At 38.9% G+C, this 72,089-nt stretch overlaps 2 protein-coding genes across 2 annotated transcripts in view; both read left to right on the top strand.

Moving 5' to 3' along the window:
• ccdc59 (coiled-coil domain containing 59) overlaps positions 1-13,819 on the top strand; it is a 27,520-nt gene extending 13,701 nt beyond the window's left edge. The window contains exons 3-4 of the mRNA XM_039761765.1: positions 5,490-5,589; positions 13,395-13,819. Coding sequence (XP_039617699.1) covers positions 5,490-5,589; positions 13,395-13,562 — 268 coding nt within the window. The 3' untranslated portion in view covers positions 13,563-13,819. The remainder of the gene's footprint in view (positions 1-5,489; positions 5,590-13,394) is intronic.
• Positions 13,820-29,551: 15,732 nt separating this feature from the next.
• Positions 29,552-65,507, top strand: LOC120534589. Its single transcript, XM_039762180.1, has 7 exons — positions 29,552-29,613; positions 41,327-41,493; positions 45,663-45,773; positions 46,630-46,783; positions 51,784-51,860; positions 63,377-63,504; positions 65,405-65,507. The coding sequence occupies exons 2-7, from the start codon at positions 41,362-41,364 to the stop codon at positions 65,505-65,507; spliced, it is 705 nt and encodes a 234-aa protein (XP_039618114.1). The 5' UTR covers positions 29,552-29,613; positions 41,327-41,361.
• Positions 65,508-72,089: the final 6,582 nt, after the last annotated feature.

The raw sequence follows: 72,089 nt of genomic DNA, 5'->3' as shown, positions 1-72,089 counted from the left end.
CAAATTGTTGGAGAAAGTAGTGTTGGAACACTAAGTGCATTGCAGCTTGCCACATATGAGGCAGCGTAGCCACAGTCTGGTCAAAGTGCCCATGCTGACTATCCACCTCTGAAGTCTCCTACAGTTGGCACATTAGTATCACAGTGGGAAAAAGGCAAATCAGTAGAGGCAGTATGATGCTCTGTCAAGTTATGTTGAGTCACTTTTATTTCTATAGCACATTTAAAAATGGTAAATTCTGAACAAAGTGCTTCACAATAAAATCAACTACTGTAAACAAATGCTAAATAACATAAAATAAGATGCAGAAAACAATTAAAACCATACTAATAACTACCAAACGGTAAAGAGAAAAGAATCAGTTTTCATCCGTCTCTTAAAACACTGTAAATTAATAGACCTAATGTACAGTGGTCACCCTTCATTTTACACTTCATCCTTGAAACAACTAAAAGCAATTTTTTTAAGGGATCTCAGTGACCTTGAGGGGACATAAACCATAAGGAGGTCTGCAATAATTAGTTCCTTAAAAGCATATAATAAAGTCTTAAAATCAATTCTTTATTTAACAGGTAGCAATGAAGAGCAGGTTATCCCATCGTAGTGTGCTTATACTTTTTGGTCAGTGTCATGTAGTGTTTAAGGCTTTAGACTTGAAACCCTGAGGTTGTGGGTTCAAGGCAATCATAGACTGGCTGAAGACTGTTATTGTTAACACATTTCAAAGGCTTATAAAACTGAATGTTATCTGCATAACAATGATATGAGAGACCATTCTTCTTTATTATGAAACTTAGAGGTAGCATATCAGGACAAAAAAGGAGAGAGCCTAAAATTGACCCCTGTGGATCTCCATAAGAGAGAGATGCAATTCTTTATGTAACTTCACTCACCAGCACATTAAAAGTACTATTTCACACATAAGAGTCAAACCACTGCACTTCTGTGTCCCTTATGCTGGCTCAATATTTTTACAGCGCGGGCTTACACAGCTAGTCATTTATAAAGTCTTATTTCATTAAAAACATCCTTCTCAAGTATTTTGGACAAAAATGAATTCTTTGAAGTAAGTCTAAAATTACAAGAAGATTCTAGGTCAAGGCTAGGCTTCTTTAGTAATGTACCATAAAACAGGATTGCACAGCACCAGATAGCAGAGACTAATTAACAGAATCTAATATACTGCCACCTATAACTGGAAAAACTTCATTAAGAAGTCCAAATGGAATATAATCCAGTGAACAAATAGTTGGTTTGAGGTGAGAGTCTTATTTGTGTAAGATCAGAAATGATACATCAGTAAAATGATCCAGTGTAGCATGTGCTGATAATGAAATTTGTAAAAGATCTGCCAGGGCTTAATATTGATGATCTAATTAAAGAAAATTTTCCAACCAAAAAAAAATTAAATGTAGTTACTGGACAGTGAAAAAGCTTTACAATTATTAATAGGATTCAAATAGTTGTTAATCATATTAAACAAAACTCTTGCTCTGCCCTTGCTTCTAGGAATAAATTATGCAAATTATTTATTTCTTGTGTCCTTCACAGCTGTCTGGCATTCCTCAAGAGATGTTCTTACGATTTCATAGGACACCAGAGCAATTTGTTCTATTTCCGTTTAATTTCTGCTTTCTTACAAAATCTTTCTCAGGACATGGGTATCATCTTTAAACCAAAGTGAGGAATATTGAAACTGAACTTATTACTTCTAAGGGAGCAAATGTGTTTAAACTGTGGTACATGGAGAGTTAAAATGTATAACAACATTATCAATGTATTGGTGATTATATAGTTTTACAATAGACGCGCAAACAGCACAGAAGTGAATGGAAGCGGCACTGTTTATGTTACGTCTTAGAACCGAAGCCACTTTAGGTACAGTTGTTTGACTTGGTATGACTGAGTTTAAACAATAGGCAAATGATCAGAAATTAACACATTAAGAATTTTAAATTCACTCAAAAAAACGTAAGATAAAACCAGATCAAGTGTATACTGACCATTATGGGTTTAACTTGTGACTGACTGACAGTTAACAGAATAGGTATGATTAAGAAATTCCCTTCATAAAGACTTATTGAGACAAGCATAAATTTTTAAATCTTTAAGAATTAAAATTTTGTCCCATGTTGTTAGAACAGTTCCTTAAAAATTAGAGAGCTCCTAAATAAAGATGTTTCCTCTTCATGGATGTCTATACACCAGGGCACAGAGAAGTGGTTTAGAATTTAAAAGTTCCATTGTCATTAACTGTTCGAAGGTACTACAGTATACTTGGTTGCATTTGCTCAAAGCCATCCTTACCCTGGAGTAGCCTTCTGAACAGCCTGCTCTGCCCTCCTCAGTGGCTGCAGATTAATGTGATATACATCTAAATGGTGAAAGTATATTACAGGCAACATGGATTGATATTTTTTTTTTTTCTTTGGAAACCAACAGCTTCACTATGGTGAAACATTGGTGGAACTGGCAAAGCAACAGATGGCAGGATAAATCTTTCCTTGCATTCAGTGTGAGAACTTAATATTTTAGATCTAATTTCCAGCAAAATTAATCCAGTAGTGTTTATTTTGCAAAATAAACACAGTACACGACGACAACCCAACAACAAAGACAGATGGCAAGCCACACACACCTGTGCCATCTGGGCAGTGTTCTGCTGGAAAACTTTGGACCCTGGTGTTTTTGTGGATGTTAACTTTGACATGTTCCATCTACCTAAAGATTGTTACAAATCATATACGTGCCTTCATGGTAATGTTACTGCCATCAAGGAATACCATGACTTCTTTCAGCAAGATAATACACCCTGCCATACTGTATTGGTTTGAGGTACATGACAAAGAGTTCAAGGTGTTGACTCAATCTGATCGATCATCCTTAAGGAGTGCTGGAAAAATAAGTCTGATTCATAGTGACCCTAACTCAAAAGTTACAGGATGTTAAGGATCTGCTGCTAAAGTCTGTCTGGGTGCCAGATACCACAGGACACCTTTAAGGGTCTTGTGGAATCCATACCTCAATGGGTCAGAGCTGTTTTGGTGGCAAGGGGACCTACATAATATGTAGATGGTTTTAATTTTGTGGCTGATTGGAATATATCTATCTACAGTATATATAAAGTGTGTGAACGAGTGAAAAACATAAAAGCTTTCACCAAGCTTACCCTTAATACAGTGTTCTTGGAATTTTTACCTCCTTGACTTTAGAAACCTATAGAAGACTATATACAACCTTTCATCATCAGAGTCTGAGTCAATTGCAAATTGATTATTTTGTGGTTTCTTGACATCTTTGTGAGTTCTTGATGGTGCCCATAGTTTTTAGTTTAAAATTAGAACATCTTGGTTGTTTTACATTTCATTATTTAAACTTTCAGAGGTATCAAGTATTTTTGCATGTATATTTTTAAGAATATAATAAGGTTTTAACTGTTTTCAATAAGCAAACATGCCTTATTTCATTCAACCTTAGTTTTTCACTTTTTTTGGAACAAGTTGGAAAATTAGTGGGAAGTAGTATGTTTTTAGTTTGAAAAGAATGTTAGGGACCTGGGTTTGATTTCTCCTTTTTTTTTTTATTTGTGTGGATGTTGCACGTTTTGAACTAACCTAGTGCCTGACCCAGGAATTCCCAAGAATTAGATGAATTGGAAGCTTTAGCTTAATAAATTGGGTAACATGCACAGGTGTGCTTCAACAATGAATTGCTCTTACAATGACTCGCTTCCTGTCTTCCTTACTCTGCTTCAGTGATACAGTAGGTCTCATTAAGCCAGAATTTTAGGTGAAATCGTAAAATGGGTAATTTGGTGCATGTTTTGTGGTTTAGTTTTTAAATAAATACAGATTACTTTTATTTTACATAGTTTTCTCTAAAAAGTGAGACTGTTTACTTATCTAATGCTGTAATTTTAATCAAACCAATTAAGTACTTTCAGTTTTCAACAAAAGCTCTTTACATACAAGTAATGCAATATTCTGTTATAAATACACAAAAAAATTAAGTACACCCCATGGAAAGGTTTGTCTTTATTTGATCTTGATTTCAACAATGCTGCTAGATGAAGGTGATCAAACTTGAAAAACGGCATTAAACTATCACATTTTGCACTCAATTGAACTATGTAAATCAAAAGAAGTACAATTTCTTTGTGTGTATATAAAAAAAATAAAATTCTGGTCTGGAGCTCTGCTGTTAAATTGTGTGAGAAATATTTTATTTATATAAAGATTTTAATTTTATTCTTAATATATACTGAAGTAAAAGTGGCTTTTCTGAGATGTAAACCATAAATCTAACTCTGTGTTTGTCATACACTACCACAAAGCAGCTAATTCAGAATGGCGCAATCTGTAGTTTTGCTCCACAGACTTTAGAAAATAAAAGGATATTGAGAACCTTAGTGTGCTACTTCTCTAATGAATATGGCTAAGTCATTGTAGATCAGCCTGCTTCCCTTAGCATCGAATTGCAGCAGAAGCAGCTTGTGAGCAAAACGCGGCTAGGATAGAGAAAACAAAATCTAGAAAAGCTCATAGTATTTTTTCAAAATGATAAAAATACTCTGTGTCCTTTTTTTTTTTTTTTTTGGAAAAGGAGCACAGTGAAGTTTTTTTGATAGTGTTGAAGGACAGCTTACAGAAAGTACAGCTAAAACGTCAATGAAAATAAGACTGTTAAATGAGAATTAAGCCAGTTGAAGCAAATCAAATTCTACAAGAATCTTAGAGCTTGGATGAGTACTAATTCAGTGTGTTAGTTAGGTAGATATTATGGAGTAGATTGTTTAGAAGCTCTTAAGATCTATTAAGGCTGCTTCTAGCCAGAATTAGGTGTAAACAACACTGTTGTAACATAGGTTTTTAGTTTTTTTCTCCATCTGAGAACTTTTATCACTAAGCGTACTTAGGGACATGTGAGGCCATCTGTCAAAAAGCTGTATTTGATCCATAAATTTACTGGAACTTGTAATAATACAATGAACCAAAATACTCAAGCAAATATACCACAGCATGTCTCAAAAGGAAGAAATGGAGAGTTATGGATCGGTCAAAGCTCAGATCTTAACAACATAGAAAATGCTGGGTGAAAGGGGGACTTGAAACAGGGACTACATGAAAGTAAAACCTCAAGCATAACACAATTAAGGAACACTAAAAAAATTACGAGAAGTTATTTCTGCCAAAGTGAATCTAGACCTAGAGTAGAAATAATTTTTATTGTGACCACTTAAGTAAGATCAACTTTATTATGTTGAGATTAAATTAAAATATCCATACACAAATGCATAATGAAAACCACACACCTTTTCACTGGGTGCACATTTCTTTCCTACTGTATGTAAAAAATATTTTTGTGCAGTAACTTAGCATGTACTATTGTGCTAGTACTGGCACTGTGTGGTGTAGATCAACTTTATCTATAAAGCAATTAAGTTACAAGCTGAACTTAATTACAAACATGTTTTCTCTTTTTTCTTTTAGCCCATACAAAAGACAAAAGAAATTTCAAAACCAGTCATCCTATCAAAAAACTCAAGAGGAGTATAAAAGGATTCAGGAAGAACGCAATAAAAAAAGACAGGTAAAGACACATGCTTAATCTACAACCTGTTAGTGAAAAAGTAAAACAATGATCAGATCTTTTTGTAGGATGTTGAATGCATTTACCAATTCACTGACAAATGGCTTATTATGTGAGTAGAGTCAGTAAAGTTTAAAACCTAAGTCATCTTTTCTTTATCTATTTTTTCTTTTGTCTCATCTCTTCAGCTAATGTGCCTAAGGATGAAAAAAAAAACTAATTTCTCAGATGCATCATGATTCTCTCAAATGGTTCTACATTAATTTGCAAAATATAATCATTCTTTTATATGTGCTTTTGGATGAATTGTAAAACATGCATACTACAAAACATTTCAGATAAACTTTACAATGTGAACATGGTAAATAGAACAAGTAATATAGTGCATCATCAGAGTAATGGACAAAAACTTTAAAAGGTCATATTTTTATAGTATTTTTGGAATAAAATTAAAAAGATTAGCTAAAAAAAGCACAAAGTATACAGTAAAACATTTAAAATCTATATATATAATTGACTAAGTCATCCGACCATGGGATACACGCGACAGAGCCACGCCCGCCAACTCACAGAGCCCCGGCCACCAACTCTAAGACCATGGGATACGCATGACAGAGCCCCACCTGCCAACTCTAACCCTCCTTCTGCGTCATGGGATCCGCACGACCGAGCCCCGCCCGCCAACTCTAACCCTCCTGCATCATGGGATATGCACGACCAACTGTAACCCTCCTCTCGTGTCCACCCTTGCTCTCGAGACATGCGCACTACCTGCTCATGTGCCCACACGCAACACCTCACCAAACACAGCCTCAGTCGCTTTCGTCTCTGCTACAGTCCACATGCACCTCTGAGCCACGTTGACTTTTCATTGTTCTTTTCGGTTCAGGCTACTTTTATATATATATATATATATATATATATATATATATATATAATCGACCAAGTTGCCCACCCACTCTAACCCTATTTCCGCTCATGGGAAATGCATAACAGAGCCCCGTCCACCAACTCTAACCCTCCTCCCACTTCCACCCTCGCTCTCGAGGCATCGACTTCTCAACTGTCACTCTGGAACAACTCAGTACGCGAGCTATGTTAAGCGTCACCAATGAAGACTCGCTACACCTTAATGAACAAGTACTGAAACTTATTCCTACCGACGAAGTAACTTTCACCAGCGTTGACTCCATCGTCACAAAAGATCCCGCAGATAAGCTTTCATTCCCCAAAGGATTTCTTAACAGTCTTACTCCCACTGGCATGCCTCTGCATAAACTCAAAATTAAAATTGGTTCAGTTGTCATGCTTCTCAGAAACCTCATGCCAGCAAGAGGTCTCTGTAGTGGCACTAGACTGACTGTTACCAGCATTCACCGCAATGTACTGGAGTATAAAACTATCGCAGCTGCTACCTCACAAACTGTCCTTATTCCCTGGATTTCCCTGACCCCATCAGATTCAAATTTGCCTTTTACTTTTACACGCAGGCAGTTTCCTGTTAGATTGGCCTTTGCAATGACAATTAATAAGGCACAGGGCCAAACTTTCAAAAAGATATGCCTGTGTCTGCCAAAACCAGTTTTCAGTCACGGACAATAATATGTTAATCTCTCCAGAGTTCCGTCTTTTCATTCACTCACAGTCGTATCCTCAAACCCACCCCGTTTGGACAATTGTGTCTTTCAGGAAGTGTTCACCCATCAATAAATAATTATGCAGCTTATACTATGCTGCGGGTTGGCTAGTGTATAAATAAATACGTAAGCAGTGCTGAGCAGAAAACTCTGTGTAGTTAAAAAAAAAAAAAAGATTTAGTAACAGAATATATAGTCCTTAATAGGGATGGGAATCGAAAACCGGTTCTTGTTCCCACTTTTTCAATTCGTTGGAATTGTTTGCCATTTTTGCAAATGATTCCCCTATTGATTCCAGTCTCCTCGAATGACATCACCACATTGCGTAGCGTCATTTACCCAGCAGGAAACATGGCGCCTAAGCGGCACAAACGCTCAAAAGTTTGGTTATACTTTACGAGAAAGGATGACAACAGGGCAACTTGCAATACTTGCAAAGTAGATATTTCATCAAAGGGAGGAAACACTACGAATATTTAAAAGCATTTCCTCACAAAACACACAATAACCTTAAATGAATGTCTTCTTTTTGATCCGCTCCGGACAAGTGAATCTCAACCCAGCAGCAGCGGTAACGTTTGCACGTTCTCTCCCGTTAATACGGCAGGTAACTAATCAACAAACATTGCATATTATGTTAGCGAGTGTAAATGTTTCTGGACATTCTTGTGTAATTGCCACAGAATAATTTATGTTGTACTTTGTTATTGCTACAGAAGAATATTTATTTTATTATTATTTTACATTTACAAATTTTTTTCTGGGGACCCCGTGGCACACCATCGAGGAGCCGTAGGTTGTGGATCTCTTAAGATCTCACTGTTGGGTTTATAAGGTCATGCTACTCCTAAATTTCTATCTTGTTCAAAGATGAGATATAAAACAAAGTTCTAAGCTAATCGACCTGTGTGTTCTCCTTTTTTAAAAATAAGAATTGATAGGAGAATCGATAAAGAATTGAATTGTTAAACAGAATCGAAAATAGAATCGGAATGATGAAAATCTTATCAATTCCCATCCCTAGTCCTTAATATTTTCAGATGTGTATTCTGATTGAATACTCAAAATGTAGACTGATATATAGCCTAGTTCATGACGTGTGTGTTTTCATGTATTTTAATTTAAATAAAATTTTGACCTGAAAATGCACTTCAGTCTCACGTAAAACAGAAGCTCTGTTTTAGTCTTCATCAACAAAAAGGGAAGCCAACTGTTTCAAGGAACTTTAATTAATAAAAGTTGAATATTTGGAAAAAATGCTGAGAGTTAGTTTTAAGACTTGTTTATACTTCACGCTCAGAACGCGTATGCACACGCATCATGGCTGCCACACGTCCCCAGCGTTCATTTGACACGTCCTCTAAGCAGGTCCTCAGAAATTAACACGACGCGTGTGCAAGTTGCAGTACCAGCAAAAAGTGGTTTATGGGGTGGTTGTATGGGGCAGTGTGATAATAGTCAGAACGTGACATCAGAGTCTCTGTTTACTATCTAAATGTGACAGAAAGCCTTTATGCAGATCCTACGGGATCGATGTGCGTGCTTCGATGTTTGATGAATGGTTCGATTTGGTGAAGCAAAATGGTAACATACAGGTGCATTTGTGGTGCTTTTATATTCAAGTATTGCATAGTCCTGATCGTAATGACACGATACATTTTCAAAGACTCACATACCATCTTCTGTGCCGTCTTTTTTTTGTTTCCTGGGGCTTCCTCCTGACAGGCAGTAGTGTCAAACAGCAATAGATCACCACACAGAACACATTGAATGTATGATATTCCAACTCTTTGCACATTAGAATCCTTAGATTTATACTTGATATCACTTTCATGATGAAATGCATTAAAGTATGTATATTACATTTTATAGATAAATCATTAATTTTTAAATAATGAATACTGTTAATAATTACACACATGGTGGTGACACGGTGGCGGAGCGGTATCACTGCTGTCTCGCAGGGAGTCACGTCGCTGTTGTTCCTTACTTAGGTGTACATGTTTTCCTTCCAAAGATATGCAGGTTTGGTGACACTTAAATGATGCTAGTGTACAGTGGGATGCAAAAGTTTGGGCAACCTTGTTAATAGTCATTCATTTCACTTCTCAAATATCACTGTGTGTGTCTCCTATATGATATATTTAACTGACATTTTTTATCGTAACAACCAACGATTTATACAGGAAAATAATGACTATTAACAAGGTTGCCCAAACTTTTGCATCCCACTGTATGTGGGTTCTTCACCTTGCATTGAACTGATGCCCCATCTAAGGATTGTTTCTGCCTTGGGCCCAATGCTTGCTGGAATGGACACATCCCTGGATTGATGGATTTAATCATTAAACATCCTTTTCAGGGATATTGCGGTAAGGTGTCATCGGAATTTAATGGGTGTTCCAGGCAATTCAGAACACAGCGAAACTGAACGTGTTCTCACCATGATAATATCTCGCACTGCCACCTGGTGGATTCCTACAGATTTATGTAATGTACACGCGCAAATATAAACAGTAAAACGCTTGTGTAGCAGGAGCGTCTGCAGGAGCATGCATCGCGTGAAGTATAAACCTGGCCTTAGCCATTTCACATTCTTGACTTATTCTTCTTTTAAGGAACAAACTTAATGAAAAAAATTATCATTAAAAAAGCAAAATCAGATTATTTATTTTTCATGTGGCATACTTCCACTAAGCTGCACCTGTCAAAATATTAGTAAAATAGTATTAGCATATCACTAATGCACATCTTCATGTATAGTTTAAATCAAATCAAAAAAACGAAGATTTTTATTTTCTCATTGAGAATAGCTTGTCCATCTGCGTCATTTATTACTCTTCAGGTAATGCTTGCCCAAGGAGCATTCTTCTACATTACAGTATGATCAGAATGGTCATAAATTCTTATTCAAGGTTTTTATAACGGTTGACAGACCTACATGAATGGTGCATTACAGCCACCTGATGAGCTGCAGTGCTGACAAGCAAAAAAAAACCCTCTCAAATAATGTTAAAGGTCTGTTTTATAAACATATGAATTTATATAACAGTGTCAGCCAGTGCACACATTTACTCTGGTTGGTTCATTCATTGGTTTACACCCTCGTGATCTACATGAAATAAAAGTCTATTTTGATACATTCTGGTTCTTCTTGGACTTGAGCCACCACCCTTTAAATTTTTGTGTATATAACAACTGTCCAGTCTTGTTGAATACAGGTCATCTGAACTCTTAGTCATCGTTCATTATATTTTTGTATTATATTTTTATCTATGTTCTTCACTTGACCTTTATCTAGTTTCCTGATATGACTGAACAGGTTTATGACATGTATTAACCCTTTATGCTATTTCTTTATGATGAATGCTATATTACCCTAAAATTATTCTTCCACAGTTAAAGGCAAGTACACATGCATGTAAAATCTACTTGATCTGCTCTGCATTGTGTAATTATGTTTACAGTGTTAAATTTCATAAAGTAACTGTATCTTGTATACATTTTTAGAAACATACCACTGGTTGAATCCTGAATACTTACTTTGTATTCTGAATATGTAGCACTGGAGATTGTATTCCAATACAGCCCAACCTTGTATACAAGTGCATACTAATTGACACAGGTTATCCTACATGTGACAGTAATGTCCCTGTAAACCCTTAACTAACAGTCGATCAGAACAAGCTTAGCACCCAACTCATATGAAAGACTCCTTTTAGCCATAGAATAGCAGCTGGCCACATTAAAATAAAAAAAAAGTTGTGATAATCAGACCATGTAAAGAGGTGGTGAAAATGAAGTGCCCTGTATGAAGCTGACACATGTAATTGAAAATCAGTGCCCCGATCTTACAGCGTAGTGGGTCTCCTTTCAATGTATTTTCTCTTTGGATGTTATGCAGACACTGGAGATACATCAGTATATATAATGCCTAAATTGTACAAGGATAGAATGCAGACAGAAAGTGTATGATAACCCTAGGTATAAAAATGTGACCAAAGTGTTTTTTTATTTGATTAACCAAAGTGTTCAAAATCGGTGAGAAACAGGTAGTAAAATCCAGGGGTTATTTTTGAGATATTTTAAGTGATTTAGGACATGCTAAAGTTTATTTTAAATTAAAAAAAAATGCTACTACACAGGCACACATTACTTTTTCTTGTTGAATCTGTATAATGCTAGAAATTTACTAAAAACATGATATATCCTGTCAGTCGGCAATACTGTTAGATATTAATGTAAAGTGCCCTATAAATAAAATGCATTATTATTATTATTATTATTATTATATTGTATTGTGTTATTAAAAAAAGTAATGGTAGGATTTATTATAACTGTGCATTATACAGACCAGTTTCATTTCTAAATAATGATGTTAAGATACTCTTCAAAGTTTTATCTAGAAGGATTGAGAAAGTGCACTACATTGCACAAATTGTGGTTTGGCCGAAAAATATGTGCATGGATCAAAATACTGTATTCTAGTCCAGAAGCTTCAGTTTGTATTAACAATATTGTTTCAGACTATATCAAAGTATAATGTGCTACTAGACAAGGATGCCCCCCGTTACCACTGCTATTTGGAATCGCCATTGGCGGTTCACTTTCTAAATGCTTCTGAGATAAAGGGTATTAGCAGAGAAGGACTTGGAACAGAAAATATCACTATATATAGATGATGTGTTACTGTATATATCAGATCCACAAAGTACTGCGCCTACAAGTCCTAACAGCACTAGCAGAATTTCAAAAGATATCTGGACTCAAAATTAATTTGAATATGCTGTTTCCAGCGAACTCTGTAGCACTTAATATTAGATTGGACATCTTCCCTTTTATCATCACAGACCAGTTTAAATACCCAGGGGTAAACATCACAAGTAATCATATATCACAAGTACACAAAGCGCTTTTTCAACAAAATTTTGCAGTATTGAATTTAGTTTTGTCAAGTTTGACCTTTTTGTGTGGAATGTTACTTGCTTTTAATAAATTCAATAAAATAAGTAAAGGTGAAAAATGAGTAATGTTAGTTTTGTTTTAAAAGTAACCACACAGTAAGGAAAAAAAGCATGTAATTAGGTGAAAACTTAAGATTAATCGAAAACCACTTTAATCGCATTGTAGCAGTCTGAATTGTAATTGCATCAAATTGAGAGGTGCCTAATGATTCCTACCCTGGTGCCATCACTGTATTGTACAGTATAGCATAAGCTTTGATAACCATTCAATTTTTTTTTTTTCTCAACAAAAATGTTGTCTATTACAATATTACTATGTGTCTATCCATTTTTGTTTTTGTTTTTTTTTTTTTTATTCTGTGTTAAATTTTAAGGGTTGAAATGACTAGGTTTCTTTATTTTATGTATTTTTAATTTAATTTGTGACTCAAATCTTCTAATTTTGTGACATGTAATTCACAGTTGTGAGGTCTAAAGCCCATCTTGGAAGTACAAGACTGGAACAGTTGTAGAAAGAGCACCAGTCCTTCACATAGCCTCTTGCACAAACAAACTCCTCCACATAAGGCTAATTTTGAATCTCCAGTCAAACTGTTTTTTGTGGTGTGAAAGGAAAAACGCGGTCCACACTGGGAAAGTATATAAAACTCCACATTTATAGCAACAGGTTGTAAGATGTGAACCCAGGACTATGGAAGACAGTCCTAACAGCTGCACTACCATGCTGGACTTTTCATTAGTGTGTTCCTAAATTTATAAGTACATATCCATCTATCCATCCATCCATTTTCCAACCCGCTGAATCTGAACACAAGGTCACGGGGGTGTGCTGGAGCCAATTCCAGCCAACACAGGGCACAAGGCAGGAACCAATCCTGGGTAGGGTGCCAACCCACCGCAGGACACACACAAACACACCCACACACCAAGCACACACTAGGGCCAATTTAGAATCGCCAATCCACCTAACCTGCATGTCTTTGGACTGTGGGAGGAAACCGGAGCACCCGGAGGAAACCCACGCAGACATGGGGAGAACATGCAAACTCCACTCAGGGAGGACCCAGGAAGTGAACCCAATCTTTAATTGACATTTAGGTTTAGATTCTGATAATGCTTTATTTTTTTTTAAGATAGGCTGGTAAGCAGCAGAAAAAAACACGTTATTTGAATTATCTGTGTCATTTTCCTCATTTACCTACAGGAGGCAGACATGAAAAGGCAACAAAAGGAGGAGGCTCAACAAAAGTATAAGCAGAAAAGATTGGAAGCATATCAAATTTTAAGCAAGAAAACTAAAAAAGGACAACCAAATTTAAATTTACGAATGGAGTATCTCCTTCAGAAGATTCAAGAAAGTCATTCTAAATAACCAAAACAGAACTGACAGCCAGCAGATGTAATACAGTCCAAATCTCATATGATGCAAGATTTTTTTTTTTTTGTAAGCAAATATTTTATTTCTTAACACTTACTCATCGTATCTGTCCAGGTATTCAGTGAACAATTGCAATGTAAATTTTGGAATTAACTACATGACATGTAAATAGCCCTGGGTCACACACTGTGATGTCAGGTTTTATTTAATGCAATGTGTTTGAAATAAATTACAGCAAATATTTACCCAGGCTTTGGTTTTATGTTTTCTTTGATTCCTATTCTCCTTGCTTCACTTACCTTTTGTCTAAATGTACTGTGTATTAAATGCAGTATGTTTCCTTGTTCACTCATATAGTACACCAACATTTTTTAAGACTGTCTTAAGTTGTATCCTTTTGTTTTCCAGTTCATTTCTCATTAGTGGAAAGTTGTGTAAATGGTTGGTGTTGTAATAATTAATCATTTTTACAAGGGACATTTACGTCTTTAAATGGACCTTTCTAAAAGAAGAGGCCTGATACAAGTTGAAGAGACTTGAATAGTCTTAACAGTGCCTATTACCTTTTGTTAGTAACTAATACAAAATATTCTTTCTATATTTTCATCATAAATCAAAAAATATATTATCATTTGAAAACAGATTGATATGTCAGTTATAAAGTTTAATGCCCAGGGTAAAGAAGAGAAAACAAATAGGCTATATATCTCCTCTTTCCATAAAACTCTGCCTTTATTATTAATATAGTCATTCCATGTTTAATAACAAAAACTTAAACATGTACTTAATCTAATTTTCCAACATTTGACCAACTAGTTTAGCCAGCAAGCATTAAGAAGCTGACAAAATGGTCTGTCGGCATGAAGGCACACTGGTCTTTAGCTGATTTAATTGCATATACTAAGTAAGTTTTGGGGTTTGACATTTCTAAAGTCAAGGTATTGGAAAATGAAGAAAGCAACAAGGAAAGAAGAGTTGGGACCCTGTAAGAATCTGCTTTTCATTTCGGTACCCAAAGAGATGAAAAGAATGCACAATCATGCTAAAAAAATAATCAGTTTAGCTTTGTTTTTGAAAATTACCTTAAGGCACAATACATCATGGTCCTCAAAGGCAGCTCTGCACCAAGTTTCTAGTGGGACTCTGGGTTATATACCAGTGGGACTAAAAGAGGTGTGGCTTCAGCTACAAAGGAAGTGACCTCAACGGCCCTCTGGGCTTTTCTACCCCTCCTCCATTCTAAGGAGACATTCGTAACAAACATTAGTGTCAGTGTTTAATTAACATACAGTGTATCTGGAAAGTATTCACAGTGCATCACTTTTTCCACATTTTGTTATGTTACAGCCTTATTCCAAAATGGATTAAATGTATTTTTTTCCTCAGAATTCTACACACAACACCCCATAATGACAACATGAAAAAAGTTTACTTGAGTTTTTTGCAAATTTATTAAAAATAAAAAAACTGAGAAATCACATGTACATAAGTATTCATAGCCTTTGCTCAATACTTTGTCGATGCACCTTTGGCAGCAATTACAGCCTGAAGTCTTTTTGAATATGACGCCACAAGCTTGGCACACCTATCCTTGGCCAGTTTCGCCCATTCCTCTTTGCAGCACCTCTCAAGCTCCATCAGGTTGGATGGGAAGCGTCGGTGCACAGCCATTTTAAGATCTCTCCAGAGATGTTCAATCGGATTCAAGTCTGGGCTCTGGCTGGGCCACTCAAGGACATTCACAGAGTTGTCCTGAAGCCACTCCTTTGATATCTTTGCTGTGTGCTTAGGGTTGTTGTCGTGCTAAAAGATGAACCGTCAACCCAGTCTGAGGTCAAGAGCACTCTGGAGCAGGTTTTCATCCAGGAAGTCTCTGTACATTGTTGCAGTCATCTTTCCCTTTATCTTGACTAGTCTCCCAGTTCCTGCCACTGAAAAACATCCCCACAGCATGATGCTGCCACCACCATGCTTCACTGTAGGGATGGTATTGGCCTGGTGATGAGCGGTGCCTGGTTTCCTCCAAACGTGACGCCTGGCATTCACACCAAAGAGTTCAATCTTTGTCTCATCAGGCCAGAGAATTTTGTTTCTCATGGTGTGAGAGTCCTTCAGGTGCCTTTTGGCAAACTCCAGGTGGGCTGCCATGTGCCTTTTACTAAGGAGTGGCTTTCATCTGGCCACTCTACCATATAGGCCTGATTGGTGGATTGCTGCAGAGATGGTTGTCCTTCTGGAAGGTTCTTCTCTCCCCACAGAGGACCTCTGGAGCTCTGACAGAGTGACCATCTGGCTCTTGGTCACCTCCCAGACTAAGGCCCTTCTCCCCGGATCACTCAGTTTAGATGGCCAGCCAGCTCTAGGAAGAGTCCTGGTGGTTTCGAACTTCTTCCACTTATGGATGATGGAGGCCACTGTGCTCATTGGGACCCTCAAAGCAGCAGAAAGTTTTCTGTAACCTTCCCCAGATTTGCGCCTCGAGACAATCCTGTCTCGGAGGTCTACAGACAATTCCTTTGACTTCATGCTTGGTTTGTGCTCTGACATGAACTGTCAACTGTGGGACCTTATATAGACAGGTGTGTGCCTTTCCAAATCATGTCCAATCAACTGAATTTACCACAGGTGGACTCCAATTAAGCTGCAGAAACATCTCAAGGATGATCAGGGGAAACAGGATGCACCTGAGCTCAATTTTTAGCTTCATGGCAAAGGCTGTGAGTACTTATGTACATGTGATTTCTCAGTTTTTTTATTTTTAATAAATTTGCAAAAATCTCAAGTAAACTTTTTTCACGTTGTCATTATGGTGTGTTGTGTGTAGAATTCTGAGGAAAAAAATGAATTTAATCCATATTGGAATAAGGCTGTAACATAACAAAATGTTCAACATAACAAAAAATTTACGGATGCATTGTAATTGGCAACATTAGTTGCACAGTATAATTTCTCAAATTGATTAATCATTTTTGCTCTGTTTGTGTAGAGATGTAACATACTGAACTTCCAATGATCTTTTGTAATCCAGTATTGTTCTGTGTGTAAAAGTACTGATTTGCTTTCTGAGAAAATTTCAGTACCTGAATATGAGGAAGTACATTATAAGCTTACTGTGGGGGAAAACACAATTCTGGTATACAGTACTTTTCCTCACTTAACCATATATGTTCTTATCTTTAAACTTAAGCATAACTGGTGGTAATGGCTCAAAAGTACAGTAGTCTTGCAATCTTTTGTGACCTCACCTGTCTTGCAACTGACGGGATAAGAAAGTCAGACAAATAGACGTAGTGATCACCATGGTGCTGTTTTGAGCACTTCAGGATGGGCAAATTGTCCCTGTGTTGACATTTGTTCTTTCCTGCTATGCTAGTGTGTTTTTTTCAATGAGAGTATTTGACATTATATGACTAAGTGGGGTGTGTACCATGTGGTGAGCTGGCATCCCATCAAGGCTAAGCTGTTGAGCTGTAAAATATATTTAGTCTACAGTAATGAACTAGGAAACATGTAATGAGTGGCTTTCAGCTGTCTAGTTGTTAGTTGCTGCTATCTCCCTTTGTTTTAAACAACAATAGTAAGCCGTCATTTATTCATTGTATTTCAAGTGTGCAACACTGGGACTATTATTTACAAAAAAGAATGAAATATTGTTATCTAATTGTGCAAACACATTCAAAAAGACTGATTACCAATGATGATGAGATTTCTTACAGAGAAAATATTTGTCTTTTGAAACAGCACTGTCAGGACTACAGCTTAAGCAAAACCAAGGAGCTTGTCTTCAACTTAGGAAGGGAGGCCATACTTGCTTCTACACTGGAGAGGATATTGATTGGGTCAGCAGCTTTATATTTCTTAGAGTCTCCACCACTGATGATCTGAAGTGAACACAAGAAGTCTCTATTGCTAGGATGGCTCACCAGTGCCTTTACTTTCTCAGATATCTGTTTGCACGATGGAGTCAGTTTTCCTTGGCTTCATTACATCTTGGTGTGATGTCACTTCAGCTCAAACTCATTAAGCAGAACAGAGAGTTGGCACAGAATACTACTGTACTAGTTCAACTCGGGACTTGTATATGTCATATGGTGCCTTAGAAAACCTAACTGTATGAATAAAGACCTTGGCCATCATGGACAATTGCTGCACTACCTCCAACAATCTGACAAATGGTTCAGGATGATTAGCATTTGCAGTACTAGTTTCAGAACAGTTTGTCTCCACAGGTCATTAAGCTATTTAATAGCCACTCATATGGACACCTGCATGAACATACAGTAACTGATATGCTTTCTTATATTTACAGGATCTTCTACAGCATCAGATTTTATGTATGATCTGTAGTGTTTTGTCTGTTTTTTTGGTATTGTACTGCACACTCTATCTGAGGGAGACCTGCAAGTATTTGCTTGTACTATGTACCATGCATGAGGTGAAAAATTGGAACATCAAGATGAAAGCCTCTTTAGATAGATAGATAGATAGATAGATGAAATCTGTTGCTTTGTGGTATGGATGATCTTTACACCTTTATAAGTGTAACCATATTTTCATTCAATTTACATATTTCCTTTGACTGCAAAGGCACATCTTCCGTTTGGTATTTTTTAAATGAAAGCTAACAGCTTGCCATTTTTTTCTCATGCTGAGGACTGCGATTCCTGCTCAAATGAACTCTCATATTTTTCTGTGCTCTCACAGACTTTATTGACCCCATGAACTCTTCCTTGTACCTTTCAAATGATACCTCTCTTTTACTAAAGCATAGCTCATTTCTAAGCTTCTCCCAAGTGTTTTTAGTACTGCATTCTTGTGTTTTCCCTGAGTGTGTGTTGGGGAAACTAACAGAACTTTATAAGAAAGAAAATGGCTTTTCTTGTAATGTTTAAAAAGTGGACCTTTACAAAGAAGGTTTATGTGTATATTAAAGCAGGCATGTTACTTGGCTACTGTCTTGTCCATTAATGCTTTGGTGTTCGCCTAAGAAGTACCTGAATGTTTTGGTAATTAATTTAAATAGAAAGTATTAATAAGCTATGCTACCGGTATATTTAAAAGGCTTTTAAAGGCGGTGATCAGCATGAGCTCAAGCGCATGCAGAATGAGCTCCGAGTTTAGCTCAGGGCGGCAAAGGAGCAGTACAGGAGAAAGCTGGAGCAGAAGTTGCAGAATAACAGCATGAAGGAAGTGTGGGATGGGATGAAGATCATCACTGGCTGCAGCTCAAAGCGAGGTGCCACCATTGAGAGAGACATGGAGAGAGCAAACCAGATGAACAACTTCTTCAACAGGTTTGACCACCCTAACCCACTCTCACCTCGGAGTACTGCACCCTCCACCCATCCTTCTGTTGATACCAGCATAGGAGAGAGTTTCCCCCAATCCACAATTACAACAGCCCAGGTAAGCAGGGAGCTGAGGCGACTTTGTGCCAGCAAAGCAGTGGGTCCAGATGGAGTATCACCACGACTGCTGAAGGCCTGTGCGTTGGAGCTGGGAAGTCCTCTACAGAGCATCTTCAACCTGAGCCTGGAATGGGGAGAGTCCCGAGGCTTTGGAAAACATCTCGCATCACCCCAGTCCCAAAGGTATCACGTCCTAGTGAGCTGAATGACTTCTGGCCTGTCGCTCTGATGTCACATGTGATGAAGACCATGGAGCGGCTGCTGTTTTATCACTTGAGGCCACAGGTCCGCCACACCCTTGACCCTCTGCAGTTCGCATACCAGGAGAAGGTGGGAGCGGAGGATGCCATCATCTTTATGCTACACCGATCCCTCTCCCACCTGGACAGAGGCAGTGGTGCTGTAAGAATTATGTTTCTGGACTTCTCTAGTGCCTTCAGCACCATCCAACCTCTGCTCCTTAGGGACAAGCTGACAGAGATGGGAGTAGATTCACACCTGGTGGACTGGATCGTGGACTATCTTACAGACAGACCTCAGTATGTGTGTCTCGGGAACTGCAGATCTGAGATTATGGTCAGCAACACAGGAGTGCCGCAGGGGACTGTACTTTCTCCAGTCCTGTTCAGCCTATATACATCAGACTTCCAATACGACTCGGAGTCCTGCCATGTGCAAAAGTTCGCTGATGACACTGCTATTGCAGGCTGCATCAGGAGTGGGCAGGAGGAGGAGTACAGGAAACTAATCAAAGACTTTGTTAAATGGTGTGACTCAAACCACCTACAACTGAACACCAGCAAAACCAAGTAGCTGGTGGTGGATTTTAGGAGGCCCAGGCCCCTCATGGATGCCGTGATCATCAGAGGTGACTGTGTGCAGAGGGTGCAGACCTATAAATATCTGGAAGTGCAGCTGAATGATAAATTGGACTGGACTGCCAATACTGATGCTCTGTGTAAGAAAGGACAGAGCCGACTATACTTCCTTAGAAGGCTGGCGTCCTTCAACATCTGCAAAAAGATGCTGCAGATGTTCTATCAGACAGCTGTGGCGAGTGCCCTGTTCTACGCGGTGGTGTGCTAGGGAGGCAGCATAAAGAAGAGGGACGCCTCATGTCTGGACAAACTGGTGAGGAAGGCAGGCTCTATTGTAGGCATGAAGCAGGACAGTCTGACATCCGTGGCAGAGCGACGGGCACTGAGCAGGCTCCTGTCAATACTGGAGAATCCACTGCATCCACTGAACAGTATCATCTCCAGACAAACGAACAGCTTCAGCGACAGACTGCTGTCAGTGTCCTGCTCCACTGACAGACTGAGGAGATCGTTTCTCCCACACACTATGTGACTCTTCAATTCCACCCGGGGGTGTAAACGTTAACATTATACAAAGTTATTGTCTGTCTGTTATACCTTCATTGTTATCACTCTTTAATTTAATATTGTTCTTTATCAGTATGCTGCTGCTAGAGTATGTGAATTTCCCCTTGGGATTAATAAAGTATCTATCTATCTATCTATCTATCTATCTATCTATCTATCTATCTATCTATCTATCTATCTATCTATCTATCGTCTAAAGTATTGCTTGGCTATGTATGTTCTTCTTAATAACTGCTACCACAATGTGTGTTTTTGGTTTCAAAAGCTGTTCCTGTTATACAAATTTGCTGTGCTGTTGGCTCCCTTTCATGACACCAGAAATGTGAAGTAAAGCAACTGATTTTGGAAACATGATTATTATTATTATTATTATTATTAATAATAATAATAATTTTGGATGATTGCACAAAGAGCATTTCTTACAACTGTTTCTAAGTTACATAAACATGCCTCAGTGGAAGCTTCTGAACATATTGGCAGATGCGTATGAGCTCTGAAAGCATTTCTCGTAGACAAGAAATTTAATTGTAAAATAGGCAAAGTTGTCTTGGAGACAGGATGACCACATTACATCTAGATTAGCTTTAAAAGAGAAAAAAATTATCAAGAGAGAAAAAGGAGGAAGGTAAAATCAGGACAGAAATCCACTGACTTACTATACAAAATGCAAGAAATGGGCTGCCAGGGAGAACTGAACATCCCACTTTGTTTTGCTTTTTTTGTGGTATTATCTATATGATCTATATTGCATGAATAAATAAGTAACTTTCTCTGTTTGTTCCTGTGCTCTGCCTGACTGCCTGAGGTTACAAATGTAAAAGGAGGGGAAAGTGCTGAACTGCAGTACCTGACAGTATGGTAAGAGTATGGGATTTGAGGCATTCTGTTAAGGTGTTTGTAATAAAGACTATAAAGAGGGAAAATAGAATCACCCTAGGAACTTCCTATGACAAAACAGTGTTACAAACCAATCTGAAGTGTGGTGCCTGGAGTTATAATGCAGACCTTAAACACCTCCAAGTTTAATCCCCACCACGCTGGATAGCTCCAAGTTGTTAATTTAAACTTACAATTTTCCCCTTGTTTCCGTACTGGTCTCTGCGACCCATCTGTGAATAAGCCTCCAGTTCCTTCCAGGGTACACTCCTGATGTGTCTTGCTCAGCCTGTTTGGAATTGTAAAGCTGGGGATTGACTCCAGCTTTACTTCTCTGCAAATTTGTTCAGGATAAGTCGGTTTGCAAGATGGATGGATGAATGAATAGTTTACAATTAAAAAAATAAGTTGCACACAAATGTTACTCATGCAAGTGCTATGTATCAACCTAGGCAGCAGTGGTAAGCATTTTTTCAATCCTGTACCCTCTTACTGTCAAAAACAAATATTAATGATTTAACGGTGGTGCAATAGCAGGTGTAATCACAATGCATTGTGAATTTTTTGGTGTGGGCGCCATGAGCCGCCCTGCACGACTGCCCGTGTCGCCCATATCTAAATCCGCCACTGCATCCTGGGTTTGAATCCCACGCCTGATCGCTAGCTAGGTCTAGTTCGTACATTCTCCTTGTGTCTGTCTATCAGAGCTTTTCTTCCGAGTGGCTGTATTTTACCCCCAACGATAGCGTAGCGATTCTAAACTTGGTGTGGGTGCAACTCCGATAGTTACTGGCCACTTTGATACCCGTTCCGTGCACTCAGCGTTGGTTGGTTGGTCTCCCAAAGGTGCGTCATACAGTGGTACATTGTGTCCAGACTTGGCGTATTTCTTCTCGTGACCACTTACCCGAGCTGCCGAGCCCAAAGCCCGGGGTATTCGTTAAATGACCAACTGTTAAACCGCCTTGGCGCGTGCATTCGTTGCCATGGAAACCTCCGTAGACATTTCGCAGCGCCACCAGCCGCAGACGCTTCAGACAGCGCTCGACAGCTCCATGTGTGTTGCAGTCTCTAAGGAGTTGCCGGCCACTTGTGTTGTCTTTAGGTCAGTTAGTGATAAACTTTCCGCTGTGCTCGCGGTCTCCTTGCCACACTACAAAGGGAACAGACGAGCGCGGGTGACATTCAGGCGGTCTGCAACTTCGGTCAAACAGACATCTCCATCCGGACAGGTACTCATTGTGTTTGCTATCTTCTCAGGTGATCCTAAGTTCATGAAGGAAACAAATCGTTAATTTTTCTCCCTTTCATACCTTAGATTTCTGGTACTGTTCTGTAACTAAGTGCGCCGCCCACGCGCTTTCCTTAATTTGGTGCTGCAGGTCTGTAGTGAGTGGGACCTGTAGTCTGATTCAGTTTATATATCTGTTTTTTCACCCAACAGAATGAACAATATTATACCCACACGTCCAGTTCTGCGTTAGAGTTAATAAGTAATTCCATCAATTTTCAATGCCAGCCGAAAGATGAAAGAAAACTTAGACTGGACACCTGTCCAGGTCAAAGCACAAGACGTTTTCAAAATTTTCAAGTGGCTTGGGAGATCATCACCGTCAATTGCACAGCAGAGAAGGGCAATTAAATAATAACTGAATCTTATGTTGCCACAAAATTTAAAAAGTGTTCTGTCTGTATTTAAAGAAATAGTCATCTGTTGCCAGAGTGGCATGCCGAATATGCATAAGATGGGATGGAACAGACAAAAAATGCTTGTCACTTGTAGTTTAAACAATGCACATCCACCTATATTTCTAGTAAAATATTCCTTAGTACATTATACAGTGGCTTGTCAACTGGTGTTGTCCTAATGTGTCTAAAACAATGAATGCCATATCAAAGTTTAAAAATGAAAGGTTTTAGTGTTTAGCACTCTAGTGTTTACAGATTGGCTCAACTCCTCTTGATCTTTTCAGTTCTCCTATCATCTCTATTAGTTTCTTTATCAGTGTATTTTCTTAAGAACACTGCAAAATGTGATGACAAAAACTGATAATGGAAACCAGTACTGCTCATTGAGGTGTCTAGAAAATTTAGGTTAAGATTTAATGATGTGTACGGTTGAGCTTTTAGTTCAGGATAATGTAACTTGTTTCACATGTCTACAGTTCTTTTTGCAAAGAACATATTGTATGCTAAAGTGTACAGGAAGCCATTATTTTCCATCAATCGATTTTTGAACTGCTTACTTAGTTTACATTTGCATACGTCTCACCTTAGAGCAGAAAATGAGACATCTCAGGATGGGGCACCATGTCCATCTCTGGACACTGTGAACGCTGGCCCGGACACAGACAGACGGACATCTTTGTTTTCACCCAACACACCGTTTATTTACACTAATATTTACAAAAGTCTACCGTGCAGTCACACCCCAGTGCCTCCAGCACCGATCCCCCCAAAGTCCAGGCCACACAGTCCTTTTCTGGCCGCCTCCTGTCCTCTCGCCAGCTTTGTCTTCCTTCCTCCCGACTCTCACCCCGACTGCTGGGAGGCGGCCCCTTTTATGGGAACCCGGATGGGCTCCAGCTGCTTCTCGGCACTCCTCCGCAGACACGCCTTTGTGTGGCGGAAGTGCTGGCTGCGCACCCGGAAGCTGTCCGGGTGTCCCCTGTCGTCTTCCCCCCAGCACTTCCTGGTGTGGCAGAAGTGCTAGGCTCCAGGGCTGTTCAGGCAGCGGGGCACCGCCTGGCGGTGGCCACGGGCCCCTACAGGGCTGGGCTTCCATGCCCCCTACCCGAGGCCACCAGCGTAACCAGGGCGGACACCCCCTTGTGGTCTGGTGGAGGTACAGGCCCTCCTCCGGTCCTCCTGGGCGTCGATGTGGCAGATGATGGTCTGGAAGTGGGGCGCCGCCTGGCAGTGGCCACGGGCCCCTACAGGGCTGGGCTTCCATGCCCCCTACCCGAGGCCACCAGCGTAACCAGGACGGACGCCCCCTCACAGTCTGGAGGAGGTACAAGCCCTCCTCTGGTCCTCCTGGGCGTCGATGTGGCAGATGATGGTCTGGAAGTGGGGCGCCGCCTGGCGGTGATCACGGGCCCCTACAGGGCTGGGCTTACATGCCCCCTACCCGAGGCAACTAGCGTAACCACGACGGACGCCCCCTCACGGTCTGGAGGAGGTACAAGCCCTCCTCTGGTCCTCCTGGGCGTCCCGGCCGGGCTCCCGCACCCACACCTGTAGTTACTGAGCCAGTTTAGTGTCATCAGTTCACCTAAGATATATTTCTTTGGAATTTAGATGGGCAGAGCACTCAAACAATGGCCCTCCCAATGCTAGCCCTCTGGTATTGAACTTCTTAATAATGCAAAACAAATCAGTACTCAACATTCACAGCTAGTTACATTTTATTCACCTCTTTGGTGACTTTAAAGATGTCATTTAAGAGCAAAATGTTTAAGAGTGATAATACGTGGTTATAAGTAAGCGATCCAGAGCAGTATTGGAAGTGGATATTAACTATTGTATCTCATTGGTGCAATACTATTAAAGTTGATGATAATTATACAGAAAAATGGCATGTCTGCTTAATCATACAATAAATCTTTTCAAGCAATTTAGAAGTAAATTACTAACAGAAAAAAACTGTGTTGCACATCTTGCTGGGCAGCCTTCACAGTTTTTATTATGCAAACTTTTTTGCTGGAAATCTTCAAGACTACAACATATCTTTAGTGATTAAAAAATATGAAAGAACAAAATGTGCTGCCATGAAAAATGTGTTCTTGTTTGTAATTTACAAATGAAAACGTGATGAAACAATAGTCTGAATAAATGTGTTTCCAGATCTGCAACTGCTAGACCATAACAATTGTACATAATAATAAATGTTAAATAAACCACTTCACGTACCAACATTTGTGCAGCAAGTGATCAGTTCATAAATATGCATATCTTCAAATCTGCATTATCAGGTTGTGTTCTTTTCTATTTGAATTCTTTACTTTCTATGCTGCTTTGCATTAGCGCTCACTGTGAAAGGTGCAATTGAAAATAACTGTTGGTTAACTGATGTGCTCAGTGTGGCCACATCACATATTCTATGCTCTTAGACTGAATCTCATCAGGCAGGCAGTGTGTTGTAGTGGTTAAGGCATTGGACTTCAAACCCTGAGGTCATTGGTTCAAATCCTTCTGCTGACACTGTGTAACCATGAGCAAGTCACTTGACCTGCCTGTGTTCCAATTGGAAAACCAAAAAAAATGTAACCAATTGCATCATAAATGTTGTAATGTCACCATGGGAAAAAGTGTCAGCAAAATAATTAAATGTAAATGAATCTCACGTCTGGTTGATGTCATTTTTGAGTATGCACATAAACCAATGTCTGGAGTGTTTTATCCTAGTACCCTGGTGTTCTTCCTTTATCCCCTCAGTCATGTGCGTTAGTCAACCTGGAATTTTAAACATGGCACTATGTGACCCTGTTTCGTGCCTTGTGCCAACTCCTGTTGAGATGGCTTGCAAACCCTAACCCAAACCTTAGCTCTGAGTTTGATAAAGAAAATTCAGTACTTTCCAATTCCTGTTTGAGTAACACCTATTGTGTGTGAGTGTGCCTTACATTGGTCTGTCACACCATCAAAGGTAGGTCCTTAGTTTGTGCTCAGTGCTATCCAAATGGGATCCACTTCCTTGCAGCTCTGAGTCTGATAACCAGATTAGAAAACAAATGGATAGTGCATCAAGGTGCCAGTAATCAACTGCTTGTAGATGGGTCAAGTTGTTGTCATGTACTACATGTTACGTTTATAGTTGAATGAGACACTCTGAAAGATTTAAAAATTATGAATTAAATATTGAGATAAATATTATTTAAAGCTGATAAAGTGAGAGACCTTCTGCCTTTTCTGAATTTTCTTCTGTTATAATGTTTTATTGTGGAACTATGATCTCACTTTCTGATATAGCAGCCATACAAACTGCCAACTCTTCCCCTCTTATATTTCTAGTTTTCCATTTTATTCCCATCCCTGATGGCTAGGGAAGTGTCTGTCAAATATGCTGGACTGATTATAAGGCTATAAATGTGATCTGAGGTGTGAGGCAGCAATGCTAACCACTGTGCTACTCTGTCTCAAACAACAAAAGTTGCAGATGGAACAAAGATCACAAATAAAATACAACAAATGCCACAAACCAGCACAAACAGGAAAGACACATGTGGATATGCGACACATCGTTATTTTTCAAAATAGAAACAGCTTCCCCTTGCTTCCCACCTTTACAGCACAGTTCTCCAGCACACAAGGCACTAATGTCTTCTCTTATTTTTTGCCCTTTTCTCACAGCCACTCTTCCTCCAACAAACTTCATCCTCTTCCACCCAACTCTGGTTCTTGCCGTAGTGGCTGCTGACCCCTTTCAAAGGGCAACCTGAAGTGCTCCTGGTGCTCGTTGATTGAGTTTCGACAGCAATTCCAGGTGTGGCAGAAGAGCTGCATCCCAGGGCTCTGACAAAGTCCAAGTGCCCTCTGGCATTGGCCACGGGCCCCAGCATGGTGGAGCTTCCAAGCTCCAAATTCATGGCCCTACAGCAAGCCAGGGGGCTGCTCTCTAGTGTTCCGGGGAAGATAATGCCCTGAACACAGTCTTTCCCCCAGTCCTTCTGTTAAAGGGGAGTCCCAGCCCTGTATGTGTGTGTATATATATATATATATATATATATATATATATATATATATATATATATATATATATATATAGAGAGAGAGAGAGAGAGAGAGAGTGAGAGAGACAGAGAGATAATGCATGCCCACCAAACATTAAAAACCTGAAATAATAACAAAAGATTTCTTACTATTTTCAAGGCTTTTCTATGTTTTTGATGAATAAATAAAGAGCGAAGGATCTGCATAAATAGATCAGAAACAAAACAAAGTGCACATCTCTTTGTAGATCAGAGTATAACTGCAGCCCACAATACTAAGTGCCCACAATGTCAGTCACAAAAATCCCACTAAATTCCTGGTAACACTATGGTTAAGATTAGTGGTTAAAGTAGTGGATGTTACATAATGTTGTGGCACTGCAAGTTTTTTTTTTTTGAGTTGTTTTTGTGGTAATGAATGCAGAGTTCAAATTCAGCTCGAGCAGTGACATCACACATGCACAATTGCCAAGGACTTAAATATAAGGCAGAGTAGACTTACAGTATGCATGCATGAAAGTTCTGTGCATAGCTGCTGCAGCTTTGTGATGTCATACTGTCTTCACAAAGCATCATGGGGTGCTGAGAAAAACGATATGCTTCTAAACTGGCCACACAGTGAGTTTCAAGTGAAATATTTGGGGAAAAAGGTCACTGGTGAACATATTCAGTGAGAAAAAATGCTTTGGCAAATTGCCTAGATCAATACTGTTGATTAACTTTATATTTTTCTTATCCTTCTGTTATGCTTCTGTACTTTGATCTGAAAGGAGAATACAGTATTGCAGTTGGGACATTTTTAAAGAAAACAAATACCTGCCACCTGGTTGTAAGATTTCAAGGTTGAAAAAGTGTCTAAAGGGCAATTGAGAACAAACTTAGCTGTGCCTTATAGGAAAATTATTTTGCTTAATGAATTAATCTGTTTGGTCTTCATCAGTGCCAGTAATTAATTAAATAACTTGATAAGGCTTCCATTTTATTTTTCTTACCTTTCTCTGTGGGCTGGATTTCTGGCCATTTTGTCTTACATTAAGGTAACTGAAGCACACTTGTTGTAAGATATTGAATAATCAATGTATTAAAAGATATATGATAACTGTATAGATATTTATACATAGAAGACAAGACACAAGATAGATGAGTTACACAAACATAGAAAAGAAGAGTGTGGCTGTTTACAGGCTATTTAGAGGTCTAATTTGTTGGCACAGATAGTTTTCCAATACTACATCTTTAAGGATAATGTCTGATGTTGTTTGGAGTTTTTGCTATTATTTTTCTTGCATTGGAGAGCATTCTTAGTTTTGCTGCATGGCCCCTTTGATTATGGTGTGGTGGTATGAGGCCTTCCTCAGCTTGCTGTTAGGTTCTTTGTTGTGTCTTCTGCAACTTCATAGGGGAAAACAATATAGTTTCTGGCGCAGAAATTTAGGTGCTGAAGTAATGGATGCTTCTAAGTTTTCTCAAACTGCCAACTGGCACAGAGGTTGGCTTGGCAGATTAGATCTCAGCTTTCAGCTCCCCAAAGAGAAGAGGATTGTGAGCTTTCAGCTCCCCAAAAAGAGAGCAACTTGTGAGCTTTTATGTTTCATAGAGGGGTTTCAGAGGGTGACAAACCTGCGCCTGCTCATATGTGTGTTATTTTTGCCATCACAGGCAGGTTCAGTTTGCAGCCACAAGCCTAATATTCTGTACATTTGGACACCTTTTGTCTGAAGGAGCCTCTGCAAAGATGTCAGCTCAACTCTGCTTTGCATATTTGTTATCACATGAAGTACATAGCTGACCAAAGTTTAGTATGGGCTGCAGTTCAACCATTTACTCAGGAAAGGAGGTTGGAGGGTTAGATGCAGCTGAACATCTGCATCCTTGTTAAATTTGTTGTCTTTAAAGGCCTTGTGTGATACTAAAACACTAGAAGAATGGGCAATGCTCACTTTGTCCTACAGCATGGTAATGACATGGAGAACTTGACTTTAAATTGACACAACAACATGAATTGGACAGTATTAGGTTCACTGATATGGAAAGCATTATGAATGTTGAATGTCTGTATTATTTTGTTAAGAATGGTGGTGTTATAACGATGCTTTTTCTCTAATTGGAGACTTTTCATATTTCCCAGTTAATGCTATTAAATCATTTTTAATAATAATGCAGTGGTTAGTGCTACTGTCTCAAATCCAATGCTCCATTCATAATCTGTGTTCAGTATCTGTGTGTGGTTTTTTTTGGGGAACTAGGGTTTTCCTCCACATATGCATAATATATTGTCTGGAAGGCAGCTCACTCTTCTTGGCCCTATTGGACTTGTGTGAATGAGAATGACTGTTTTCTGGGATGGACAGTTGTCTGTGCCTAGGGTTGGGTCCTACTTTGAACTTAGTACTGTTAGAATCAGCTCTGATTATCAAAAAAATTTGACTTGGAGGGTTTACCGTCTTACAGATTAATTAAAATACCACTTTAAATATATGATTTTACCTTTTTTTCAGAGTTTAAAGAAAGACCAAGAGAGCAACTGTTGTGTAGATGTCACAACTACCAAGAGTGCGTGGGTTTACTGCATGGGCTAACCTACGTTTGCTAGCATACAGCCACCAAGTTAATGATGTGGTCAGAGAGCTTCTCAGTGGCACCAACCTGAAGGCACTTTTACAAAGTATGTACCATATCGTTATAATGAGTATGAAGGATGTTGTAATATGAAGAAATTTTGTGGTCTATTGCCTTTGTGAGAAAAATCCCATAATGTTCATTTTAATTCTTTGTTAACTGATTCATTTTCTTGCAGATTTTTAAATGAATTTTCACTTCTCTATAATTACACTTCTGTAAATCATAACAAAAACATTTGTTTTGTTTTGGTGGTGGCACTGTGAGTAATGCTGCTGTGTCCCAGCTAGGAACTCCTGGGTTAAATTCCTACCTTGGCTTTGTCTGTGTGTAGTTTTTATGTTATTCTTATGCTCATGTGGATTTCCCTCCTAGAAATATTCAAGCTAGTGACACTGGCAACTCTAAATTGACCTTGTATTTTGTAATGGGCAGCTGGGATGCTTACCCGGCTGAGACACCTGCATAAGGGAAGGACCAGGGGAAGGAGCTTCTACTGGAAACTTTGCCACACAACACACCTTTTATTTGCAATTGGGAGTGTTTCACCCTGCTCCCCACAGTACAGTACATAAGCACCAGCACACAATACTCAGTCCCTTCTTCCTCTTTCTTTCTTTCTTTCTTTCTTTCTTTCTTTCTTTCTTTCTTTCTTTCTTTCTTTCTTTCTTTCTTTCTTTCTGTCTTTCTTAGCTGCCTCCACTCCTCTCCTAGCAAGCTCAGTCTTCCTTCCTCCTGACTGGCTTCCTGAGTTGTGGCAGCTGTCTGCATTTATAGAGCCCTGCACAGGAGGGTTCAGCCATTCTCCACATGCCCCCCTGGCGGCGGCCATGGCCACTGTAGAAAGCCAGGGGGGCTGCTTTTTGTCATCCTGGAGGAGGTATTGCCTCGTGTAAGCTCCTTCCCCTGGTCCTTCCCTTATGGAGGTGTCTCCGCCAGGTAAGCAGGCTGCCCATTACAATGTGTATGTGTCATTCAATGGCTTTGTACCCTAACCATGGCTGGTTCCTCCTTTACACTTGATGCTGTTTGAATAGGTTCTGGCCCTCTACAAGTCCAAATTTTATTAAGCATGTTTAATCATACATTGTGTTCTTTTATTTTCAAATTCATCCATTATACATAGTAAATACTAAAGACTGGGAATAAATTTAAATGAAAATGCCATTTGTATTGTTATTAGTGCTAAATATTATGTTAGTGACTATATAATAAAATAAACATCTGATTTTATTGTTCATAACTAAAAATACCATGTTAGATTACTGGTGGAAAGTGACTGTGGATCATTTTCTTACTTCTCTCGTCACACCTGCTTTTCCTCTAGAAAATTCGGTCTTTTTTTTAAATAGAACAGAAAAGAACATCCGCAGATGTGAAATGTAATCTCTGTTTTCATTATTAAAACATTAAACCCTAAGTGGCTAATTTGTAAAAGCCTTAAAGCTGTTTCTCACTTAGGGTGATAAATGCACACACTTCTCAGTGTGCAGGTCGCAAATAACAGAAGGAGCTCATTAAATTCACACTGGCAAAATGATGCAGAAAATCCAAGCCACAATGGAAACTGAACAAAACTTTTAAGTTCATAAAAAACCCAGATGTTTTAATTTGTTTTGAAATTTTGTAGCCTTGTTCAAAAATTTGATCATTCTGCTACTTAACTTGTATCTAGAGAAGCCTGGAATTCTTTTGCATATTTTAACAGGACTGATTATATTTTGCGTGTAAAATAAGACTAAAATACATGAAAAAAATTTGGGTTTCTAGATTGAAAAGATCAAGGACAAGAGTTACTTTCTTTGTAAATAACGAGCTAGGTAACATCAGTATGGCTTTCTCACTGGTCATCCATGACTGACATGATTTCAGGGAGCCAACTTATTTTCAATGAGTCGCTTCTGTTTTCAAAATGCAAATTTATTTACAGTTTTATCTTTTCATTCATTTTCTAACTAAATTTGCACTGATACATGATTATAAATTTACTAGCTGTGTAAGCCCGTGCTGTAAAAAGCTCGGGGTCCAAGAAACTTTTGAAATCGTCAGAAAAAAAATTGAAATGTAGTGATGTCAAGTAATTGAAATGAACTACTCTGGGCAACTCTGTCCTAGGAAGTTTCGTTTTGCTGATGTGCTCGCATCTCTTGTGTATTAGCGGCTAAGTGAGTGTCTCTTTCTTTGGAGGTTTCATTTTGCCAATGTGCTCACCTCACTTGTGTATTAGCGGTGGGAGGAAAAGTAAAAGGGATAGCATTTTGCAGATGTGTTTGCCTCAACTGTGTATTAGCGGCTAAGTGAGTTTCTGTTTCCTCTGAGGTGGAGCCCTTACCCCGACTCCACCTTTCACTTCTGGGATGGACAGACAGACACACACACTTCCATGCATAGACATTTATATATAAGATTTTGAGGATGACATAATGGATTAGTAGTTACTATGACTGACTCAAAGCTCGAAATATTGAACTGGGATTTATCTGAGCAAAGTTTGCATGTTCTTTAACATTTGCATGTTTTTTCCACCTACAATTTCTGTTATCTTTCCACATTCAAATATAATTTGTGATAAGTTAATCGGGCAGTTCTAAACTAGCAAGTCGGAGAATATGCGGGAGTGAGTCTGGTAATGATTGCTACCCCCTCTTTTGCCTTGTTAACTGCCTCTTGCTTGACATGGCTAGGATAAGATGCACTTCACATGCCCTTGAACTAGATTAAGCAGGCTTAGTAATGGATTGCTGGACAGACTGATGGATAAGTGAGCCTTATGGTGAGAGTTAGTGTGTTCTGAGGTGGTGTTTTCTTCTTGGCCCTATCAGACTGGGTTCTTTGATTTACCCCAGAATTTTTCATGACCGAGTGTAATGTGATTAGCATTGAATAATATCTTACATCAGGCCATGATATTTTTCTGGAAAACATTGTCTTGCCCTAATTAGAGAAGTTTAAGTAGTTTGGAGCATTGTTCACAAGTGAGTAAAGAGGTGATTGTGAGATGCCTCAGTGTAGCATCAACAGTTTTGCAGACATCATATCAGACTGTTGTGTTGCTCATGACTTCGGGAATGAGCTGAGATTGAGATCAGCCAAGAAATCTATAGATCAAGCCTTGTTTAGTGGATAGTCTACTAAATGACGGTGGTGAAGTCTGAGTCCATGGACAATGCTTTTGATTTGCCATGTGGTCTGCTGTATCTCTCCATCCACACCTTAGATGTTTGTCTGGTTCACTCCATGGTGAGACACTCTGCAATATGGCAGAACCTCCAAACAGAAATACTGCTTATCCACATGAAGAGAAGATTCCCCCTGGGTGTACCTGGCATGGCCCAATGCAGAAAGAAGACTTGGGGCAGACACAGAATACATGAAAGATAATACCCCTCAACTAGCCTGAGAAAATGTCTCCCCTTGAGTTCCCTTGGATAGGTAATGGAAATTAATTTAACTTAATTCTGCTTTGCAGTCAACCAAAAGTTTAAAAGTAGCATATTTAATTACATTCATAGTTTTCTTGTAATTTCCTCATTTTTAATATCCTACTGGTTTGTTTAAGTTGTTTTTTTAAATCTTTTTTAGAAAAAATAAATACACCTCCACCAGCCAAAATTACATTTTTTCAGCCAATTATTTTTCTCTATTTAGAAATATGAACTACAAAACATCAGTTTGACTCAGAGACTCTAAAACATCAGTTTGTAAAAAACTTCCATTTTTCCTAACAAATTTTCTGTAAAAGCATTAAAAATAAAGGTAACATTATTATATGCTTATATTTTACAACTAAATATTTTAGAATAAAATCTATGTAGAGGGGAGCAAATGTTTCCTGTTAGATTGCACAATTTATTTCCAATTTAGTCATATAACTTGATTTAATATAAACAACAGAATATCTTGTTGAGATTTATTATTTCACTGTTGAACTGAATGTACAGTCATATCTGATCTTTCTCATCAGGTCTGTCTTTTCTTCACTAATATATTTCCTTCACTTCTGTATTCCACATCTTTCATTGTCAGATGTGTCTTAGATATCTCTGCTCTAGTGTCAAAGAAGCAAGCCTGAAGGAAAGACTGATAAGAAATTTACTCTGGAACCAACCATGTAGTAAAAATTGAGTTGCAAGGGATATACATTAAATAGTATCACTTCTTCACTTTTGGAAATAATTAACTTTAATTGATAGGGTGATGGTAATAAATGACCATATAGTATAACTTTACCAATCAGTGGATTGCTGCTTTAAGCACAGGTATTACTTTAAAGATTTTTACTGCCTGTATCAATGAATGAATGAATAATTCAGTCAATCAATCAATCAGTAATTACTTTGATCATGTTCTTCTTTGGAGATCACTTCTAATTATATGAACATAATAAAGGGCATCATTTGTATGATCTAGTTCTCAGAATCTGTGCATAGAATAACAATGTTACAATTGACAGGTGTGATAGACGTCCAGAGACCTTGTCTGATTGGGCTGCCCTTTTGAAGAGACGACCGGGGAAGTAGACATATTACCAGTAGTACCTCCCCTGGGATACAAGAGGGCAGCCCCCCTGGTTTACATCAGGGCCACGGGACTGGAGCTTGGAAGCTCAACCCTGTAGTGGCCCGTGGCCACCCCCAGACAGCTCCGGAGCCATGGTCTGCAGCACTTCCACCACATTCATAAGTGCTGTCAGAAGAGGAGCCGGATTCCCATGCAGCACTTCCCTCACACCTGGAAGTGCTACCGGAATTTGATCGAGGGTCACCTGGAGCATTTCTGGGTGCGAGACAAAAGAGGCTGCCTCATTCTACTCAAGGAGCTGGAGTTGGGAGGCAGAGGACAGATCTTGTGAGAGAGGAGTGGAAGCAGCAAAAGAAAGAGTCATGTGGGTTGAAACTTAACATAGCAACATTATCCAAGAGGCAAGAAAAAACCATGTACAGGGTATAAGTCCATTGAAGGACCAACTCACCCATGCCTACACTCACCTATATAAACTCGGTTTAGATTCATGCGTAATTAGGCTAGGAGGCTAGGATACATAAGTCAGTTAGAAGAACCTGAAGTGACATGTGGTCCTCAGGACTGAATTTAAGAACCACTGGCCTAAAGATATACATTACTGTATATTGCTCAAGTAAAGTATATAGTAAACCAGTAGTTGTTAATTTAAAAGTGTGGAGTTTCTTTTTGTAGCAATTAACATAAATTCATGTCTAAAATTCAGTTTAGTTGCTTCTTGTTGCAATGCTTTTTGTGAAATTGAGCTTTGGCATCTAAACTATGGAAAGGATAAATTAATAACCAACTTATATTATGTGAGAGTAATAGAGAAAGTTTCCTTTACAACCAAAAGCCATCACTAAAGTGTAGATATACTTGACCACCTATTTCTCCTTTTTACCTTGGCATGGTAACGTGTAACATGGTGAGCCCTGGCCTTTCTAAGTGGCTGAGTGGCTCCTAGTTTATAGATAGATAGATAGATAGATAGATAGATAGATAGATAGATAGATAGATAGACAGATTAGACCTTGTGCTCTACATCATATCATATTGTGAGGTAGTACACTCTTAACTATATATAAACGGACAATAAACTATAATGCACAACTTTATAGGTCAATAAAAAACAATAGCAATAGTATGTATTACAGTAAAATTATAAAAAAAACATTCAATAAATAAATAACTTCATCCTCAATAATTTAATAGAATTAGCTTCATTTAGTTTGTTCTCATTTAGGACAAACATGGACTGTTGACAGAAGCTCATGCTCAGTCTCTCTGAACTTGTCTTCAGGCAGTGATAGCATTTCCTCTACCGCAGCACAGAGAAGAGGCCATGGTTGGGTTGGCTTGTATCATAATTTTCTTTGCCCTGGTCCGATATGACTTGGTGTAAATGTCCTGGAGGTTAGGAATTGCACACACAGCGATGCATTCAGCTGACCACACCTGTCTCTGCAGAGCCTTGCAGTCTTGCTGTGTACTGTTTCCAAACCAGATGATAATACTTCCTGTCAGGGAAATTGATATGTAGAAGTTATTTAGTATATGTCAGGACAGCATAAAATCTGAGGTGTCTATGGTTGCAAAGACATTGACGAGTCTTCACCAAGCAGTCAAGAGACAAATGCCACATTTTTGTTATTTATATACTGTATTCTTGTAACAATGAGTCATATCCAACAATCACAATGATAGTAGAATGTAGTTACATCTATTAGAATAGCATTTCAACACATTTTGTAGTTAAAACTTAAGCCCAAAATGACATGTGATGGTTCAGTAGCTTTCACAGACAGGAGACCCTAATTCAGGTGAAATAAAAACAGCATTGACTGATGTCCTAATGTTAGTTGTTGTTGTGTAGGGTTAATGGATAATTGTAGCTCATACTTTTTAAGCATATAGAGAGTTAACAGGGCGGCACGGTGGTGCAGTGGTAGCGCTGCTGCCTTGCAGTAAGGAGACCTGGGTTCGCTTCCTGGGTCCTCCCTGCGTGGAGTTTGCATGTTCTCCCTGTGTCTGCGTGGGTTTCCTCCCACAGTCCAAAGACATGCAGGTTAGGTGGATTGGCGATTCTAAATTGGCCCTAGTGTGTGCTTGGTGTGTTTGTGTGTGTCCTGCAGTGGTTTGGCACCCTGCCTGGGATTGGTTCCTGCCTTGAGCCCTGTGTTGGCTGGGATTGGCTCCAGCAGACCCCTGTGACCCTGTGTTCGGATTCAGCAGGTTGGAAAATGGATGGATGGAGAGTTAACATCTATGTTGAAGTCCTTAGTTAAAATTGTTGGCTGCGATGGATTGTTGCACATTGTAAATAAATTATAGAAATATTGAATTATCATTAACTTCAGATAATGTGAGGTTGTTTTTAATAACAGAATTCCTGAATTCCAGAGTCAATGTTTATTCACTCAATGCTTACAGAGCCATGCTTACATTTCTCCTTTTCTTATTTTTCATTAATTTCTAGATAAGTGTTATTTTGCTTGTCATGCTTGCATTTTTTATTTTTATGATCATCAAAGATAATTTACCTGACCTGGACTGGCATGCCTTCAAAAGTAGCACAAGTAAGTTTGTGTGGCTAAGGACAGCACAAGCTGCTATCACAGCTTACAGTATATAGGCAGCAACTTAGGGACAAGCCGCTGCTGTGTGTGCCACTCTGCTGATTTGTTTAGCTGACACAAGCAGTTATTAGACAAGTAAAATAGAAAAATACACAAAATATACAAGGTGAAGAGACCTTTCTTAGGTAAGTTTGAAATAGTAATCTATTTCACAGGATGTTTCTCCATTTTAAAACAGATGATTTTGATAATATTGCCAATTATTTCCATTGGGAGTTTTTCAAATTAAAGAAAATGTGCACAGCCCACTCTATTTTTCACAGATTTCCTTGCAAAATATATGAGCAACATTTTAACAAAATTGGTCAGGGTTATTTCATGTACGTGGACAGACAGACAGATGTGATGATGACAGTAGGTGCATTTTCACCTTACATGTGAACAAACCTTTTTTACCTTCAGAAATGGGATACTTTTCTAATCCATCCTTAAGTTAGTTGTTACCAAATTCTGCATCCATCCATCCATTATCCAACCCGCTATATCCTTTAATGAATTACATACATTTTACACATGATTACTCTGTTAATTATTCATATTTTGAATTAAATTCTGAACATATGTACAGTTTTAATATGCATGAAATTCATAAATGTTTGGGCATACGTTTCATCTCTGTGTGGGTTTTCCTCCCACATTCCAAAGGTATTCTGTGACCAAACCATGAACTGAATAAACAGGTAAGACTGTTTAAGGTACTGTAGATGGATGAAACTTTTAAGAATGATGTTAAACTTCCTATTCTTCAGCTGCATAAACCCATTTACATGTCCTAATATTGAAAGTTGCCTTGGATAAATGTGTCATATCACAGGGATATTAAATATTAAATGAAAAATGGTTATAACTAGAAATTAAGTTTGTACTGTCTCGGTCGTCACCCAGAATAAAAAGGATCACATTTGCAAGTTAGGTAGAGGCCCATGTTTGAAACATATGGCTGCTGGTGGTGAAAGCAGCACTGGCCCAAGTATGGCTACTGTGTTGACCACTGCATGGGCTAGTGGGCCAAACTATCACAGCCAAAATGACTGTTTCAGATTACCTCAAGCCCCTGACCACCAAATCAGGTAAGATTTACCAGACATGAACTGTAGAAAAGGTATTAATGAGTTAATCAGGCACACATATTATATAATTACAATATTAGAAACAGACACAGCACATTACAGACCCAAATTACACATAGCCTTTACACAGAAATACAATAATAATAATAATAATAATAATAATAATAATAATAATAATAATAATAATAATAAACTACTCAACTAGATCTCCAAAAAAGGGAGTGCTGCCCAAGTGAAGAAGATCTGCCTCCTCATTACTGTCCACATACTTCGTAAAGTTCCTAACATTGGATGGTGGGTTTTTGGGTAAAATGCAACCAGCACAAACAGCGAACAAAAAAGACAAAAGCGATAATAATAATAAAAATAATAGTTATGTATGTTGTAGTGCAGGGGTCTTCAGATTGGATCCTAGAGGACTGTGCTGGCTGCAAGTTTATCTTTTAACCCAGTTTCAAAATTACAAGATAATCATTTCTACTGAAGCAAATTTTCAAAACATTTTTGGGCTTTATTTTTGTTAATTTGCTTGTTAAGATTTCCAGTCCTTAATTGCCTCTTTAGTTTTAAACAACTTCATTCTCTGTTTTCAATGGTAGCTCCCAATTAAGGATGTGGTGCAAATGATAAAGGAACCAGCCACTGTACCGCCTATATGTGCACATTATGAAGTATCTGTTTTAATAAAATAATTGGAAAGAAATGGAAGAGAAAAATGAGGGACTTAGAATTACTAATCTGCTTCAGTCCACAAAACATTTGGATGGTATTCTTGAAAAAGTAAAATCTACAATATAAATGATTCAGATTGGCATAATGAAAGTCATAGAATTAAATAACATGTTCTGTTATCAGCAAGGATTGACTTTTAATTTTGTGTTGGGGCAAAAACCTGCAGACACGATGCCTCTCCTTGATTGTTTTCCTGATATAGCTTCTTTCTCAGCAAGCACATTCTCAAGATATGGCTGCCCATCAAATGTAACAGGTTTCATAGATGTCAAATATATGGACACAAGGTCAATTTAGAGTCACTGGTTAATTTCACACCCACTTAAGAGTATCTTTCAGATGTGGACACAAGCCTAAATCCCCTGGGGCAAACCTCACACAGAACATGAAGATCGGTCAAACTCCATTTAATCCGTGACTAATCTTAGGCTTGAACACTAGAACTGTGACACAGCAGTGCAAACCATTATGCCATCCCCCAAACATTAATTGCTCCTTATAATTTTTATTGTATATAAATAAAGCACCCTGTGACCCTGTAGTTAGGATATAGTAGGTTGGATAAGGGATAGATAAATAAAGCAAATGAGTGTGCCACACTTTCTTGTTTATTGGATATATGGACTTTTATTTTTAAGTTGTTGTGTTTAATGGCAGTGCCTGCACAGAGTTGTCAGATGTAGATTGGGAGGAACCCAGAGCGCCGGAGGAAACCCACACAGACACGGGAGAACATTGAAATGTATCAAATGTAGATTTTGAAATGTAACGTGTGAAAGAGGATACCTTCAGTACAATGTCTTCCTTTTCTGATATTGATTCAAGATGACAGGATAGTTGTTTTTCCTTCCTAGACATTTGCTTTCTTCATTTTACCCACAAAAAGCACTATATAATATACTATAAGGTGGTCCAGATCTAATTATGCAACTTTCATTACGCTATAACTTAATGTTTATTACATAGAGAATTCACAAAAAATTCTTTTTGTTGCCAATAGATGGCAGCACCTGCCCTGCATTCCAAAATGGCGGGTTGTCAGTTGAACAGCAGGTGCAATGTGTTCACCTTTTTTTAATTGCATAATTAGATGTGGACCACCCTGTATTTTAATATTTAGTTTAAACAAAATACTTGTGCAACAATTAGCCCTGCTACTCATGGATCCAGTGTTCTATATTCCAGTCCTACCTTGGACACTGTCATATGGAATATACGCATTCTCCCCATTGTTCCATGGATTTTCTTCCAGGTACTTCCTGGAGATTCTAGGTTCTGAATTGATCCCATGTTCCTAAGTGAGTTTAATGCTGTCAGGAAACGTGTATGCCTCAGACACAAATCTACCTAGACAATATGCTTTTCTACCATCACATCTACATTCAGTCAGACACTCCTAGCGGATGTAGCATCCACAATTAACCAGGAGCCACAGAATGCAACTTTATTTTCTGAATAAAGAATGTGTAAACTTCAAACAGAAATCACCACAGTTTTGAATTGTATTGTCCTGCACAGTCTTAATGATACCTGCTGCATCTTTGTGCTTTCTTTTTGTTAGTTAAACGAGATTTAAAAACTTATCTTTTTAGAAAGATATTTTATTATTGAAGTATTTTTTAGGTCTTTTTGTTTTATTACTTTATTTTACTCTGTAGCACTTTGAGATTGTTTAAATAAAGTGCAGTATAAATACAATGTATTATTATTATTATTATTATTAGTTAATGTCATTTTGTGAAAATCCCCAGTAAATTGTTGCGTGGTAAATTTTCAATATTTATGTAGAGTTTCAATTTCACTATGCTCATGGAATATCCAAATGTTTGTTTTCTCAGCATTTATGAGTTTTCCAATTTGATAGTTTTAGGTTGTCTGGCAAATGTAAATCAGCTTTGAATGGATGTGTAAATGAGTAGATCCTGTGACAGATGGGCATTCTGTTTAGGTCTAGTTACTTGCACTGAAAGAAGCTTTAGCATCCCTTGACCCTAACTTGGATTATATGGGATTGAAGATGTCATGTTGTTACATTACATTCAACAAATGTTTTACTGTTGCAGTATATGTGAAAGCCAGTGACCCATCATATTGCAAAGAGTGTAAAGCATCTAAAAATGGAATCAATGTAGTACAATTAATTTCATTCTTATTGATGTCTCTGCTTTGATAGTTCCAGTTCATTTGATCTAGGTTTAATAGTGAGATAGCTTCTGGAAGTGCCCTTAGATTAATTTTTTAGTCCTTATTTGTTGCTGGTGCAGATTGAAAAGAAACAGAAATAAAAGAGATGGCATTAACATCACAGTTGACTCCTAGCAACTAATACAGGTATTTTGCTATGCATTAACTGTTAAAGTTGACATATTCATATCTTTGCTATACTCATATATTTATGCACATTCTATTCCTGCATTATAAAGTATATGCCTATGAAGAACTGCAGCTGCCCATTTTGACAGAAATGGCCGCAGTACAGAAACAGAATCTGAACAAAGGTCAACTTCATCCCTTTGTAGGAAACAGTTGAGCGCAGATATTAATATAAAGCTAAATTAGAGTTAAAGATCAGACATTTGGAATATGTTTCAAGTATGAAAAGGTGGGGATTCCCACAGGATATCAACATACCTGTAATCTTTGCGAGTTCATGCTAATTTGACACAGAGCTTCTTGGCTGAAAAATAGGCCCATACTCTATGAGGTGTAATGTTACCCGTGCTGACATTTTACTTCAAAAAATAAAGCAATTAAAAATTTCAGCATGTTTTTGATGGCATGTTAAATATAGCTTGTTTTTTTCTATTGCTAACTGTAGGTTTTACTGGAAAGTCCTTGAGAAGAATTCAAAACATGGATGGACTTTCACAGCAGCAGATTACTACCAGAGTAGAGTGGTTTGTTGAAGAACTGAAGAAGGCCAAAGTCATTCCAGAAGATATCAAAGTTGACTGTTATGCATTCACGGAGAAAAACTTTGTATGTGTAAGTATAATCTTGAGTTTGCAAAAGCTATCCATATGTGTAAACAATAGTTTTTTAGGTAATTAAGTATGTATGTCTGTTTCCTCCATATAACTTAACAAAGGAGTTTTACTGGGTAGTTAAGTAAGTATGTCTGTTACATCTGCATCAATCAGATACTACATACATTCTTTGTCCTAGCACAGCACAGCTCCTAAGAATCAGTCAGTAGTCAGTAATAATCACCCCACAAATGACTGCAGAATCAGCACACTGTGCGTGGTGTCTGGGATTCCTGCTATTTTGTGTTTTGCCAACTAGTTACTTCTGTTGAATTGTGTTAGTATATATTTGCCAAATGCTACATTACAATTGAAATAGATGTGACTTTTTTAAAATTCCCACTACCTCAGGGCTGTGTGGTAGGTCAGAACATTTGATTACAGTGTTATGTATGTAATGAGCCTGCTAATCAAGTCTCTCTCTCAGTTTTTCTCTCTCCAATGATGCCTAGATCTTCTTTTAATTCCTTTCTCCAGTCTCCAAGGTTTTGTTCAATATTTTCAGTTTCAATCCTGAGCTATAGATTTGGCACCTCTTTTCAAGTTCTCTTTATCTTTGGTCTTACCCTGCCAGCTTTGTTGCTAAGGAATGCTAACCTTGCATTAATTACATAAGGCAGTCACTTTCATTTTTGCAGGTTTGTTCTTTCAATGTCAGAACATCATGCTGAGTGGACAGCCACACCTGATGCTCCAACATTTTTGTCATGTCATAAATCTTCTACTACCTGTCTGACTCCTTTTAGTGCATGAGTGATTGTCATTTTAAACTTAGTCACTACAAATCCAGTCCACTTTTCTACTTCTCCCTCCACAGGTCTTCCTTTCCAAATTGCTTTTGACAATGTCACCTCTCACATTCAGTTATTATTCAAATTAAAACAAGTTGGTATTCAAAGTGCAGTGTATTAACCCTAAAAGAAAGGGGATATTTAAGGCATAGTGTGTAGGTGGCTACAAAATTGACTAAAACATAGGAAGCAAAGGATTATAGTTAGGGGAACTTAAAAGTAGGTGGAAGGGCAGATAGAATCAGCTAAATGTTTACAATGGGACATAGACAGAATACAAACATGGACAGATTTGTGGCAGATGATTTTTTTATATGTAGGAAATAAAAATGCTAGATTTGAATACACAATGGGAGATCTGAAACTTCAAAGTACACCTGTTTGTTAAAGATCTAGAAATCATTGTTGACTCATGACTGTCTATATCATGGCAGTATATAGAAGCAGTCAAGAAAACTAATAGGATGTTAGGTTATATATCACAAACTGCAGAGTGCAAGTCAACAGAGGTTATGCTTAAGTTATATACTGTATATACTCACAGGGAAGTTCTCCTGCGGATAAGTCGGGACTTGATTTTACCGTATAATTTCTGGTATTTTATAATGTCAGTCATATAAGTCGAATGAGGAAAACTCACGCTATAGGTCCTAGAGATTATCGACCACGTGAGAGAGTAACCAAGGAGCAAACTGCCTTTTTTTTCTATGTATTATGTCTACGTGACCACACGGTAATACCCAAACTATTCTGAAGCAACATTTGCACTGTTTTTTGTATCTTGCACCCTCATACACCTTTATCGTAAGAGCATCCCTTATCTACGATGGAGTGTTCGATCATAAGAAAATATGAAGCTGGTTTTAAATTAAAGTTGTTGAAGTGGCGAAAGAAATTGGTATCTGTGCTGCTGCAACAAAATTCGATGTGTCTGAGAAACAAATGCCAATTTGGAGGAGGCAAGATGTAACAAAAAATTATGTGTCACATTTTTGAAGGGGTCTGATTTTATGTTCATTTTTTTGGGTTTTTAAGACCTGACTTATATGCTAGTATATACAGTAAGTCATTAGTGAGGGTTCAGCTAGAGTAACAGGTACATTTTTAGTCTCCTTATTGCAAAAATGATATAGCAGCACTAGAGAAAGAACACTTTTCCACCCCAGAAACATTTTTAATTTCAAGGGACTTTTTAGAAAATCTGGAACTTTTGTAACATTTTCACAGCAGAAATGTAGTTCCTGGTAGGTAGTTTTTGATACTTTTTTATCTCCTACACCAGTGTATGTACTTTTCGTTAAACCTAGCAATATAGTAAATGGGGTTCGGGCAATGAATTGTGCTGTTTGGTTGACCAATCTTGCAAATCTGTTAATAGTTTGGATCTTTGGAGAGTTATCAGTGAAGATGGAGTGCTGCACTTCATACCGTATTACTCTTCAAAACCACCTCGTGCAATGCAACATGCACTGCATCGAAGCAATAATCCCAATTGAATTCATGATGGCTTTGAAGCATAAATGTGCAGAGGAACTCCTAATCATGCCATATTTTACACCACATCACTCTTCTTCGTATGTCACATATTTTGCATAAAGGTTATAGTTACTGTTGTATGTAGGGAACACAATACACAAATGTGGCTAGGGACCACACATGACCAAGGTTGTGCATGGTACAGAAACTCATTGGTTCCTGACAACAAAGTTCTTGTGTTGGAAAAATGCCAAAAGTCCAGAAGAGAGTGTTTCTGACTGTTTCTGGGACTGAGGGGAATGAGCTGTGAGGAGAGATTAAAAAAGTTGAACATTTTCAGTTGAAAGCAAATGGTGATTGAGATGTGATATGATTTAAAACTATGAAAGGAATTAGTATAGTGCATCCTACATGCTACTTTATAGTAAATTCTTCAACAAGAACATAGGGATACTGTTGGGAACTTGTTAAAGTTGTGATAAGTGGGGTGAGGAGCTCCAGCATTTCACCTCTAAATCAGCTCCTCAGAAAGAGGAAAGGAGTAAGAAATAGTAGAAGACTCAATTATTTGGTACATTGACACACAGATTTGTTTTTGTAAAAGGGAGTCTCATATGGTGTACTGTTGCATTGGTGGACTGGTGGGGGCCAAATTTTGCTGCATAGTATTCTGTCTCAGTAGCTCAAACATTATTTACTAATGACAATTGCAACTAGTATGTTTTAGGTTTTTGTTAGATTTATTTCTACCTTGTTAAAGATGACAAACATTTGTTTAAAATGTCAGAACTGCTTAATGGATAGTATGGTGGCAAAATGATTAGTATTGCTCTCCCATAGCTCCCGAAATTTCCAGACTAGATAATGTCTGTATGGAATTTTGTATCTCATACCCTAGCCCTGTGGGCTTTCCCCAGATACTTAATATTGCCTCCACATGCCGTAAGAGTTAAGGTTAATGCAGTAGGTTACTCTAAACTGGCCCTATAAATAAAATATTCAATATACTGAACATTGTTAAGCAAAACTGGCAGGCAGGCAGTGATCATTATTAATTTTTCCATTATGTACTAACGTGCAGTCTGGTATTTTATAGCAATCTATATATATAATCGACCAAGTTGCTCGACCATGGGGTACGCACGATGGAGCCCCGTCTGCCAACTCTAACCCTTCTCCTGTGCCCACCTCGCTCTTGAGGCATGCGCACTGCCAGCTCATGTGCCCGCCCCCAACACCTCACCAAACACATCCTCAGTCGCTTTGGTCTCTGCTACAGTCCGCATGCACCTCTGAGCCATGTTGACTTTTCATTGTTCTTTTCGGTTCCGGCTGCTTTGCTTTGCTAACAGGTCTCGCTCATTGCTGCCCTCTGACCCACGTTGACTTTTTATTGTTCTCTGTTCGGGCTGCTTTGCTTTGCTAATAGGTCTCTCTCATTGCTGCCATCTTTGTTTGTCCCCGCAAGCTTCTGTTCTCCCTGTTGTTTCTGTGCCCCTTCTTTTTTTCCTTAGTTAGACTGACACCGAACCCGGAGTGATGGCTGCCACCCTATCGCGATGCTGAATAGGGGATTGCTGAACTGTGTCTTTGAGGAAGTGTTCACCCATCAATGAATAATTATGCGGTGTATGCTATGCCGCAGGTCGGCTAGTAATATGTTCTTATCTTTGTTTCTGTTTTGTTGTTGATTTTGACAACATCCTGTATAGTTTTTGTGAAACAGGCAGAATCCCAGTCTCCTGTTAGGATGAAACTTGTGATTAATGTCACCCACAGGGTTACTGGCTCACTTCCTTTGTTTTTAGAAGACATTAAGTAAAAGGCTGCAATTTTGTCATGAGCTCTCTTTGTTCCCCAGATACTTGATTTTCTCTGGAAGCTGATTGCCCATGATATATGGTTCACCTGGGAGCGTTTCAGCCAGCTAAGGATTTCAGATGACAAACTGGTGTGCTCAGATGTCTTCAAGGTAAAAACAGTAGACACAAATGTATGCATCTAGCATTATAAAAAACTTGATTATGTGACTGTGTGATGATCATTCACGACAATCTAAAAAGCCAAATGAAAGGTGTTTGAATGGAATGACATAAATGTAGACACATCTCACAATACAGCAACATCTCATCCACTCTTAATCCATTGTAGGGTATCATTGAGCAAATGTCTCCATTTTAGAAATGCCCTATCCATCTGCACCCACTCAGTCTTATTTTCCTTTTCTGGAATTTTTCATTTCCTGATGTCTTTTCATGTTGGTATCGCTAAATAGAGTACTTGCTTAGTTTAAGCCAATAACTTAATGTTAAAGACACCTTCTTGCCTCTGGCCCCTTGGACTACATAGAATGCATTTTTTTTAAAAAAACATACATTTTTGGGAAGGGAGAATTTCTTGCTTTTACTTAGGGAGTGAGAATGTAATTGTTCTAAAAATATAATTTCATTAATAGACACTTGTTTCAGTTTATATCCTTTTATCTATCTGAGCCTAATATTTCCAAAATAGGCTCTGGCTCACCATGACTGAGTTTGACTAAGCTGGTTTAGAATTTAATGGTATATTATTCCATTTATATTCCCAAACTTTGTTCTTGTGATCTTGCCTTCAAAATGATTGTGCATGATGAACATATGTGAGCATGCCGTACAACAGACTGGATGCTGTTGGTTCCTGCTTTGCTCCAGACATTGCTGCACTCTGGCCCCATACAGCCATATAACTGCATTAAACTGGTTTGAAAGTTAGTAGGTGGAAAATAGTGCATGTTTGTTCTCTCATTTTCTACTTTTATTAGTAACAGTACATTTTGTATCTATCAACAGTGGACTCCAGAGGCACCACCAGCAACCAAACCGCCAGTGACACCTTCACATTCTTCTATGGATCTTATTAAAAATAATGAGTCACTTTCACAGTCATTTCAAACATCTTCTGTGTCTCCTGTAGTAGAAAGAACTAGCAATTCTCCACTCACAGGTAAAGCTATCCACAAGAAGAAAAGATCTTACCTTATTTTTTGAATTATAATGTTTTGTTGGAAACAAAATATGTCTTGTCTTTGATTACATAACATATATATTTTAACAAATATAAACAAGAGAAAATGAAGTAAGGTTTGTGGGTCAATGAAAGAAGTTGCTTTCTGAAATTCCACGTGTTCTCTTTAAATCAGTCCTTGTAAAGACTACTGTTTGATCACACATATGATAGAATGATTTTAACAAAAGAGATAAAGTGGAAAGTTGCCATTTATTCAGATTGATGCTGAAAGTCCATATCCTTAATTGAAATGTTAGCTTGTATTAATGTAACAGCTGAAATCAAGACAAATCTTGTCATATGCTTTTTCATGTTTAATATAATCTCGTTAAGAACAATGTATAAGTAAAAAAGCACATTTATAATTTTACTAAAAACAAGTAAACGTAGTAAACAACATTAATAATGAAGGTTCTGTTTCCATATTTAACCATACACATTGCATCTCAAATTCATTTACCTTCAGCTGTCTTCAACCGAATTGTTTCTGGTTACTCTTGAAATTTGGTGTTTTGGTGGAATTTTACTGATGGTTCCTTGTTTTCCTAGTGCAGAGATAACCATAGTACAGAAGGAGGTGACAAAAGAGGTCAGATTTATAAAAGGAGTATGCGCAAAAAGAGGCTTGAAATGTATGTATGCAACCTTCAACACAAAAGTTGGGATTTATAAGAGATAATATGGTTGGAGAACTTGAATATATCTATGGCAACTCTGACCCATCCATATGCAACATTTTTGAGAAACGGTTTGACACAGTATGGCTTGTTTGGCACTGCTTGAAAATACTGCAAATTGCCATATATGGAATTAATGAGTTTTTAGGGACTGTCAACATTTTTTTTTGCCCATGATGCTGATTGGCTTCTGAAAGCCAATTCATTTTCCTAATGTAATTGGAATAATTGACAGCACTCATACAAATAAAGGCACCTAGTGAGAATGACGCTGCTTTTGCTAACTCATACTAGTTACTTTCCTTTAACACACAAGTCATCTGCGGTGCCAAAATGAGACTGAATGATAGCTTGTTGGTAAAATAACTGGTTGAAACTGCAGTTTATCATAAGGCCTGGGTGTGGCAAGGTCCTATCAGTGGATGCTCCTAGCCTCTCTCTCTCTCTCTGTATATACTGTATATAGATAGATAGATAGATAGATAGATAGATAGATAGATAGATAGATAGATAGATAGATAGATAGATAGATAGATAGATAGATAGATAGATAGATAGATAGATAGATATTGTGAAATATCTATCTATATAGATAGATAGATATTGTGAAATAACGAATCAACTCGCATCAAGGTTTGGGGTTTTTACGCCCCGTATACTGTAACAAAACAAAAAAAACACAGGTCTTCTTCTCATACAGGATTGCAAGAGGTAACAAAGACAAAGATGGCGGATTTGGAGGGACAATATAAAGGGGTGGACCGGAAATTAGATGTAATGGCTGCTGGGTAGACGTAGTGGTGGATGGGAGTGTGACGTCATCTTTGGGGGACCAGAGGGAAGAAAGGAACCCAGAAGTGGAGACTGTTGTTTACTCCGGGTGGTGTTATGGTGGCGTCGCTTCATCTTTTCTGAGGGAGAAAGGGAGAGAGAGGTTAGTACACTGTTTTAATCCCCCAACGGTCTCATCGCTCTGCGCGTCCAGTCCTTTAACTGCTCCCGATGCGCTCGTGCGTGACATGACCCTCCCCCTCAGCCCAGACCCATCGGGTCGGGTGGACTGAACCGAGAGGCCGTGGACCCTGGAGAGAGCATCAGCATTGGCCTGCAGGCCGCCTCGATGATAAGTGACAGTAAATTAGTAGGGCTGTAAGTCCAAAAACCATCTAGTGACCCGGGGATTCGACTCCCGATGTAGGGCCATCCACTGCAAAGCAGCATGGTCCGTTGCCAAGGTGAATTCCCAACCCAGGAGATAATACCTCAAATATGTTACCACCCACTTAATGGCCAAGGCTTCTCGCTCTACCGCTGCATATCTGGTCTCCCGGTCCAGCAGTTTTCGGCTCAGGTACATGACGGGATGTTCGACACCATCAATGCTCTGGCTCAACACGGCGCCAAGACCTGTGTCCAAAGCATCGGTCTGGAGGAGAAAAGGACGTGAAAAGTCAGGTGTTCCCAAAACAGGTGGCGAAATTAGGGCCTTTTTTAAGTCACTGAATGCCCGTTCTGCCTAGCTATTCCACACCACTTGGAAGGGAGCCCCTTTCTTTGTTAACTCCGTCAAGGGTGCTGCCCTCTCGGGAAACCAAGGTACAAACCAGCGATAATACCCGGCAAGTCCTAGGAAGGCTTGCCCTGCTTCTTGACCACCAGACGGGGCCATTCTAAGATGGCTTTAACTTTGCTACACTGTGGTTTTACCAGCCCTCCCCCTACCAGGTAGCCTAAATATTTGGCCTCGCTCAAACCAAAATAGCATTTACGAGGGTTGATGCGGAGGCCAGCTTTCACTAGCGTCAGGAGAACTGCGTAAACCTGTAATACATGTTCCTCCTAGGTGCCGGAAAAAATGACCACGTCATCCAGGTAGGCGGCACAATAGGACTGGTGGGGCCGTAGCACTCTGTCTACCAGACGCTGAAAGGCCGCTGGTGCCCCTTGCAGTCCAAAATGCCATTGGACACTAGGGGTGCTGAAGGCCATTTTTTCTTTTGCGGATGCCGTTAAGGGAATTTGCCAATACCCTTTGGTCATGTCAAGGGTAGTCAAATAACGGTCCGTCCCCAGCCTTCCGAGTAGCTCGTCTATACGGGGCATGGGGTAGGCGTCAAATTTGGAGACCTGATTAAGACGTCTGAAGTCATTACAGAATCTCCAGGAGCCCTCCGGCTTGGAAATGAGGACGATCGGATTGGACCAGGGGCTATGACTCTCCTCAATGATGTCCGGGTTCAGCATTCGCTGTACCTCTAGCTCCACCTCTGTACATTTCGCCTCTGGGAAGCGACAGGGTCTTTCCCTGACTACCACCCCCGGGTCAGTCACAATGTCGTGCTGAATCAGCGTGGTCTGCCCTGGTGTCTCGCTGACCACTTCCGGGACTGACCGGATTGTTCCAAGGAGCTCCTGTCGCTGTTGGGGACTCAAATTGGGACCGAGGTTAAAAGAAAACAAACAAAAAAGAAAGACAGGCCACTTGCAAGCAAAAAGCCAGTAGCCTTCATGTTGACAAATAAATGTTGGCTTTTAAGCTACTTAAAAATAAAAAATCTAAGCATAAGTTTTTACTAATTCTAAAACTAATAATCAAAAGCATGTTGATCTATACATTAAAAATTTTCCATAAGGCCTGTCCACAGTAATACTTAGCAGTGGACTATGCATACCATAAATTGCCTCCCTGGTAACATCTATTTGTCTGTTATCCAAGGTCCCACACTGTCCTTCAATTATTTTACCATCCCCTGTACCTACTTCTGGTGCTTCTTCCATTATTAGGAGACAAGTTGTGTTACTCGTCTAAGATGGATTGAATGCTAAGTAATCAACATAGACCTCAACATTAATGTTTGCAGTTCACCATCAGAATTTTTTTTGTAATGCATGCAGTAATAAAATGCATTGCAATTGTCATTTCAACAGATGGTGCACCACAAACGTTTGTAGTAATAAAATGCATTACGACTACTGTTGGTGATGCACCATCTGTTGAAATGACAAATGCAATGCATTTGTCTCTTTTATATGCCCGTTGGCATGGGATTCGTAAAAGCAGTATTAATGTATGAGATACCCCATTTGTTGGAATGACAAAAGCAATGCATTTTATTACTGCAGATGTTTGTGATGTGCTATCTGTTGGAATGACAGACATATAGCAACTAGGTAGACACACAGATACACAGACACTTACCCTTTTATTAATGTGGACAAGAAATATCTTTAGAAATGATGTCCTAAATACTAGGGCATGGTCACATAACTTACTGTCAGCAGTACACATTCTGCTGGGGCACCTTTCAACTGTTCTTTATACTGACCTGAAACAATGCATATTTTTGTTATATTATTCAACATGCAATACACAGTCCAGGAATTATCACATCAGCTTAATCCTCTAATACTGTATATGCGTTGATGGTGGGGAGTACTGTATGCAAAAATGTGTGTCTTGGATTGATCAATGTCTCAAAATTGTGTGTGAGTGTGGTTAGTATTGGAGTGCCTTGTTATGCATTTCAGACACTACGACACCCAGTGACCTTGTCAATGTATGTGTGCTAGCCTACAGCATATTTACCGTGCTTCTTAGTTATCTATAGAAATCATATTCAAGGTTCAGCCATTTGTTTCCCATGTGCTCAAGAGTATAGGGTGTAAATTTGTTTTGAGTGAAGTCTCGTTTTTTTCTAATATCCTCGTGAGTGATTTCTTTGATTATATTGCCTGTTTATTTCCATTAACCTCATTCTATTTGTGCTTTGACTGAACAGACTGTTATGGAAGATGTAAAGATTTTTTTCATTGTTAGCCCAATAAAACTACATCGGCACTGATTAAAATAGCAGAAGAATTCTAAGATGATGGAGGAAAATTAATGTTTTAACAGGTACAAAAGTAGTTTGGAAAGTGACATGTTTTGACTCAATTCATTAGAGCATAGCCAATTAATTGTCCTAAAGAGTCTGTAAGATTTCTGTCACAGCTAGTTGGTGTATCGAAAGATCTTTCCAATATGTGTGGCATGATTTACTATTGCAGGCAACTTTTCACTGGTCCATTTTTATGACAAGGTACATTTTATTTATTACTTTGAAATAACTGCAAATTTTCTTATTTATTTTTAACTTTCAATTTACAATTCCAGGTAAGTATGTGGTTTGGTAATCACATGATGTATGCAATATTTAACTTTGACTAAAAATGGAGTCCTTGTGCATTTAACTGAGTCATGTTTTAATTATTCTGTTACAGACTGTGTTTCAGAGGACACAAGTGTCTATCCTTCACCAGATTGCTGCATTTTGGACATGGCAAATGCTCTTTTAGAGGTATGTATTTCTAAGGCCATGAACTGGAAGAGATGCTCCCTAATCTTTGGTCAAATATTTTAGATTGTTCTGTCACCTTTAAAGTGCAACTTCATCATAACAAAATTTTAAGATAGAAATTCTATAGAAAACAAAACATGGCAGACTAAATCCAACTTAAGGCCAAAATGATGAATCTATCCTAGACACATTGGGCCCATGGCAGGAATTAGATGAATGGGACAGCCACATTTTAATACACAAAGGCCCCACTTAAATTTTGGCAAATAGATGTAGATGTGGGAGAAAACTGATGTACCATTGAAAATCCAGATGTAGAATGGAGTAGTCCTGAAGAGCTATTGTCATGTATGCTACATTGTCATGAAATAAATATTCTCCAACTCCTCCCATCCTTGTATTAAGTTTGAACTAAAATGTAAGACTGTCTTTCAAGCACCTAAGAACTGCATGTAAAAGGATAAGATAAAGTGAATAATTACATTTGCTCAATTAGCACAAATTAGCACAAGGCTTATTGAGTCCTTGAGTTTTACACTATATATATATAGTAACAAAGGTGCTTTTTATGCGCCTGACCTGACACAGACTGACACCGGGGGCACGAATATAACCAACAAAATGCTTTTATTTTTCTTCACCTGAGGGGCACATCTTCCCCGTGACCCACAGGCACAACACAGTCCCAAGCACACATAAGCACAAACACTCTTCCTGTTTGCACCACCTCTCCTCCCAGCAAGCGTAGTCCTCCTCCTCCCAACTCAGGCTCCTTGAGTGGTAGCTGCTGTCCCCTTTTATAGACCACCCGGAAGTGCTTCATGGGCTTGATTGCTGAGTTCTGGCTGCACTTCCAGGTGTGGCGAAAACACTGCCCAAAATGGCTCAGGAGTCCCAGCTGCAGCACCCCCCGGCGGCACCTCCAGGACCCAACACGGCTGCACCCAACTCCAATTCCCATGGAGCCCTGCAGGAAACCGAGGCACCACTCCAACTTAGGGGGGTTGCCATCTAGCGTCCAGGGGGAGGTATTGCAAAGTCCATGGCTGCTCCCCCTAAACCTAAACTTTGGATACACTACACTGATGACACATTTGTCATATTAAAAAGTGACCAGCTGAATGATTTCCACAACTATATCAATGCAATGTTCCCTGCAATCCAGTTCACTATGGAAAAAGAAGTAAACCAACGCATCAATTTCCTGGAAGTCTCCATCAACAAAGGTAATGATGCCACCCTGATTACAGGTGTTTATCACAAGGAATGTTATGCACACAAAATATTACACTTCGCTAAAAGTCACCCACCTGCCAGAGACCCCAGCAAACAACTGACTCTAACCTGATCCCCCTTTCCGCCTGGCACACACTTCCTTATCATCGCGGGGCACTTATCATTTCCACATCAGGCATCAAAATAGCACATTAGTCTACAAATAATTCTTTGCATTTATATAGAGCTTTTTCACTACTCAAAGCACTCAGCAATTGCAGGTTAAGTGCCTTGCTCAAGGGCCCAACAGAGCAGAGTCCCTTTTGGCATTTACGGGATTCAAACCAGCAACCTTCCGATTGCCAGTGCAGTATAAACACTCTTCACAGTGCCTTTTAATGCTAAATTCAGGAAATTGGCAGCAGAGACATAGAACGTGGTTTACAGCATACCGTGAGGTTCATGGCCAGCTGTATATGTGAGACAAACATCTAAGAAACTCGCAATACATATACAGAAACATTGCAGTGCTGTCAGAAAGAGTAATAAGCACATATACTGTATATGCATTGAATAAGAGCCACCTGAGAAAAGTCTGAAACACATTTAGTAATGTTACCAACTTCCATAGCATTAGAGGCTGCTCTGAGGTGTACTATCTTAATAAAAATAATAGCTGTCCCCATAAATTAATAGAATACTATTTAAAGTATTTATTTATAGGATCACCTCTGCTCTAGAAAAAAATCCTTCATGTCAGTTATTCATCCATTCATACTGTAGATAGAATTTGCACCCATGCTTTTAAATCTTTGAAGCAGTAGTGCTAATGACTTTACCACCATAGTTCTCATATGAATTATGTACAGTATAGCCAAATAAGAATTATGTTGTTAAAGAAATGTTACCAGGGAAAACCATCACCAGGATGGCACAAATCATCGTTGAATCCGTTAAACATCTTCTGTTGAGCAGGGAGAGAGTCACACTAGCAGCAGGAGTAGTCCTACTCTTATCACTGTGAAAACACATGATCCATTATGGGGCAGTTTGCCCAGTATGTGTTGAAGATAATCCTGAAATGAAATAATCATGAGCACAAGGACAGCTGAGAGAACTATTAATGTCTTAGGCAGATGTGTGCAATATTACCCAGGATGTTGGAAAACAGGGGATTCCACAGAAACCAGGGGAACCTAACCTTCATTTTAGAGAGAGAGATTAGGAGATTAAGATATGAGACAAGAAATAAAAGACTAAAGGTTTCTAGAAAGAACTGGACCCTGGCTGAAATCTATAAGATGATACTGTGCCTTAAAAGAGCAAATAGTATGGATGCTGTCCATAGTATGGGAGAGTGCACTCTTAAAAATAAAGTTGCCAAAGTAGATCTTCAGAGTGATGCCAGAGTGTCTAAAAAATGAAAGGCTTAAAATAATTCTATTATTCTTCAAACTATTTAGCTCTTGGCGATTAGTTTTGTAAATGATGTAACAGTTTCCTTGTTGTGGTAGCTTTTTTCTATTATTTAATTAGCACAACATGTAAGGATAATGAGGTGTGAATTATGTTTAGTATTGACATGGCAGTTAATGTTTTAGAGATTACACAAATCAATTTGCTGCTCAGTAGGTAAATTCAATGATGCAGTGCAGCATTTAAGTAAGAGCCTAATCTGGCCGTTGGGGCCTGTGATGACTAACGTACAATGTGTACAGTGTCAAGTGTGTTGTTATAATAATCCATGGAATCATGGCTTTAAAGAGAGATGACATTATTTTCCCAAACTCTGAATTTGTATTAGCAAGGCTGCCTTTGGCTTTAAAAAGAGCAAGCAAGCTGTGCCAGCTTGTCTAGACTAAAATACCATACATTGAACATCTTCTTCTTGACATGTCTAGTTTTTATCTGAATATGTGGTTTTAGTTTTTTCTGATCAAATGTTTATTAACACAAAAAAAATGGTAATAAATTGAAATAGACCTAGCTTACTTACTTTGTGTACTTCTGTTTTGGTTGTTCTTTGTTATTGTGGCGGACAGCTGGAGATTTAGGCCAGTCAGTATGCCTGGAAGGACCAGGAGAGGGACAATACCTCCCCGGGCCACGAGAGGGCAGCCAGCCCTGGTCTGAGTTGGGGCCATAGGAACAGAGCTTGGAAACTCATTTCTGTTGGGGCCCGTGGTCACTGCCAGGGGACACCCAGATAATTATGGAGCCCTGGAAGGCAGAACTTTTGCCACACCAGGAAGTGCTGCTGGAAGAGATTCCAGGTACGCCCGGAGTGCTTCCGGGTGCAAGGGCAGCACTTCTGCCACACCAGGAAGTCCTGCTGGAAGAGCATCAGAAAACACCTGGAGCACATCTGGGTGAAGTATAAGAGAGGCCGCCTCACTCCATTTGGTGAGCCGGAGTCTGGAGGTCGAGGACGGAGCTTGCGACGGGAGGAGTGGAGGCGGCAGAAGGAAGCCCAAAGAGCAAGAGAAGACTGAATTAAGGTTGAATTTTTTATGCTGTGAAATGAAGGACAGTAGTAGACAGTTGTCAGACAGCACTAAGGGTCGATACACAAGATGGCAGCATCAATCACCAATGTTTGAATGGCCAAACAAAATATGAAGTGAAAATAAAGGGAGGGTCGAAATATTTCCTTAAAATATTTTCATTCAAGGCAACTTTTTGCACAAAGTTTCTCCTTTAAAGTATAAACCTTTAGCAATCTTTACAGCATTCAGCCATCTCTTATAACTCTGGTGTAATGATAACACAGACAGTGTGTTATTGGCTCCAAAATATCCATGTCCATATTAAAAACACATCAGATTTTGATATGGTGACAGCACTGAAACAGCAACAAGATATATAAATTATAACAAATTTATATTAATAAAATGTCACCAAAATGTCTTCCTGGCAGTGGTTAAGCTTGGATTTGAACTTTAGTGGTCTAGCTGGGAGCGGGCAGAACTTACATTTGGGTTACCTTTGCTTGAGCATCATATGTTCTGATAAAATTGCAACATCTGTCCACAAAGGGTAGGCCTATCTATATTAAGTTCAATGAAATTAACTTATATTGCCAAATATACAATGTGAAATTAAACCAATTTACATTTTTAACACATGTATAAGCCAAATATTCCATGGAAGACCATGGTGTCTTCTAGTGCAGAATAAAATGACCTTTATATATAGTAGTAAAGAAAAAGTAACACCTGATGCATGTTGTTTGTCACCTGAGGTTTGGTTTATCTCATTTTTTTTTCACACGGAGAACCATAGACACATTAAATAAGTTACCAAGTAGTGTGGTAGACAGTGGGACTTTAGGGACCTTCAAAAGTTGACTTGATGCCATTTTAGACGAATTAAGTGGATAGCACTGGTGAGCTTTGCTGGATTGAATGGCCAGTTCTCATCTAAATTTTTCTAATGTTCTAATTTTAGGACTTGAGATTGTGATTGTCAGTTCTGTCCCGATATGTAAATGCACAGAACTAAAGCCCTTGTTCTTGCTGTGTAAGAACAGAAAATACATCAAAATTGCCTTAAATAAAAGAAAAACAAATTCTTTTTAATTCCATTCAGAATCATTTTTGCACTGTATGAAAAATACTGCTACAATTCAGTAAGGAGAGAAAAACAGCCTATATTTTTTAATACCTGCTAAACGTTCAAGCAAAGTAAAATGAAAAATCTCAGAACAAGTTTGCCATTACTAAGGCAAGATAAACCCAACAAGACATTATTTGTGTATTCTCTAGGAGGTCAATACCTGCAATTAGTGCCTAGTATACAATATAGTCAATTTCCATAGAAGTAAGAAAACAGAAAATAAAGGTTAAACTGCAATCTAATAACAGTACACTAAAGTGTTACTAACCTGAAGTTAGTGCTGCTGCTTCAAAGCTCTAACAGACTGGGTCTGAAAGCCAGGCTATTTGCAAGTTGTGTTAAATCTGCCTGTTCTACCTTTGTCTTTTAAGGATTGTAAAATGAATAGCCTTGATACACGTAAAAAAGGTTTGGGGCAGCCACCCATATATTGTCCCTGGCTGCAAAAGGGTTTGGATATAGCACTCATGTGCACTATTTTGAGTTCTCCACTGATATGACTAGTGGAGGAAAGATGGAGGTTTTATAAGCAGAAAGGCGCAAGTGATGTCATCTGGCTGGAACCAGAAGCGACTTCAGCCTAGGGGCAGGAACCGGAAGTGGCTTCAGTCTAGGGTCCAGAACCGGAAGTGTTGTTGCATCAGGCAGGTTTTCCCATTTTTGGCCTGTAAAGATAACAGAGGTAGGTTTAGTGCACCCCGCCACCCCCTGGCCTGGCGGGTAATTACCTCCACTTGGTCCAGTCAGCTCACTCTTAGTCGCATGTGTGTGACAGGGTTTTCTTACATTATACTGATTTTCATGATACATTTTAAAGTCAAACATGTTACATTCTTTGGGGACTTTCTTTGTGAGTCTGAAATGGAACAAAGGTTAAAAATTAATGAGTGGACATGCAATAAGACTAATATACTTTGTTTTTTGTTTATTGTTAATAGCTGCTACACCAAGCTGACTGTAGAGATGTGCTAAACAAATCGTGACACCTTTGCTCATGTATTTACTCTTCTGTTACATTCATCCATGGATTTTCTGAGCCTTCTTTTTCCAGTACAGTGTCACAGGTAGTGCGTACAATCTGAAGTTAATATGTTCTTAAATGGCAAGTCTTTAGGACTTAAAATTAGTTTACCCCAGGAGAAAAGGACTTTCAAAGGACAAAATTAAAGAATAGCTTAAAAATAGGCAAGAAAGTATTTCATATATCATATATAGTATATATCAAATTTCAAAACAACCAAAAATCAAAAAGACAAGCTAAAGATTCAGACACTAAAATAATATAAATTCCTTTACTACTAGTAAGTAATTTGTATTTTTATTTTTAAGGAAGCAAGGATAGGACGTCAGGTAATGTATGTCACTGTTGTTTATCATGGTTATGTGACGACATGATAGGGAACACCCAGAGCCACAATGTATGTGTTAAGTAACAACTATACAGTCGGGTCAGGTTGGGGAGCATAATACAGCGTGTTACTGCACCCACCACATGATGAAATAGTTTGGGATCCCGGATGGAAACCCCCCCAAGGCAGACATGCAGTCCAGTCCCACCTTCCAGAAATGACCATCCGTCTGCTGCAGCCAGGTGTTATGTGGGCATCCCTTTGGCACGGTCTATCCACTTGGGTCTTCAACAATGAGGATCCTTTGAGCCGGATCACCCTCAGGGAATCCAACCACATGGCCGTAGTCCTGTAACTGATGCTCTCTCATAATGCAGTTAATGTGCCTCATTTGGGACTTTGAGAGCAACCGCTTCGTCAACAAAAAGTCAAACCAGTGGTACTCAAGGATTCTCTGAAGAGACACAGTACTGAAGGAGTCCAGTCTTCATCTCAGGTCACTGGATAGCATCCATGTCTTGCAACCATATAGCAGGAAGGGAAGCACCAGGACTCTAAAGACTTGGGACCTTTGTCCTTTTGCAAAGTTATCAGAAGCAACCCACACCCCTTTCCAGTGACCTGATGACTAATGCTCTCCCTAACTTTCTACTGTCATAAAAGGAAGAGTCACTAGGGATATGAATGTCACTACTGAGGTAAGTAAACCTTTTGACATGGTTGACACTTCCTCCACAAACAGACACACTGCTGATGGCTGTGCCCAAGAGGTCATTAAAGGCCTGGATCTTAGTTTTTATAAAGGACACTTGCAAGCCCAGACTCTCAGGCTCCTCGCTCAGTATCTCGAGAGCCCCAATCCGACCCTACATTGACTCTGTGAAGATTACAGCATTGTCATCCAAGTCAAGATCCATGAAACTTTCTTTACCAACAGATGCCCCACAGGTGCTGGACCTCATGACCCTGCCCACCACCTAGTCCATGCAAGCACTGAACAGAGTAAAAGCAAGAACACAACCCTGACGAACCCCATAATCAACTGAGAAAAACGCAGAGGTTCAGCCTCCACTCTTCATAGCACTCACAGTACCCGTGTGCAGGCCGGTCATAACATCCAGCAACTTCGGGGAGATCCCACAAAGTCTCAGGATATCCCACAGGGAAGTTCAATCAACTGAGAAAATAATATAGAAAATTGTAGCAAATGTGAGGCAAAATTGAGTCCATAATGGATGAAACGGTGAAATTCATCCAAATAACAAAAATGAATAAATAAATCACAAATAAAAATATTGTGACTATGAAAACATATATAAAAAATAATGTTTTTAGACATACGCATGACAGAACAAACTCATGCGTGATTACCCGCAATGGATGTAACATAGTCAATAGAGTAAATAAAATGTCCCATTGAACAAACAATAGAGTGAACATTCAAAACTCTTTCTTTGTGGGCTTGTCAGGAGACTCATCAAGGTTATTAACAGTGGTTGCTATACAGAAGTTGTTCCTGTTTTTCACTAGGACAAAACCATATTTGACATCAAAACTGAACTAAATTCAAAGCCAGTATCTTTTTTTCATAATTATGTTGTTTGTCTTGTAATTGGTTGAGTGCTAAGTCTCTTGTGAAGGTGTTTTATTTTTTTGGTCAAAGTCTATATGCTTTGTTGTGTACACTGTTGACATCATACACAGCACATATCTACTTTACATAACATTGCTCAGTTTTACTACACGAATAGGGAAACCCATGAATTTAACTACTTTAATTCTTTTTCTTCTTTCGGCTGCTTCCGTTAGGGGTAGCCACAGTGGATCATCTTCTTTCATATCTTTCTGTCCTCCGCATCTTGTTCTGTTACACCCGTCACCTTCATATCCTCTCTCACCACATCCATAAACCTTCTCTTAGGCCTTCCTCTTTTCCTCTTCCTTGGCAGCTCTATTCTTAGCATCCTTCTCCTAATACAGTATACTTAGTATCTCTCCTCTGCAGACGTCCAAACTAACACAATCTTGCCTCTCTTACTTTGTCTTCCAACCGTCCAACTTGAGCTGACCCTCTAATGTACTCATTTCTAATCCTGTCCATCCTCATCACACCCAGTGCAAATCTTAGCATCTTTAATTCTGCTACCTCCAACTCTGTCTCCTGCTTTCTAGTCAGTGCAACCGTCTCCAACCCATATAACATAGCTGGTTTCACTACTGTCCTGTAGATCTTCCCCTTCACTATTGCATATACCCTTTGTCTGTCACAAATTACTCCTGACACTCTTCTCTACCCATTTCACCCTGCCTGCACTCTCTTTTTCACCTCTCTTCCACACTCCCCATTACCCTGTACTGTTGATCCCAAGTATTTAAACTCATCCACCTTTACCACCTTTACTCCCTGCATCCTCGCCATTCCACTGACCTCCCTCTCATTTACACACATGTATTTTTTCTTGTTCCTACTGACCTTCATTCCTCTCCTTTCTAGAGCATATCTCCACCTCTCCAGGGGCCTCATGTATAATGCCGTGCGTAGAACTCGCACTATAACATGGCGTAAGCACAAAAGCCGAAATGTGCTTACGCACAGAAAAATCCAGATGCAGGAATCTGTGCGTACTCCAACTTCCACGTTCTTCCGCTACATAAATCCCGATCAGCGTGAAAACTAACGCTCGTGCACGCGCATTTTGTAACGCCCCAAATCCTCCCAGAATTACACCTATTTGAATATGCAAATCAATATAAATCGCCCTTAAGCGCAGCCTTCTGTGAAAAGACAATGGGAAAAGCACGGGGAAAATATAAGAATTTCAGCGAATACCAAGTGGAGGCAAAGGAAAAACATACTATTTGTTCAAATAAACCGTGGTATAATCAACAAAATGAAGTTGATCGAGTGACATAGCGTGTTGGAGAAACTTGAAAGCTCACATTCACAAAATCTCACAGTGCCGGAAATAAAAAAGAAGTCACATATCAAAGTTGCCGTGAAAAGAAGAGTTGTAAGCCCACTGTCTGAGTGTCATATGAAAGCTTATTAGGGTACAGAGAAAAAAGGCACACGGTAGGGAAAAAGCACGAAATGTCAACTTTAATCTCAAATTTTCCACTTTAATCACGTAGTTTATTTTGTCATTTAGTAGAACATTATAAACTTCATCTTAAAATCGTTAATTAACCAGTTTCTCAAAATTACATCGTAATTAAAGTAGCACGTTAAATGCTTTGTTTTGTATTTGATCTTCTACTCGTATGTGATCTATGTGTGTGAATCACTACTTGCTTCTTAAACTGGCTCTCTTCCTCCAACTGGACACAGAGTCCATTACATTTGTGATATTACAGCTCTCTGAATAACTAAAATACTGAGATGTATACGTGATGTCATTTTCATGATGATAGGAGCTAAAGCACATTATTAAACATGTGTTTCATGAGCCTCGTGCTCATGACAAGCATTTATCTTTTGTCGAAATTTGTTGCTGCGTTTTTAGCTGTGTTGTTATTTTCTTTCTGTTTTATATTCAATATATATTGGCGTAGCCGTCACTGCAGTCAGTGCTTTTCTTTCCCAAGTAACCGATCGCCACACAATCAGCTCTGTAATAGAAGTTAAGCCATCTGTAAGCTTAGCTACCGATTCTTCAAAACGCTTAAAGAACATTGAAATATCTTCGTAGTACATGTTTAATTATTCTATCCTTCACGACACTCCCAGTGAAGAATATAGATTATTTAAATGAAGTTAAAGTTTTATGTGTATAATTTAACAAACATATTTTGCTGCATTTCACCTTAAAAATGATATCGTCATCATATGTAAATACGCGCTTTATAAAGTGGCCCAGGTTGTGAGATATTATAACTGTAGTGCAAGTTTACAGTGGGGTGATTGTACTTATAAGTACAAACCGTTCTACAAGGAGCAATTGATTGAGTGCATTTAAAGTTCTTGGGATTAAACTGTTTCTGAACCGCGAGGTCTGTACAGGAAAGGCTTTAAAACATTTTGCAGTGGCAGAGACAGCGTGTGCTTAATGCTGTATACCGATAATTCTCTTTCCGATCAGCTGCTGCTGTGATTCACACTCAGATACAGTGATATAAATACCGAGTGTGCAGTGAGAGTAATATGGAAAAAGATGATCCGCTGTGGCAACTCCTAACGGGAGGAGCTGAAAGAAGAAGAAGAAGAAGAAGAAGAAGAAGAAGAAGAAGTGAGAGTAACAACGCTAAAGCAGTTATGGTATTTGGAATACTATGGCTGTTCCCTGGACCATTATATTGTTACAAGTTAATTACAATCAGATGCATTACACTAATAAACAATATGCGGTTAGTTTCTGTGTATTTATAAAGCCGCGTCATGAAAATAATGAGTAATCACACAAGAACAGTACCATTGCTTTGACGCTGGGTGCCGCCAGTTTGCAAAACCGAGCGGAGAACTTGCGTACGACAAGGCATGAGGTACCGTGGAAAAGTGCGTGGCTTTACGCCAAGTGTAGGTTTTATACATCGCGATTTGAACGTGGAAAAGTTCTTACGCAACATTTCTGTGCGTACGCACCGTTTATACATGAGGCCCCAGGTACGCAAAGAACATCAAATATCAAAGCAATGACGTCCTGAATGAACAGTTAAAATGTGAAATTATAAGAGATATAAAATAAATAACATTTCATGACAGATCAATTTCTTCAAAATGATCAGATATTCATGGGATGTGAGTGAAAACTAGAGTTTTTGGAGAAAGTTCATGCCTGTATAGGGAGAACATGTTAATTCAACTTAGTGAGCTTGCTGCCTGATTTCATTTTCCTACTTATACAGCCCATATGTGATTTAACTGAAGGCTGAAACTGTTGATCTATTTGTAAAGCCATAAATGTAAACAGGTCGCATGCCTTATTTGAAAACAAGCTCATATAAAATAATTTATTGACACAGAGCTATGTTTACTATTTTTCTAGACAGATTTTAATTAGAACTGAATTAAGAGTATAATGACTACCAAAGCCAGCACCTGCATGACTGGACAAATCTTTTTTTCCTCTTGATAGGTAGGTGTATAATGTGCCTGTACATTGGATCGTAACGATTACATTTCAGCTATTCTGACTGAATTGACTACAACTTTACATCCTTGTTACATTGCAGTGATAAAGCATTTCACTTCTAGCTTGAACTAGATTTTGTATTTTTAGGTGGCTCTTTCAATACTTTATGTAATTTTAGTATTGGTTCAAAAACAAACCATATTTTAAGGTGCAAATGTATATATTGCAAAAGCTTTACTAACCTTAAAATTATTATTTGTTATTACAGATGGGCGACACTGGGAAGAACATAATTGTAAAGTCCCTGGATGCTCTGGGAAATGGACACATTTTATGTGCTTTAGCTAATTCATTTTTACCTGGAACATTCACCACTGACATTCTCCTGAATGACAGGTCAGAACTAGGTTACAATTTTCCATTATATTCATTTACATGTTTCAGGCTTAGTCAAAGTTAAGGCTTTTTTCTATGGTTACCACAATTTCTTATAGCAGAAGCTTCATGACATCAAAAGGCACAAATATTCTATGTTGCAAGACTATTAAAATGCTCTGTCAGTATTAACAATATTGAGATGCCAAAATGACAGTGCCCATTAAAGAAAACAATGACTCCTGCTGACTGGACAGAAGAGTACTGGCTTTCTGGCAGGCCTCTGTGACTTCATACTTACATGAACAACCTGAACCTAGTTTTTTCAGCTGGGAATCCTAATTGCTTTTCCTAGCCCATGATATAGAGGGTAAGATACTCCCGACACTGTCCGCACTGCCTATGCCCAGTGTCCAGCGGGTCTTCTACCAGGACACCACTTTCAGTTTCTTGCTGTGGTGCTCCTTGAGGCTCCAGTTATCACATGGTCCTTTGTCCCCTTGCAGTTTTTGTCTTTCTGTTTTCCTGGCATGCAGGGATGCTCTCTTTTTGGCAATATAGTAGTTTTTTAGTTTCTAGGAGATTTCTTGTGGACTTATACTTCGGCACCTTCTTGGTATCCTTGCCATTGAAGCACTTTAACACAGTGGGAAATTACCTCTAGTTGAGATAAAGATAAACCAAATCTGTGGTTTCATGTCTGCTTTTGAAATATCTAAATCTTTTGGATATGCTTGATGTTTAATGCTTTCAGACATTCATCACCACATTCAAATCATTGCAAGTACCCATGTTTACAAATTAACCCAAAAATCCATCCATTATCCAACCCGCTATATCCTAACTACAGGGTCACGGGGGTCTGCTGGAGCCAATCCCAGCCAACACAGGGAGTAAGGCAGGAAACAAACCCCAGGCAGGGCGTGAACCCAAAATGATTTTTTAAATATATTTCATTAAAAAAGTCCTCCAGCATCCAAACTACTTCTTTGCTATATTGCTCTGCTAACATTTGCTTTTTAGGAATCAAACATATTGCCTATAACTACACAATATTTGAGCTAGAAAGTATACTTTTTGTTAAAGACATATAAATCCTTTTGGACAGCTTTGACATATTACAAGAGGGATAAAGGTACTAGGGGTAAGTCCCTGGTCTTTATTGTACTATATAATATATTTTTTCACAGAAACATCAGATGATTTTGTTTACATGTTGTGGAAATGGCCCGGACACAGACAAGCTGACATGTTAAAAGTCACCACCTCACGTTTATTTTATACAATATTTACAATTAATCAAGTGCCACACAAACCCCCAAGTCCCCAAAGTCCTGGCCAAGCACCTTGCCTTTCTTCGGGCCGCCTCCACTCTCTCTGCTTCGTCCTTCTTTCACCCGACTCCAGCCCCGAATGAAGGGAGACGGCCCCTTTTATACGATCCCGGATGAGCTCCAGGTGGTTCCTGGCATTCCCACCTGGACACGCCACAGTGTGGCAGAAATGCCGGCTGTTCTCCCGGAAGCTTTCCGGGTGTCCCTCTTCCCCAGCACTTCCTGGTGTGGCGGAAGTGCTGAGGTCCAGGGTCCCCAAGGCAACCAGGATGGTGGCCCCCACGTGATCCCAGATGGGCGCACGCCCACTTCCAGTCCTTCAAGGCGTCCCAGCTGGGTCGTCGCCCCTGGCATCCCTGACAATGTATAATTCAAATTTGTGTTATTTGTTCACTCAGATACTTTTTATTTTATTACTTTTTTTATTTACATTGAATTTTTATTGGATGGAGAACTTTCAACATGAAATAAATAAAAACACTTAGATGAGTAAATATTTGTACTTTGATCTGTATTTACAGCAAATGTTGATTTATTGATGTTTTTCTTGTAGATTTTGCATGATGCATGCCACTTTCATTTTGCAGGTGGACAGCAAACCTGGCTTTGAAAACTCTGGAGAAGCTTTTTTATATTTCATCTTCATTTACATCTGATGATCTGCAGGAGGTGAAATATGAAACTTCTTAAAATCGTTAGCTCTTTGTGATTTATGAACTTTTAAGCTTTATTAACCGGAGTACATTTCAGGTGCTACATATATATTTTTTAAAATGTACATTTTTTTATTCTCAAGTTTTAAATAGGGTTGTGTGTGTGTGTCATCCGTTCAGTCATTTCCGACCTTCGGCGATTCTATAAGCTAGCTCTCTACATGCTTTTCGATCTTGTACAGCTTCTTTGAGCTGTGTTATGCTCATGCCCATGTCTGCTTTGATGGTGTTAAGCCAACGAGTCCGCTGGTGGCTGGGTCTTCTTTTGCCGCTTACCATCCCTAGCATGACCGATTTTTCTAGCGAATTTGATCGCATTATATGGCCGAAATAGGTCAGTTTGAGTCTAGTGATTTTCCCTTCTAACGAGATATCTGGCTTTATGTGCTCTAACACTTCTTTGTTCGTTACTCTCGCTATCCATGGAATGCGGAGTAGCTTTCTCCAGCACCAAAGTTCAAAACCGTCGATCTTCCTTCTGTCAGCTTTTTTCAGGGTCCAACTTTCACATCCATACATGGTTATTGGAAAAACAATTGTACAGATTAGCCTGCATATATATAGTGGCAAGGCTGATATCTCTGCTTTTCCAAATTTTTTCCATGTTCAGCTTTGTACTTCGGCCAAGCGCTATCCTTGTTTTTACCTCTGAGCAAAGTTCTCCACCCCGGTTGATGTTTGAGCCTAGGAAAGTAAATTCCTGAACACATTCTATTTCCTCATCGCCGATTTTAATTTTGATGTTGTTGACTGTGGTCTCCATTATTTTCGTCTTTTATAAGTTCAATTGCAAACCCATTTTTTCACTTTTGTGCTTGATTTTCATTATCAAATCCTCAAATCTCTTTTTCATTTCAGCCAACAAGGTAGTGCCATCAGCGTATCGGAGATTATTGATGTTTCTTCCACCTATTTTTACTCCAATTTCTGACTCCTCTAGTCCTGCCTTCCGTGTGATGACTTCCGCGTACAGATTAAACAGAAAGGGGGAGAGGATGCAACCTTGTCGCACTCCTTTTCTACAGTGGAACTATTCAGTGTCTCCAAATTGTGTCCAAACTGTGGCTTCCTGCTCGGAATATAACGATCTGATCAATTTAACCAGATGTGGTGGTACACCCAACTCTTCTAAGGCTTCCCACAGTTTCATATGGTCAACACAATCAAATGCCTTTGTGTAGTCTATGAAGCACAGGTAGATCATATTTTGATATTCCTGACATTTTTCAATGATCCAATGCAGGTTTGCGATGTGGTTGCGAGTGCTACATCCCCGCCTGAAACCTGCTTGTACATTGGGCAATTCTGCCTCGATTGTTGACCTCAGCCACTCCTGTATGATCTTTAGGAGCACTTTGCTCGCATGCGGGATTAGAGCTATTGTGTGATAATTCGAGCAATCTCGGGTATCACCTTTTTTCAGTAACGGGATAAATATGGATCTTTTCCAGTCCCTCGGCCATTTGCTGGATTTCTAGATCTTTTGACACAGGGTCGTGATCACTGCCGATGGTCCAGGGCGCAACAATTCCACTGGGATATTATCTATGCCTGGAGCTTTGTTCTTAGCAAGCTGCTTGATGGCCCATGCAACTTCCGCTTCCAAGATCGGTGGTTCTAATTCCAGCGCATCATTATTCTGCGAAGTCCCGGGTTCATTTTCGCATGCGTACAGCTCTTCAGTGTATTCTTTCCACCTGTTCCTTATACCTTGCTGGTTGTATGCTTCGGTTTCTGTCCTTGTTTTTGATTGTTCCTTTATAAGCAGAGAAAGGCATTCGGATGTTCTTCACCTGAACGAATAGATGCCACGTGTGACCTTTCAAGCAATTCTCCTTGAGCTTTTTGCAGCACTCATTCCAGTACGCTTCCTTATCTTTCCTGGCGACTCTTTGAAATTCTTCGTTCAGCCTCCTCACCTTATTTCTGTCTCCTGCAGCTTTAGCTGTTCTCCTTTCATGTGCAATCCTGAGAGTTTCCTCCGTTAACCATTTGCCTTTCTTTTCTGGCTTCTTATTTGGTATGTACCTCTTCGCTATTTCCGTGATTGTTGATTTGATATCGTCAAGTAATTCAAAGCGATTTTTTATCTCGATGGCGTATGATGCCGGTATTTTTGATATATCGAATTTTTTCGGTGGTGTGTGTTTTTTGATGCCAGAAAGTCTCACCCAGATATTCGCGACTAGCTGTTTGTGGTCTGAGCCGCAGTGTGCTCCAGGGAAAGTTTTCATAGCAACTACGGAGCTTCTCCAATGCTGACTGCAAAGGACATAATCAATCTGGTTTTGATGCAATCCGTTAGGTGATATCCATGTGTATAGCCAACGCTTTGGCTGCATGAACCTTGTGTTTATGATTCTTAATCGGTTTTCCTGGCAGAACTGAATCAGGCGTTCACCGGATTCGTTCCTCTTGCCTAGTCCAAAACTGCCAACAATGTTGGCTTCTGCTTGTTTGCCTACTTTCGCATTGAGGTTGCCCAAAATGTAGATGACGTCCTTCTTTGGTGTTTCATCGACAGCTTTTTGTACGTCAGAGTAAAACCACTCAAGTTCTTCTTCTGATGCGTCCGTTGCAGGAGCATATACCAGCAAAATCATGATGTTCATTGGCTTTCCACGCAGGCGGATGGACATTATGTGTTCGCTAGTTATTTTGTAACTTTCTACAGCCCGCACGATGTTTTTCTGTGCAATAAATGCTACCCCATTCTTTCTGACATTGTCGTGACCAGAATAATAAATGGTGAAATCGTCCGATTGAAAATGACCACTGCCAGTCCAGCGTAATTCGGTGACTCCCAGGATATCGATTTGGAGCCTGTCCATTTCGTTTTTTACAACATCTAATTTTCCTTGGTTCATACTTCGCACATTCCAAGTAGCAATTTTAAGCGTTCTTTTAAAGCTCAGGCTGTTGCGTTCACTGCTGGCTGCATTGGCACCTGGGCTTCCCAGGGGATTTCCCCCAGGCGCGTCATAATTACCGCGGTTACTAGTTCGGCCTTTGCTCTTCCCCAGTAGCTTTTTGGGTATCCGCCGGCCTGGGGGTCCTACCTTTGGGCACCATATCTGAAATATTCCAGAGCGTATCCATAGAATTTTTTTGGCAACAAATTTGCGAAGTGGGTTGCCAGGTCCTTCTTCTCTACCCTCCCCATTTGCCCAGGCTTGGGACCGGTGTATAGGGGTGACCCTACACGGCTGGGTTTAAATAGGGTTACAATAGGGTACAAATTATAAATTGCAACAGCAGCAATGACAGATAGATTATGCAACTTTTGTTGATGCAACTCTCTGACTATGTGCTTTAAATTGATCTATTTTTTGTGATTGAGAAGTTTTTAATGATCATAGATCAGTGTTCCTGTTGAGGACTGGCACAGAACTGGTAGTCTTGTGGGTTAAAATTCAACACCCTAGCCAATTGGTTGGCGAACCGGGGTAAATTACCCCAAATGGAGACTCATTTAACCTAAATAAAAATTATATACATTATAAAAAACATTAAATGAAATGTGAAAACATTATTTTAGTAATTTAAACTTCTACACAACCGCTGAAACTAGCTTAGTACAGTCATCCCTCACAGTACGGCACCGGTGTAAACGAATGGTACACATGCAATCGAAGAGGAATTGTTGTTTTGTTCCCCTCTCGAATTGAGATCACATGGTATTGATGTCCTGCAGTGGGCTGGTGCCCCGCCTGGGGTTTGTTTCCTGCCTTGTGCCATGTGTTGGCTGGGATTGGCTCCAGCAGACCCCGGTGACCCTGTAGTTAGGATATAGCAGGTTGGATAATGGATGGATGGGTATTGATGTCTTTAATATGGTGAATGAATATTTTAATACGCCAAGCACTAGTGTGAAGTGGAAAGACTGCATTGCAGTGACTCTTGATGGAGCTCCAGCTATGTTGGGTAATCTTAATGGTTTTTCAGCTTTGGCGAAAAGTAATAATCCAGAAATTGAAATTACTCACTGTATGATCCATTACCAAGCACTTCCTGTTAAGCATTTGGAACTTGTACTGGAAACCGCCATGCATGACATTATTAGGGTTATCATTTTGTCAAACAACATGCACTTAACACGCGCCTATTTCGTGAATTATGTGAAGATGGTGAGGCTGACATTACAGACCTACTCTACCACACAGAAGTAAGATGGCTTTCTTGTGGAAATGTTTTGAATCAAATGTGGGCTTTGAAAACTGAACTTGAAACTTTCCTCACTGATCAAATGCATATTCTTGCAGACAAGTTCACAAACACCTCGTGGGTTGCACATCTTAACAGATGTTTGGAGCATGTGAGTGCACTGACTAAACAAAGAATTGCAGGTAAAAAATATCAACATCGTTTCAGCCAGAGAAAAGATATCAGCGTTTGGATCAAAGCTTCTATATTTGAGACAGAAAATACAAGGGAACAGGATAGCTGCATTTCCAAAGTTAGCTTTGTTTTTGGAAGATTCTGAAAATATTACTTTTGATGAGATCAAAGGTACAGTTATAAGACATCTTACAAAACTCAGAGAGCGGTTCTCAAATTATTTTCCTGATTTTGATTTAAGTACTCAGTTGGGTTGTTGATCCCTTTAAATGTAAAATAGCTGAAGTACCAGAAGAACCTCAAGGATTGGCAGAGGCAATTCTTGAACTTTGATCCAATAATGAAGCGTGTATTGAATTTGAGAATAAAACCAGTCTGTCATCTTTTTGGATGACAACTGCTGCAAAAGCTTTCAATATCGCACATGAAGAGGCGGTCAAAAGGTTGTTGCCTTTTGCAACAGCTTATCCTTGCGAACAAGGGTTTTCCACATTAATGAATATTAAAACAAAGCAAAGAAATCATCTGATTTGCGAAAATGATATTCAAATTGCGCTTACCTCCAAAACTCCCAATTTTGATCTCATTGTTTCAGAAATGAAACAATATCATTTCTGAAAATGTGTGTGAATTGCATTTTTTTGTTCACTACTTTGTTTTGTTTATTTTGTTACTTATTGAATATTTTGTTTATTTTCACTTTAGCAGAGAGTTCTTTTTATATTTAATTTATTTACATTATTTATTCTTTAATATTTCATATTGGTGCAATAAAATATTTTAATTTTGAATAGATTTAGATTTTTTTCCCTTTCAAATCCAAGGTGTAATGTTAGAAAAACCAAATAAATTTGGGGGTAATGGCTAAAAAAGTTTGCCGACCCCTACCCTAGCCAATACAGCACATTTCCTATCTATTATTTGATGGTCTTGCGTCTGGTGACCTATTTAGCTCTATTAATCATTTAGGATTGTCTGTTTCCAAACCTTGTTTTTAGAAAGTTGTTAGTTAGCCTATCTGTGGTGGGCTGGCACCGTGCCCGGAGTTTGTTTCCTGCCTTGCGCCCTGTGTTGGCTGGGATTGTCTCCAACAGACCCCTGTGACCCTGTAGTTGGGATATAATGGGTTGGATAATGGATGGATGGATAGTTAGCCTATTCTGTATGTATCTGTAACAGAGAAGCAAAGCTTTGTTTACCCAGGTAAAACCCCCACAAAGTGCCTTTGTTGAAATTTGGATCAAGGTTTCTAGAGCTGTGAGACAGCAATGCTAACCAATGCAGTGCTATTACTCCCCATGTAAGAATATAAAGTACCCTATAATGTAATATTTATATGGTTATTTCTCATCAGTTAGACCGAAAGAGAGCCCCATAGACTTGCAGGGATGCACCAAACAAACCATGCATTGTGTCACTGAAAACTAGATGCTATGTATGCTGAGCACTAACCACATATCTTTGGGATGCTCTTGACAATAGAATAACACTATATAAAACAAAGTTATGAAGTGTTGAAAATGAATGAGCTTAAAATGTTACTTTTCTCCTTCTTTGGGTTTATGGCTTATAGTAAAGCAATGTTTAGTAGAAGTAGTAGTACTTGTGATAGTAATAATAGTTGTAGGTGAATTTGTAATAGTAGTAGTGCAGTATAGAGTGAATTCTTACTTGCATGTCTGACAGTCACCACATTGCTACTTTCCAGCACCATGATAAACAAGAATGTTTAAAAAGATATATTGTTAACTTTATTGTGTGTAATAGAAAACAAAAATCAGCTTACCTGGTATATTATTTTGTCCTGTCTCCATGCCTGACCTTCCATTCATCTATAAAGAATTACTGGTACTAATACAGTGGAACCTCGGGTCACGACCGTAATTCGTTCCAAAACTCTGGTCGTAACCCGATTTGGTTGTGACCCGAAGTAATTTCCCCCATATGATTGTATTTAAATACAATTAATCCGTTCCAGATCGTACGAACTTTATGTAAATATTTTTTTCAAAACATTTTTAAGCACAAAAAATAGTTCATTATACCATAGAATGCACAGCGTAATAGTAAACTAAATGTAAAAACATTGAAAAACACTGAGAAAACCTTGAACAGAGAAAAGTAACATTGCAAGAATTCATGCTATAACCTTACAAACTGCTCTCTGTAAACACCTTTTTTTAATGAGTTTTAAGCACAGGGAAAAACATGAACATTTGAA

The sequence above is a fragment of the Polypterus senegalus genome, chromosome 8, assembly GCF_016835505.1.
Source record: "Polypterus senegalus isolate Bchr_013 chromosome 8, ASM1683550v1, whole genome shotgun sequence".
NCBI lineage: Eukaryota > Metazoa > Chordata > Cladistia > Polypteriformes > Polypteridae > Polypterus > Polypterus senegalus.
Note: the sequence above shows the minus strand (reverse complement) of the source record. Positions and strands in the feature narration are given on the sequence as shown.

What these genes read in the sequence shown, in the direction of transcription:
- LOC120534589 (XM_039762180.1), top strand. Translation starts at nt 41,362, where the DNA reads ATGGATGGACTTTCACAGCAGCAGATTACTACCAGAGTAGAGTGGTTT. An exon ending in TGTGCTCAGATGTCTTCAAG is followed by an intron (nt 45,774 to 46,629) that starts GTAAAAACAGTA and finishes ATCTATCAACAG; the next exon opens with TGGACTCCAGAGGCACCACC. An exon ending in TAGCAATTCTCCACTCACAG is followed by an intron (nt 46,784 to 51,783) that starts GTAAAGCTATCC and finishes ATTCTGTTACAG; the next exon opens with ACTGTGTTTCAGAGGACACA.